Genomic DNA, 72,089 nt, shown 5'->3' with positions numbered 1-72,089 from the left:
CAGGAATCTATCCATTTCTGATAGGTTTCCCTGTTTGCTGGCATACAAGTCCTTGTAGTAATTTCTGATGATTCTTTTTATTTCTGTGGTGTCTGTTGTTACATTTCCTTTTTCATCTCTGATTTTATTGATTTGGGTCTTTTCTCTTCTTTTTTTAGTTAGTTGGGCCAATGGGGTGTCAATTTTGTTTATTTTTTCAAAAAACCAGCTCTTCGTTTGGCTGATTTTTTGTAATGTTTTTCTTGATTCAATCCTGTTGATTTCTTCTCTGATTTTAATGATTTCTCTTCTCCTACTAGATTTGGGTCTGATTTGCTGTAGGTTTTCTAGATCCTTGAGGTGAATTGAAAGCTCATCTATTTGGTGTCTTTCCAATTTCTTGATGTAGGCACCTATTGATATAAACTTTCCTCTTAACACTGCTTTTGCTGTGTCCCATAAGTTTTGGTATGTTGTGCTGTTATCCTCATTTACTTCCAGAAAGTTTTTGATTTCTCTTTTGATTTCTTCTATGACCCATTGTTCATTCAGGAGCATGTTGTTCAATCTCCATGTGTTTGCGTATGCTCTAGGGATTCCTGAGTTACTAATTTCCAACTTCATTCCTTTATGGTCTGAGAAGCTGCATGGTATGATTCTAATTCTTTTGAATTTGCTCAGACTTGCTTTACGGCCTAGTATGTGGTCAATCCTAGAGAAGCTTCCATGTACTGCTGAGAAGAATGTAAAATCTTTAGCTGTAGGATTGAAAGTTCTGTACATATCTGTTAGATCCATTTGGGCTATAGTGTCGTTTAAATCTACTGTATCCTTGTTGATCTTCTGACCGGATGATCTATTTCTGAGAGTGGAGTATTGAAGTCCCCCAGTACTACTGTATTGGGGTCTAAGTCTCCCTTTAAGTCCGTTAATAAATCTTTTAGATAAACTGGTGCCCTGTAGTTAGGTGCATATACATTGATAATTGTTATATCTTCCTGTTGAATTGATCCCTTAATCATGATATAGTGTCCCTCTTTGTCTCTCTTAACAGTTTTTGTGGTAAAGTTTATGTTGTCCGATATTAAGATGGCTACGCCCGCTCTTTTTTCATTTATGTTGGCATGGTATATCTTTTTCCAGCCTTTCACTTTCAGTCTGTATGGATCTTTGTTGGAAAGATGTGTTTCTTGTAAGCAGCATATAGATGGGTTTTGTTCCTTAACCCAATCAGCCAATTGGTGTCTTTTAACTGGACAGTTCAGGCCATTCACATTCAAAGTGACTAATGATAAGTGGTAACTTTGCCCTGCCATTTGCCAAAGATAAGTTCTAATATATGCTTTGAATTCCCTGTGATCTTTTGCTGTGAGGTTTCCTTCCTTGGTTTCCTTCCTTTACCTTCTTTCATATTGATTACCGTGTTTCTGTGTTTCTGTGTGTAACACATCTTTAAGCATCTTTTGCAGGGCTGGACGAGTGGCAACAAATTCTTTCAATTTCTGTTTACAATGAAAAGTCTTTATTTCACCTTCATTCACAAATGATAGCTTTGCAGGATATAATATTCTGGGCTGGCAGTTGTTCTCTCTTAGTACCTGGGCTATATCTCGCCATTCCCTCCTAGCTTGTAGAGTTTCTGATGAGAAGTCAGCTGTGAGTCTGATTGGAGATCCTCTGAGAGTAATCTGACGTTTCTCTCTTGCACATTTTAGGATCTTTTCTTTATGTTTCACTGTGGAGAGTTTAATTACAACGTGCCGTGGTGAGGGTCTCTTTTGGTCGTGTTTATTAGGGGTTCTGTGAGCTTCCTGTACTAGGATTTCTCTGTCCTTCTCCAAACCTGGGAAATTTTCTGCTAATATCTCACTAAAAAGGCCTTCTAATCCTTTCTCCCTCTCCATGCCTTCAGGAACTCCTAGAACCCGAATGTTGGTTTTTTTAATAGTATCCTGAAGATTCCCGACAATATGTTTCAGATTTCTAATTTCCTCTTCTTTTCTTTGGTCTGACTGTATCCTTTCCTGTTCTCTGTCTTCTAAGTCTGATATTCTCTCTTCTGCTTCACCCATTCTGTTTGTAAGGCTCTCTATTGTGTTTTTCATTTGATCTATTGAATTCTTCACTTCAGTCACTATCACAGTTTCCTGTTGTACTAGTTGTTTCGTTTCATTTTGATTCCTCCTTAATATTTCATTTTCACGAGAGAGATTTTCTATCTTGTCCATTAAGGATTTGTGTAGTTCAAGAATTTGTTTTTGAGAACTTCTTAATGTTCTTATCAATTTTTTGAGATCTGCTTCTTGCATTTCTTCTATGTCATCATCTTCATAATCTTGAATTGGGGTGTCTTTTTCATTTGAGGGCGTCATGGTGACTTCCTTGTTTTTATTACCTCGGTTTTTGCGTTTGTTATTTGGCATATTGGAGATATTTGGTTTCTTCACTGTGGTGCTTTTTCTTGTTATACTATGACTCTAGATTAAGTGGACTATCCGTTTTTGATGGAGCCTTAGGGCTTGAGATGGGTGTGGCCTGAGAGCTCTGTTTGGTGTGCCAAAGGTGACACTCCCAGGTTAGGCGTGGTAAATCTCTCTCTCTCTCTTTATTTTTTTTTTTTTTTTTTTTTTGATTCAAAAGGGAAGTAATTCCGCACAGCTGAACGAAGTTGGAGGTAGTTAGCAGGCAAATGATATACCCACAGGAGCCAGAGATCGGAAGCTCTTTCCCAAGGACCACACAGGGAATCTGTTCGGCCCTCAGAGTGGGCTCAAATTCTCCTTCAGCCTCCCACTGGGTTGCCAAAGTTACGGAATTGTAGCGTCTCTGGAGAGTGCTCACGTGAATTCCGTGAGTTCTCTCCCCCACCGTCTCTTTTTTCACAGTCTCAGTTCAGTAGCACCACAAATTTACTAGCTCCTAATCTCCTGTTAATTCGCCCCGCCCAGAGTCAGGTTTTTCTGCTAGGCTCAGGGCCGGTGCAGACCTGAGGTCGCTCTGCTTATGACGTATGTCCAAGATGGCGCCTGCTCTTTGTCTTGCTCGCCCTTGAGAGGTGAGCGGAGAGAGAGAAACCCGTGTCCGTACTAGTCACCCTTTTTTTCTCTCTCTCTCTCTCTCTCTCTCTTCCAGTTAGCCTTGTGAACTTCCCCCCCCCCCTCCCCGGGGGGTCGTTCCCTCTAGTCTCCTCTCTCCACTTGCCTGCCGGTGTCTCGGGCTATTGAGGTTCGGCTCACCTCGCGTTCCAGCGCTGGTGTGTTGAGTCTGCCGCTGATGTCCCAAACTGTGGGATCCCACGCTGTCCACGCAGGTCCGCTGTGAGTCACGCGTTCCGGAAGAGTTTCTTCTGCTGTTTCCTCCCCTACTCTTCCTTGAACCTGCAGTATCTCCACTTTTATTAAACTATCTCTCCCCAGACTATCAGTGTGCTCCCTTCCTATTCCGCCATCTTGCCGGGCGAACCCATTCACAACATTCTTTTAAAAATATTACTCTGAAGGGGAGAGGGAGAGGGAAAGGGGCGGGTTGCAGGTGGGAGGGAAGTTATGGGGTGGAGCCATTGTAATCCATAAGCTGTACTTTGGAAATTTATATTCATGAAATAAAAGTTAAAAAAATTTTACTCTGAGTATGAAGATAATGTATATTATAATGAGTGGTATGTTTAAAGCAGAAAAACAATTTCTCTTTATACAAGAAATAAAAAGTAATTATACTTTGATGTATTACTTTCAGTGTTCATTTAATGTTTTTCACACAATTGAAATAATTGTGTATATAAAAATTTATTATGGTTTTGTCACTTAATATTGTAATACTTAGACATTCTCTGACATAAAATTTATAATTATTCTACTGGTCATATAATTTCAGATAATATAATTTCAGATATTATGGATATGCCTGAATTTATATTACTGTTTATCTGTTGCTGGCTATGTATGCTATTTTTGGAAACATAAATAGCTCTGTAATTGATATTTTTGGCATAAATGTTCTTTTTCTTTCCCTACTTCTGATACTGGTTTAAAAGTATAAGTATTATATCAATGGTGATGAGTATTTTTGTGTTTCATAATAATGTAGCCAAATTGCTTCAAATATTACTTAAAGAGCCAAAAGAAAGGGCAGTTAACTTCCGTGTAATGAGGGCTCAGTGTTATTAGCTGGACATTACCAATCAGGGTAATTTGATGAAAAGAAATGGAATACAGATTCCTTAATATTATTTTCAGGTTACTTCTTTCTCCTTTCCTATTATTCATTTTTTTTCAACTTCTGAGATTCCAGGAAAAGCACACAAAATTAAATACTTGTATTAGAGATAAAGCACCCAATACAAATTCTATTTAAATGGTTACACAATTTTCACTAATGCAATATTTCTCTAAGAGTTTTTTAGTAGCATTAGTTCCTATGCCATGCATAAATCCCTGTTCAACCTGTCAGCCATCTCTAAGAGTGAGTAGGCAAAGCTTATATGCTGATTGCAGGTACATTTGAAGAACTGGGAAGTGGGAGAGAAGAGTGCTGTTGATCTGAGTAAAATTAGAGCTCAGAGTGTTTGGTGAAGCTAGCAGGGATTATTTCTCTTTGGATGGAAAAGATCATAATGGGAAAGCTAAAACTATCGAAGCCATCTCCTACTCATGCGTATTCATCATGTACTCTTCCTACTCTTATCCTCCTGACCAATTCTGTCCATTACCTGTCCAGATGGCAAAACAGCAGAGGTTCCTTGAATAGGTATGACTGCTTTAGAGCCCTGAAGTCTTACAATTGCCCCAGATATTTCTTTAACAAATCTCATCACTGCCCTTGACTCATTTTTATGTGCTCTAATTTGAAATCATTGTTTGACTAGACACGAAAGTTGAACACATTGGTCTTCGCCTATGTTACCTAGAGAAGGCTGATCAGATGGTACGTCACATTCCGAACATCAGTTAAGCACTGTGTTGGATGGAAATATTTTTAAGAGCTATTATCTTATTTTCCACTAATTCTATGTCATTTTATTTTCATTTTATACATAAACAAAGGGATAATCCTAGATGACAGACTTTGTTCGAGGTCGTTCGTTTATAAAAAAGTAGGGGTGGTTTAGCAAAACTACGTCTTACTGATTTCAGTTTGTGTTCATTTCAATATTCTAATCTGACAGCATGCTCCTAGAGCTCCATTATTGGCTCCTTAAAAAATTTACTAAACTGACATTTTGAGAAATAGCAAATTCATGTGGGTAGAGGAGGAGTAGGCATAATTGAAAGAGTGAAAAGAGAAACTGTAAAACAAAGCAATCGTTGGTTGACATCTTTTCAAATCGAATGTGGTGTCCTTCCATTTTAATTGCTTGGTGCATGCTAGTTTTGTCCTAATATGTAGATTACTTTGAAAAATGCATGTGTGTGCTAGTTAGGAACCTGGAAGAAAGAGGATGAAGAAATCCAAATTTCTATTTAATCAGAACAATGAACCATTCATTTTCTGAACTTGCTTTTCTTCTACCACTACTGAAGTGAATTTTAAAGATTAAAAAAAAAAAAAAAAACCAATGTGGCATATAGTGTCTGCCTTACAACATGACCTGAACAATAAATAGTATTATCTTCCTTTGGTTCCTCCATTTTGATCTACATTCCTGAGGTTGTAGATGTACACACTGAATAGAAACCCAGTTATTCTCTTGGATTTTGTTGTATTGACCTCTCTCTGCTTGACACTTATTGCCATCTTTGTCAACAACTTCATTGGCAAAACCAGAGCTCCCTGTGCACACAGAGTAAGACCATCTCCCGGGGCAGAGTACATACTACCAATTACTAATCAGTATCTGCATGTTCATGAGGAACTACTGTCTCTAGAGTTGTCAGTCCATGAACTTTTATAAATACTAAAATATACTCAGCAAATAAAAGGAGTAGAAGAAGGAGGAGAAGAAAGTCTGAAAAGGTCACTCAACCAAGTTGTCAGTTTATTCACAGATACAGAAGACACGTGCTCCATTTGCCATTTCCTTATTGTAATCATGCAATCTAGCAAGTTCAGAAAATATTTTGTAGACAAGGAAAGCATGCTAAGTTACTCAGGTCATAGCTTTGGAGGAAAGTGTTATTTTTGCAAACAACAATGTCCTTTCTTATTGATGCCAATGCCATGTAGCATTCTGTTATCTTATGATAGCAATAGTAATATTTTAGATAGCAAGGCATTTTATTTAAGGGTAGTAACTGAATAATGTTGATTACTCAAAAATAAGGTACTGAGAGATTTAATAGCTAATGATCACATATGGAAGACATGGTGACATTACGTTGTGGCTTTATGGAATCATTCTCCCTTTGCCCCATGACAAGATATGTTGTATTATAAAGTAAAAACACAATGCATTTATAGATCTTTAAAATGAATATGAGATTTTCTTGATTTTGTTTCACAACAATCTTCTGTTAATTGCCTAGAAATCATTGAGAGGATTGAATTTTGGACTAACTTGAAAATTTGTATCATGATTTCTGGTTATTTATTCCTAGCATCCTGTAGATTAGTACAGAATTCTTTTATTCTTCTTTAAGCATTAATCATAAAAAAGAAATGTCTTTAAAGGAAAATAAAATGTATCTATTTAAAATGATGCAGTTTATTAAATCATTTCCTAAAATTATTATAATGGAAATATCTAAAGGATATTATAAATGTAATATATAATACAAAAATCTTATCGTGTAAGAATAGCTTTTTCGGGCCTGCGCCGCAGCTCACTAGGCTAATCTTCTGCCTGTGGCGCCAGCACCCAGGGTTCTAGTCCTGGTCAGGGCGCCGGATTCTGTCCCGGTTGTTCCTCCAGTCCAGCTCTCTGCTGTGGCCAGGGAGTGCAGTGGAGGATGGCCCAAGTGCCTGGGCCCTGCACCCACATGGGAGACCAGGAGAAGCACCTGGCTCCTGGCTTTGGATCAGCACGGTGCGCTGGCCGCAGTGGCCACTGGGGAATGAACTAATGGAAAAGGAAGACCTTTCTCTCTGTCTCTCTCTCTCACTGTCTACTCTGCCTGTCAAAAAATAAAAAATAAAAAGAATAGTTTTTTCTACTTTTCCTTCATTTTCTACGTATCATTTAAAAATCTTAAAAAATATCAAATGATTTTATTGCAACTATGATTTGGTGACACAATGCAAAATTATTTGAGAAAATTTTCATGGATTCCTGGGTTCTTGATCAAGTATTGAATAACATTTTCTTAGGTCTTTTTAAGCTTTCCCAGTAAATCTCAGAACTTGATGCTTTCTCAGCATTGCTAAAAGTGAACCAAGTTGGCAGTGGCTCCACGTTTCCATACTCAAGTGCTTCATACTTGTCACCCTCCACACATTGTTGGGATCCTTACAGAGCTGGAGGTTCTTCATTGACAACTTAATGCATTCAGCAGCAAGTCCTTTTTAAACCATGCTCATGTATTAATATTCAAAGCCTCAATTTCTTGACTATTGTGAATAATACTGTAAAGAACACAGAGTGCAGATCTCTCTCCAACCACTAGTTTCAACTTTTTACATATATCCATAAGTGGGTTTGCTGGATAATATGGTAGATCTATTTTTTATTTATAAAAACTTCCTTGTTATCATTTATAATGGCATTCCTCTCCACTGGTATACAAAGGTTTCTTTTTCTCATCATCTTCATCAGCACTTGTTAGCTTTTGTCTTTTGATAAAGGCATTCTAACTGGAATGAGGGAATATATCATAGTAGTTTTGATTTGTGCTTCCTTAATCATTAGCGATGTTGAGCAAAGTTGAAGGTGTCACACAATTGACTTCAAAATGTACTGTAAAGTTGGAATAATACATAAGAAATACTGGCTTAAAACAGATATATAAACCTATACCATTTTAATAGAAAGCTTAGAAATAAATCTGTGCATTTACACTCAATTATTTTTTTCCATTTTTTTAAAAATTTATTTGACAGGTAGAGAGCTGGACTGGAAGAGGAGCAGCTGGGACTAGAACCCGGCACCCATATGGATGCCAGTGCCACAGGCAGAGGATTAACCAAGTGAGCCCTGTGGGGAGCAATTCGGACTACACTGTTACTGGAATTAAGACTTATTCTATGCATCTGCTCTCCCACAATATGGCGCTGGGAGAGGAGTAAATAGCTTCTACACAGCTGCCTCCAGTTCAACCAATAAACTGTAGGACCTGCTCCTGATTGGAGGAGAGCAGCATACTCGGCGTGTGGGTAGCAGAGTTGGGATTGGTGGAAGAGGACTATAAAGGAGGAGAGAGACAACATGCACCAGGAACATCTAAGAGGAACACCTGTGCAGCCCCCGAGAGAGCCGGCCGGCGGTGTGCCACTCCCCCGCGGAAGTGGGGAAAGTGGCAGGGGGAACCGCCCTTCCACAGAGGTGGAAGGGTCGGTAGCCAACCCAGGAAGAACCAGCAGCAAACCTGGGGAGGGCCGAGCAGACAAAAGAACAGCGCAGGGTCCTGTGTCGTTCCTCCGCGAAGAAGGGGAGCGACATAATGGTGCCGTGACTCGGATATGAAGCCTAGGCAGGGTTTAGTGTCGTTCCTCCACGAAGAGGGGGAGCGACAGAGCCCCAACACTCAGTTGATTTTGACAAAGGAACCAAGAAGACACAATGAGGGAAGGATCATCTCCTCAATAAATGGTCTTGGGAAAACTGTACAGGTACATGCAGAATAAAGAAACTGGGCCATTATATCATACCACATACAAACACCAAATCAAATAGATTATGGTTTTAAACATAATATGCAAAACTGTGAAACTAGTTTACATCAATTTGAGCAACGATTCTTTGAATATGAGCTCAAAAAGTTGACAACAAAAGGAAAATTTCTCAAATGGCATTGCATAAGACTAAAAAGTTCTTACACAGTAAAGGAAACAATCAACAGAGTGAAGAGAAAACACATAGAAAGTGAGAAAATATCTGTAAGTAATTCATCTGATAAGGAACTAATATCAGAAATATATGAGAAACTCAACTCAATAGCAAGAAAACTCAAAACAAGGGTAAAGGAACCGAACAGACATTTCTTAAAACAAAGCATGCATTAGTCTCTTGATTGTTCTCCTTTGTAATTCTTGTCCAGCCTCTATTTTCCATGCAAAATTTTACTTAAATCAGATACGTGGGGCATTAATTTGACATGGAAGTTAAGTTGCTGCTTGGAATGCCCATATCCCATATTGGAGTGCATGGGTTTGAGTCCTGGCTCTGCTTTCTATTTTAGCTTCTTAATAATGCAGATCCTGGGAGACAACAGGTTATGGCTTAAGTACATAGGTCCTCACCACTCACATGGGAGACTTAGACTGAGTACCTAGTTTATGGCTTTGGCCTAGTGCAGCTCCAGCTATAGTGAGCATTTGAGAAATGAACAACAGATAGCAGATCTGTCTCTCTATTCTGCCTCTCTTTCTGTTTGTCTGCCTTTCAAATTACACACACACACACACACACACATATGATATGTTATATCACACACATATGTATGATATGTTAATGATATGATATATATGATATATGATATATATCAGATTAAATTAGAGCAAACCCCTTGCTTACACTTTTTAAATGGCTCCTTATCACTCCAATAATAAAACCCAAATCCCATTCAGCCTATTCAGAAAAGCCTGTAATTTCTGACAAGGTAGATGAAACTGAAGGACATTATTTTAAGTGCAGAAGCCTGCCACAGAACGACATTTGCCTGTGATCTCGCTCACACATGGAAGCTAAGAATGTTGAACTTACAGAAACAGCGAGTAGAATGGGTGTTGCTAGGAGCTGGCCAGGGAGATATGGTTGTAGTGAGGAATATGGAGATATCAAAGAATACAGATTTTCTGTTATATAGGATGAGTAAACTCAAAGGAGCTTTGAATAGCAAAAATCAATTACTAAGATGAATTATTTTTAAATTGGAATATGGGAAATATGTATTTCTGTTTGGGGCATATTAAAATGGTGGTGATCAGAGTCAAGATTTTTTCCATTTACTTTTGAGACTAAAATAACTTTTATCTTCACACATACAGAAATAATGATATTTTTTCATCAAATCTGTTACACGATGTAAAACTAGATTCTTGGGGTCAGCACTGTGGTGTAACCAATAAAGCTGCCGCCTGCAGTGCCCGCATCCCATATGGGTACTGGTTCAAGTCCCGGCTGCTCCATTTCTTATCCAGCTCTCTGCTGTGGCCTGGAAAATGGCTCAAGCCCTTGGGCCCCTGCACCCACAAGGGAGACCTGGGGGTGGTTCCTGGCTCCTGGCTTTGGATGGGCACAGCTCTGGTTGTTGCGGCCATTTGGGGAGTAGACCAGCAGATAAAAGAACTCTCTCTGCCTCTCCTTCTCTCTCTGTGTAACTCTTTCAAGTAAAATAAATAAATCTTAAAAAAAAAAAAAACTAGATTCTTAGGTATCTTGACTTGAGGAACATGTAGATGTAAGGCCAAGAGTCAATTCATTCATGTTAGAAACTATTTCCTCTTACACTAGGGGGTGACAGGTTTAAGTAGTAAATAAAACCAAAATAATTCTAACATTTTGCAAATTATCAATGCTAGAAAGATAGTGCATGGGGGTGGGAGTGGCAGAAGACAATCATTCCAGGAAGGAGCCCAGTAAAAACCTAAGTCACGACACCTGAGATTTTAATAACTTCATATATCAGAGTGAATTTAGTTAATAATTATGCATTGTATACATCAAAATTACTGAGACTAGGACCTAAATGTTTTCACCACAAAAAGCCTATGTATGTGGGATGATAGGCATATAAATTAACTTGATTTAAGAATTTCACAATGTATACACATCTCAAATATCCTATTGTACAGGGGAAACACAGACAACTTTCATTTGTATCTGTGCTTTAGTAGAGCTGGGATGTGTTGGGTAGAGTATTGCAGCAGTCCAGATGAGAAGTGATGGTGAGTTAGACTAGTAACTGCCAGCACATTACCTGGGATTTATGTCAGAGATAAAGTTAAATGATGATTAAAGGAATTAGCACAACAATTGATGAATAGCAAATTATCCCTCTTCTTTTTCTCCCTTTTAGAAACCTGTGTTAGTCTCTTTTGTGTTACTGTAGCAATTACCTGAGATTGGGTAATTTATCATAAACAAACATATTTTCTACTATTTGTAGAGACTGGGAAGTCCAAGTTCAAAGTGTCAGCATCTAGAGAGGTCTTGGTTGCAGGGTCATAATATGGAGGAGGTTAGAAGGTCAAGAGAAGGTGAGGGAAGGGGATGGGGAGGAGGAGGAGGAGGAGGGGAGAGAAAAAGAGAGAGAAAGAAGAAAGAAAGAAAAGGGTGAATTCGCCTTTGCATAAGGAACACACTCCCTCATCTCCCATAATAAATGATAGTGACCTAATCACTTCTTCATAGTTCCACCCCTCAATCATTTACAATGGGAATTAAGTTTCAGCCTAAGTTTGGGAGGAGACAAACCATGGCAATGCACAAGCTCTGCCCGCTGCTGTAATTATGAACACCCTTCAACTGTAGGTGTAGGCTCATGCTAGCTTGGGCACCAGTCCTTTCCTTTTTTACTTGGAACCTAAGATGCCTCAGGCCTGCCTTGCAGCTTGAAATACTTTCTGGCCTGCTCTTGTCATCACAAGGCATCTCTCAGCCAACCTCATTTTCTTAGTCTGACTCCTAGGACAAAACGAACTCACTAAAACTAGAGACAGAAAACATATTAAGAGAGTATCTAATTCAGTGTAGTCACATGACAGATGAGGGACTCAAGGTTCTGAATTTTAAGGACAGTTGTTCCAAATCACACAGACAAAATCAGGACTACAGTTTGGGTGTGTTTTCCAACCTAGTGCACTTTACATTTTGGGTAAATATCAGCAGTTAGGCCAATGTTTTCATACCTGGATAGATGATAATTCCTTCAAAATACATTAGGCTTGAGAGACACTGGTTGCAAATGAAATCTTGTATGACCTAAGAAAACAACATATAATAAATGAGAAAAACTGTGAACTTTCTTCCTTTCCTATAATGGACAGGAGGGGGGCTCCTTACTACTATCAAAATAAGGGTGATCAATTAAAGTCTACTTCTTAAGATTCACCGAAATTTGGGAATGATGAGGATGTTATAAAGCTAAAATCATTATGACCTTGATAAAATTTTCCAAATGTTCCCTAATAAAATACATTAATTTATACTAAAAGTTTGCTTTTACAAATGAATGATAGTGAGTATTGTAGGTTTAGTTAAACTTAGCTTTATGTGACTCAGTTTTGTATCAAATACTTCTTTATGGGAATTTCTTGGATTAATTATGTCAATGATGCTGTTCATCAAGAGTGTATTGCCAATCTCCTTTGGGAGGCAATTAATATGATGGCGATACTTTATCTTTCAAAGAGCAAATAGCCTTCCATACTGAGTAAAGGATGTGGCCAAAATGTTGCTGGCCCATTGCACAGAGGGCCACAGTGGCTAGGGTTGGGTCAGGCTGAAGTCAGGAGCCAGGAGCTTCATCCAGGTCTCCCACATGGATGGCAGAAGTACAAACACTTGGGCCATCTTCTACTGCTTTTTTCTCATGCCATCAGCAGGGAGCTACACAGGAACCAGAGTAACCAGATATGAACCATAAGGGATGCCACCATCGCTGGTAACAGACTTACCTGCTAGGCTACAATACTGGCCCCACAATATATGTCCCCAATCTTGTTTTCATAATTTCTTCAAACTGAAATACTTTCAGAATGTAAAATTTAAATAGCTTCCAAAAAACTGAGCATTTAAATGATTTAAATGTAATTTTTATCTTAAGAACTTGTCCTGATATGGGTCAAATATTCTGATGGGAAGCAAAGTATTTCCAAGGAATATTGCTCTTTATGAAAATTAAGTAACACATAATCCATTTATTGATGAAGTAAGTCCAAGTCAGATTCATGACAGGAACCAAAGTTAAAAAGTCAGGGTCATAGCAAAATTATCAGAATAGCTTGAATATTAAATACCAAGACATTGAACATTCTCTAAGATATTTTATTTTTAGAAACATTATAAGACCAGAATTATAATTTATCATAATTCATTTGGGCAAATACAAATATATACTCTAATGGAATACATTCAAATAGATATTTTTATCACTCGAAAAAATAAAAATTAGATTAAAATTATAATATACATTACTTAACTATGCACATGCATACATCATTTAATTGTCAAAACACCCTTGTGAATAAAAACTATTATCTTTATTTTATAGAAGAAAAATGTAAATTATGTCATAAACACTAACAATATAATGCAAGGCTAAGAACAAGATAAATAACATGAAACTGTGAATATTCTATTTAAAGACATGTGAATTTTACAGCACAAGATAACCAAAGAGAATTGAACCCTTTGAAACCTTATAAAGTATTCAGAATATAATTTATTTGATACTGTAAGGTTGAATGTTATAATTCTTTCATATAAAAATATTTAGTATCTTAATTCATTATCTATCAAATAAAAATTTATCTAAAAACCTTTAAAAATGCATTATATCATCACCATTTAGAGATATCTACTGTCAACTGAAGATATACTCAAAAATTTATAGATAGAAAAAGTATTTCCACAGATGCAAACACATTTTCTATTGAAAAAGGATTATATTCAATGTAAGTGTTTGACTAATAATATCTCCCTTAATACAGCATACATATACTTTCATGTCTTGAAAGATTATTCTACCATATCATATTTAGGAGTTGTATGTATTTTATAAATGTATTACAGACAGATTAATAATTCATTTTGTTGATACCTATATGTATATAGTATTTATATGATACAATACTAGCATGCATATCCTTTTTGGAAAATATCAATGCTACTATGTTTCTTTCCTTTAGACACATTTCGTTGAAAAAAAGATTTTTAAAAATTTTTATTTGAAAGGCAGAGTTACAGACAGAGGAGAGACAGAGAGAGAGAGATCTTTCATCCACTGCTTCACTCCCCCAATGGCCACAATGGCCAGGGCTGGGCCAAGCCAAAGCCAGGAGCTTCATCTAGGTCTCCCACATGGGTGCATGAGCCCATGACTTGGGCCATCCTCTGCCACTTTCCCAGGCGCCTTAGCAGGGAGCTGTATCAGAAGTGGAGCAGCCAGGACTTGAACCACCACCCATATATTATACCTGCATTGCAGGCAGAGGCTTAACATGCTGTACCAAACCACTAACCACCTCAGATACATTCCCAAAGGTAGAATTTTAGGACTGATTTTTTTTTTTTTTTTTTTTTTTTTTTTCTGAGAGGCAGGTAGAGTGAATTGTCTCAACTGGTGGTTCACTCCAATGTGTGTGGCAGGGACCAAACTACTTGAGCCACCCCTGCAGCCTCTCAGGGTCTGCATTAGCAGGAAGCTAGAATTGGGATCGGGATCTGGGAATTGAATCCTAACATTGATGTAGGATATGGATGCTTTAAATTTGCTGGACAAATGATGCTCCTGCTCATTTTTAAGAGTTTTGCTACATGTTTTGTCAAATTATCTTCTCTAAACATATTAATATTTTACAGTTTTATAGCACTATATGAAAATACTAGGGTCTCTGAATATAAAACCCTCTCTTAATCTGGACTTTTCTGCATATATCTGATTACTGCCATAGGCTTAGCACAAGGCAGGAAAAAAAGAAAAAAAAAAAAAACAGAAAGCTGTGGATGAGAGCAAACATTAGAGTTGGAATTTGTGGAATAACCCAATCTATTTTCTCTATGAATTTTCTAGTAACAATTTCCTAAAGGGAGTGAATGATTACAGACTTTCTACATTGCATGCTTACTTTACAAAGCCGCTTGTGGGGTTCTTGGCGCTCTCGGAATTTGCAGGGCAGCTGTAGCAGCCAGTAAAGAGCTAGCTCCCTGCCCAGCAGCCTCGTCTCCCCATGTAGAAAAAGACTCATGCACCTCTCTATCAACACTCTGTACTGTGTGCTCCAAACTCCAAACCACTGCTCAACGGCTCCTTCGCCCCTTCTCACCCAAGGATGTACATACCAGAGTCCTGGTGTATGCCTGGGGGCACACACGCACAACAGACAGGAGCTGACAGGATATCTGATAAGACATTTTAGAATTCTTCCTATTTGATTTTTCATTTAGAAGGGGAAGAACTGTGTTGCCATGATGTGAAAATACCACTTGGGCCACAGACTCCTCCACACTCAAAGACAAGGGTCAAGTGGTGTCTTTTGAATGCACCATTCAGGGCAGAAGCCTCTCTTGCCTGTGTCTAACATAGTGGTCACTGACTTTAGCAGACAATTGAGCAGGTTAATTGGCAGGAATGCAGATCAGTGCAATTATTAGGAAAATCCGTACAGAGATTCCTCAGAAACCTAAAAGTGGATCTACATCATGTTGTAGCTATTCCACTCCTGGAAAGCTACCCCACAGCAAAGGAAGTGAAGTCAGAATCAGGTAAGAAAGAGGTGATACCTGCACTCCCATGTTTATAGCAGCCCAATTCACAATAACAAAGATATGCAATCAACCTGTGTGCCCATCTACTAATGATCGCATGAAGAAAATGCGGTAAGCATTGCAGGGCCAATATACAGCTAGAGATAGACGTGTGGGTGTTGTGGCCCTTTAAATGCTGTGCAAGTAAATTAAAGACTGAATTTTGACCTTTGCATTGAGCAAAGCAGATATGAGTGTAGAACTTGTCAAAAACAAGTTCAGGAAATTTCATACAATTAAAACCTGATTGGGAAGCACTTAAGTGAGAAGAGAAGGGGTAGATTTGGACAATCTAATTATAGGCATTAATTTGAAACCTAAAAATATATACAATTTTTTAGATATTTACAATCACTTTATACATTCTGCTTAAAAGTAGGTATTATTATTTTTATGTTTTCCTTACACACGAATCTATTATTAAAGAAATCTGTAACATGGAATTCATTTGCATCATTAATTATTCTGCAAGTTTTTTATTACAATAACAGCAATAGTCCACACCACTGCTATATTTGTTTCTATTTGTTCTTTTACTGTTGATTTTTTCCTCTATTATAAGAAACATCTGATAAACTTCACTGTACATAAACCTTGGTAAACATCTCTGACTAGATTTTATTAGCATACATTTAAATGCAGAACTACAAGGTCAAGAGGTATGAGCAGTCCTGTTTGATATATTTTCCTAATTTGCTCTGTTGAAAGGCAAAGCCAATTACATTCTTTTCATTGAAATATAGAAGGACATTTTCTATTCCTTCTTGGACAAGTGGAGGACTTAGAATTATAAAAACATGATATTTGATGTTAGGAAACTTCTGTTTCATTTTTACAAGTTTGATTTTAATCAATATTTAACAAATTTTAATATCTCTGCATTAAATGTCTTCTTGTCTTCTTTGTGGTTTGTCTGTATAAGTCTTTTTCTGAGTAAATTAGAATAGTTTTTTTCTTATTTCTTATTCTGTTACTTGTATTTTTAATCAACTTAGCACTACAATTAGGTACTTAATTACCTTTCATATATACTACAGATGGAAATCTGATATTTTTATTTTTTTAAAAGTGCATTCTGTTTTTATTTTTAGAAATTAAGTTTAATTTCATCTACATTTTATATTGTGAGATCATTATTCAGAATCATACTCAATTTTCCCCCCTAATAAACAAATGTCACAGTAGCAATTGTTGAATAATTTATCTTTTCATTGCTGCTTTGAAGTGTCACCTTTGCCTTAACCTACAATATTTTATAAACCAAAATATATTCTTGGACTTTCTTTCTTGTTGACTTGAACATTTTATTCTTATTCCAGTTCCAGGTTCTTTGATTATCCCTCTGTAAAATGTATTTCTATCTGGTACTGCAATCCCCAAATTCCCTCGGGGCCGCTGTTGTGGCACATTATGCTAAACTGGCATTCCAGATTACAGTGCTGGTTCAAATCCCGGCTGCTCAGCTTCCATCCCAGCTCCCTGCTAATGCACCTGAGAAAGCAGTGAAGAATGATGCAAGATCTATGTCTATCCACAAAGATAACAGAGCACCTTGCCTGCCCAGTAACCGGGCTCTCTCTCTGGTTTCCTGTCCATCCTCAGTCTTTCTCAAGAGTATCCAGTGCAGAATTGTGGAAAACAGCTTGTGAGTGGGAACCTCCCTTGGGCTGGGGCCTCCATCCATTCCAGATGGTCACACTAGTAGATGGTTACCTTCTAATCACTTGTTAGGAAGTTACTGATCTCCCCTTACTCACTAGCTAGTCATTTTCCTCATGTTCTTTTTTCTAAAAAAAAAAAAAAAAAAAAAAATTGATTAATTTATTTGAAAGAGTTACTGAGACAGGGGGAGAAACACAGAAAGAAAGATCTCCCATCCACTGTTTCACTCGCCAGATGGTCGCAACAGCCAGCACTGGGACAGGCTGAAGCCAGGAGCCAGGAGTTTCTGCCAAGTCTCCCATGAGGGTGGCAGGGGCCTAACCATTTGGCCATCTTCTGCTGTTTTCCCAGGCCATTAGCAGGAAGCTGAATTGGAAGAGGAGCAGCCACAACACGGGCCCTTCCCTTTTGTTCTGCCACAGGGAAGGCAGTTCATATGCACTGTTTTTCTTTGGAGGGGCTTGTTCCTCTGAAAGTCAAGATATCAGACTCCCTCGAGACATCGGCTCTCTCAGGGTCTCTTTCCCTTATGATTTTATATTTTATATTTTTTCTTCTATGTGATTGATGCTTATATATGAAAGGGAAGCAAGAACTCCCATTCTACATTAAGCATGTATCTTCATCTCTTCCTCTGTTTCTAACACTTCAAATATTCATCGGCTCATAAACAATGAACCATAGCACAGACAGCTTTAGGAACTCTTCTATTTTTGTTCATACTACTTTCACTTTCAGGATGGAGATTTCTACCTCGTGAGAAAATAGAAAAATTCTCTGCTAGAGAGAATAAGGGAAATGAAATGTTTAAATGCACATAGAGGAAATGGTGGTAAAAACCGTGTGTGGACAGCAGGCAAGAGGATGTAGCTTTGTCCCCACAGAAAAGACTCACTGTGCTTTGTGGAATGGCCATGGAGTTTCTTTGTACTGTAGCTCCTACACACATCTCCAGCCTTGTTTTCTGTGATTCCTGCCTCTCAATGCTATCTTGTAACCACCCAGAGCTATTTCCAAACATATTTCTGTTTATTTAGAAATGCCCATTTGTTTTCCTGTTATGTCTTCCTATCTGTGCACCCCAATCTGCACCTAGCAAACTCTTACCTGGAATTCAAATGGCACCTCTTTTATGTGGCATCTCTTTCATCTCTGCTATAGAGATAGTTGCTCCCTCTCATACACAGAGGGAGCTGCTACCTCCTCTGTCTTTGCTGAGAGTACCCCACTCTGTTGTACTTGTGACATTAGATGCCTTCAGTGAATCTGTATCTGCTCAAGCCTTTGGAAAGTGAAACATGTGGAATATGCAAAGGGAAGGCCATGGGCAGCAACATCCAGACAGAATACACTAACTACTATTTGTTAGTGACCAAATAATGTTTCTTTTTTGAGTTGCTAAAAAATAATTAAATTGTGATTCATTCTTGAATTGCTTAAAGAATAAGATGGTTATTGCCAATTTCCAGCAATCATTATTTGAAGCCTAAATCCTCCTCAAAGAAAGAAAACTCTGAGAGCTACCGGTTATTGCACAGGGTACAGACACATGGTCTCTCCAGAGTTTCTCCAAGAATCTTCAGCTGATCTTAACTCTAAGAACAGGATTTGGATCTAAAAGCATTCAGAAAGGAAAAACTAGTCTACTTGGAAAAATCCTTTGCTTTTCTTTTATGAGAGAGGGAAAGAGGGAGAGAGAGAAAACAGAGGGATGAGAGAGAGAAATATATTTTCTGGTTCTTGCTCCAAATTGCTGGGTGAGCTAGACTGAAGCCAGGAGTTAGGAACTCCATTTGGGGCTGGCATGTGTGTGGCATGAACTCAGGTAGTTGAGCCACCATCTGCTGCTTTCCAGGAGCATTGGCAGGGAGCTGGTATGAAACGGGGTAGCTGAAACTCAAAGCAGCACTTTAACTTGGGATTCAGGCTTCCCAAGAGGCAGGTTACCCAAGCAAGCTCCTTTTCTTGATTGGCACACTTTAGCCTCCAGTATCTGTGTGTGTACTCCAGACTATGAGCGATGCAGAATCCCTGGGGTTGTTCCTTTGTCCCATCATAAGCCATCCTCTGGTTTACCAGAATTTACTTGTGGTTCCATGTTAGTAATTCTTTTTTTTTTCAGCTTTATACAGAGAAACATTTATTGAATGATCAACAACTGGATCTTTTCACAGTTAGGCTAAAGAAACTTTATCTTTACAGCCCTATTTGTAGCTTCACTTAGTTCCTTGGTTTTATGCTAATATACATTTGCGCCAGGAATGTTTTTATCATTTGTTTTCAACTGTGATTTTTATATTGCAAACAAACCGATCTCTCTGTATACTGACCTCACCATGTGAATTATGTGACCATTTCATCATAATGCTGAAAGAAATGTTTGCTTATTTATGGGCAATGTGAGTACTTTCTAGTCATTCCTCTTTATGTTAGCTCTAGATTCACCCTAGGATTTCTATTTTCTAAACCACCTGACTTTTCTTGGTTGCAAAGAAATTTCTTTCCTTTTGCTTTGCATCTTCTCCTGTAGTGGGTCTGCATGTGATTGTCAGTGAACAACCACAATCCCAAGAGGAAGCTAGCAGCATTACAAAGCATGGCTATGCCATTCATTCCCAGATCATGTTTGCTTAATGATTTCCTGGGAGTAAATTTTCTTCCTGCTGACAATAAGAGTAATTACTTGGTCTTGAAGAAAACTGCTTAAATATTAAATTTAGTTTGCTTCCTCTAGAAATAAAAAGTACATTTTCCTGTGGTTTAAAAATATCCAACTTCAACGTTTTGCTGCTCTTGATTGCAATATGTATTATACTTCCATATACAGCATGTGCTGGGTCCAACACAATGGAAGGAAAACCATTCAGTAAATATTCCTACTGATTATATTCTTTCTGCTTGCTTTTACTCAGTCACTTACATGAAATTCTGAGTCAAGTGCAGAAAGCAATGTAGCTGCTTTGCTCTTTCATTTTAGACAGAGAAACAATTTGAATACAGTCATAGAAGCGATTACCCTTAAACATTTCTACAAAAAAATTAGTTTGGTATTTGTGAGTTTCCTGTATCAAGTGAAACTGGATAGACAGGGGGATTAATGTGAAATTTTCAATGAAATAATGGAGAATATGAGATCACTTCAATCTAATTGGAAAGGTAACATCAAAATAACCAACTAAGTGCATTCAGTGGCCTGTTGAATAGTGAGAATTCAAAAAGTATAACAATAAGCAGTAGTCCAAAATAAGTGAGTGACCTGACTATGTGTTCTTTATACGTCTTTTTATCCCTACTTCATAAACAACTTAATAAGGCCCTGAGGACAAGATGGAGGTGAGTGATACTTTATTTTCAGTAGAGCTTGGTTCATTTTCTGATTCATTTTTTTCCCCAAAGGACAATGGGAGTTAGAAAGCAAAATTCTCCCAGATAGGAGCAATAAAGTGATTGTGATTGCGTGTTACAGGGTAGGAGTCTGGGGGAGGCCACTCATGCAGTACTCTTTCTTAGACCTGGCCCCCTTATTTCAGGTTTAGTAGTCTTAAAAGAAAAAGTCAAAATACTTAATTAGATGAGGAGATTCCTGGAATGTTTCAAAGTTTCTTTCTCTTTCAACAGTCCACGTGCCTCTCAGTGCATAAATATTGACATAGTCTTCAATACTCAACACTGGATCAAAACCTTCAAAGATGCCCACAGAAACAATGGCCCCATGGTCATATCTAGTCACAATAGATTCCTGCAAAGGCTATGCCACAAACAAACGTTATCCCTTGGTTTCTCTGCAGTTATTTTTGCTGTTTGTGTTGCTCAGTATACTTCTTGTTTTGTGCCACTATCTAAATTCTTAAAGTTCCAACCTCACCCCTCCTTCCCCAATCATATCTACCAAGAGTTCTCTCCTGTTCTACATCTGTCACCTACTTATTTATTTCTCAGATCAGAGAAATTTAATTTGCAGATCAGACTCCTGAAAACATCTAGACTCCACAGAGCTCTTCCCTGGAGCTGAAATGGAGACAATAAACATGAGGCTGCCTCCAAAACTATTATGTTCTGGGTCTTTCCCCTTGCTTTTCCAGAAAGCAGTAATTCTGTTCCCTAAGCCTCTGGCTGAGAGTGTATTTCCTCTTCATTTCTGTAGCTCCTATCTTGTGTATCTTTAAGAAGCTTTTGCTGGAAGTAAATAAATACATATCTCCCGACAACCTACACCGACAAGCCAGGAGTGATGCTTCCGGAAGGGAAAAGACTTAAGAACCTGGCAGACTGGGCCAACACAAGCTGCTTCTTCACCTACTAAGCCTCTTAATGAGGACTTTATTCTCTCTACATTTTGTGTTGCTCACTGACAAAGTGGAAATAAACACATGTTCTGAAATTAATTATGATGATAAAAATGAAAATACATGTGATATATGCTTTTGATTGATCTGAGTTGAGAAACTCATATGAGACTAATCACCATCGGAGGGGATTCTAAGGCTGGTTTTCTTTGTTGATAAGGAAACACTAGAGAGATGCACCTTTTGTTACCTCCAGATTTAACATAAGGAACAATGTGTGACTATGAAGGGGACAATCTGAGGGCAAGGACAAAACACTGAAGATGTTGAAGCACAGAAAGCGAGCAGCTGATTTTTTGATGACATTGCCTTGAAGAATTACACTTCACCTAGAGCCATGCCAGCTGTTAAATCTTTTGTTATCGTAAAGAGGCAGTTCCTTAGTTTTAGAGCCAAGTTATTACATGTAAACACAATTTATAATATCATAATTAGATAACACAATTTTAAGCCTTATTTTAGAATTCTCCAGAGAAACAGAACCATTAGGAGTGATAAATATATATCATATATTTATAGCATAAACACACACACAATTATTTAGCCATACATACATATATACATGTACAAGGAAATTTACTATGATGAAAAGTCTTGGCCAGTGCTGCGGCTCACTAGGCTAATCCTCCGCCTTGCGGCGCCGGCACACCGGGTTCTAGTTCCGGTCAGGGCGCTGGATTCTGTCTTGGTTGCTCCTCTTCCAGGCCAGCTCTCTGCTGTGGCCAGGGAGTGCAGTGGAGGATGGCCCAAGTGCTTGGGCCCTGCACCCCATGGGAGACCAGGAGAAGCACCTGGCTCCTGCCATCGGATCAGCGTGGTGCGCCGGCCAAAGCGCGCCGGCCGCGGTGGCCATTGGAGGGTGAACCAACGGCAAAGGAAGACCTTTCTCTCTGTCCCTCTCTCTCTCACTGTCCACTCTGCCTGTCAAAAAAAAAAAAGAAAAAAAAAGAAAAGTCTCAAGGCATTATGAAGTTCCATGATCTGTTTCTGAGCTGAAGATGAAGGAAAACCAGTGGGGTAATCCACTATGAATCCAAGGCCCGAGAAGGGGAACAGATGGTATAAGCCCAGTCAGAGGAACAGAGACAATGAGAAGAGTCTCAGCTCAAACTATCAGGCAGGTGGCAAAAGGGGGAACTCCTTCTTTTTCTACCTTTTTTTTTTCTATTTTGGCCTTCAATGGAGTTGATGTTGCCCACCTGCTTGGGGAGGGCAATTTACTTTACTGAATTCACTAAGCAAATGCGAGTATCCAGAAACAATCCTGCAGACAGACTCACTCAGAAATAATGTTTAATCTGGGCACTTTGTCGTCACTCAAGTTGACAAAATTTATCATATCAGAGTTGGAACAGATCTTAAAAATTCAACTGAGGCAAAATAAAATAATAAAAGAAAAATAAGTACAGGGACATCATTTCATGTTTCCATGGCATAGAACTACTTTTTCTGCAAAGTTACTGTAAGGAAATACCTGTGACTGGTGGTCCCACCATGGCCTTGAGATTATTTGAGATGAGCATGTTTCTTCCAGAATATTTCAGAAATATGTTTTAAACATGAATACAATTGGAACACAAGAAAGTTGGTTTTAGAAAAAATTTTGAGATGTGACTCATCAGATAGGAAAGAAGGGAGGAGGACAGTGCTGTAGAGTAGTGGGCGAAGCCTCCACCAGATGCAGTTCCAGCATCCCACAGGGGTGGCAGTTTGTGTCCTGGCTGCTCCTCTTCCTACCCAGCTCTCTGTTTATGTCTTGGGAAAGCAGCAGAAGATGGCCCAAGTGCTTGGGCTCCTGCACTCGCATGGGAGACCTGGAAGAAACTCCTGGCTCCTGGCTTCGAATCAGCTCAGTTTCTACAGTTGCAGACATTTGGGGAGTGAACCAGCAGAAAGAAGACCTCTCTCTCTGTCTCTCTCTCTATCTGTAATTCTACCTCTCAAATAAATGTCATATCTTAAAAAAAAAAAAAAAAAAAAAAAAAAGAGGGAGAATGCCAACTTAATCAAACTTATTGGTCCTGAGCATTTTCCTTAATCTTGTTGAAATTCCCAAGTCATGGGAAAATGTCCTACATCAATCACTTTGCTCTTATCTGCTAACTTTCTCTTTTACCTCTTTTCCAGTCTAACAATCAGAATATCTACTTTCACACATGTTCATCTTGACTCTTCCATTATCTACTGGCAGGTCTCAAACTCTTTCAGTAAATGGAGTATGTTATCTAAGAGCAGAGAAAATGTATCTGTTCTGGGGCTGTACTGAGACATAACCCTATTTATTGACCAGGAGGTAATGAGGGCCACGTGGAGCAGATCTGGACGTTCATTGTCTTGTTGGGTGTCTGCCTGAGGTGGGGGTCTGTCTCTGCTTCAGGGTAAATCATCCACTCACTGAGGGGGTCATGGCAGGGCAGTGGTCTTTGTTGTCATCTGACGTAAGTGGTCCTGATGAAGAATTCCACCCCAGAGTGTACATTTTGGGGTCACTTCTGGCAACAAATTTGTATGGCTTCTCTTCTAAGTAGACTCTTGGACAAGAAGTTAGGTAATGGTGACTTACTTTTCCTAAGAAGCAGATGTGAGAGAAAATGGAGAAAAAAGTTGAAGATAAAAAAGCCAATACAATGGATTGTTGGATAGGCTACTGCGATAGGCTGTGAGGGTTTCTTTCCATGGAAACCTCCTTAGGAGAGTGAAGAATGTCTCCCTGAACTTTTCTCCTGGCAGGCAGCAAGCTAGAGCAATCGCTTACTAGCACCTAATCACATATTCTTTGGGGTTTCTCCTGGAGACACAAATTTTCTATCAGTTTTAGCCACGCTTATTGTAGTCCAGGAGGGCGTCTGTGGTTTCAGAGAGGCTAGAAAGATGCATGACACTCTGAAGGCTAATTATTGTCAGTGCAAAATGACAATTGGTAAAATTTGAGGTGTGCAGAAGGCATATAAAATAGAGTACCAACCACCTATAGCTAACATCTACAAGAGGTTGCTAGTGATTAAGAGACGTATAATAGAGCAGTGACCCATTGTATAGTTTTATGGATTACTGGCTGCTGGAGTTCAAAGTGCTTACTTTGACTATGCTAATAAAATATCTAATGGAAAGCTTACATTAATGTGAATGTACAATTCTCTCCCTTAAGTATTCATGCATATAGATTCTGCTTTTATAAATTTAGTCAGGAGTATCTCAATTTGGTGCAGTTTTTTTTAGCCTTTTTGTTTGTAATAGTTATATAGATTCATAGGAAATTTGCAAAGTTGGACAGTCCTGTGTACTGTTTACATAACTTCTCCCAATGTGGTAAAATTTGAAATCTATCTTCCTTTTAACTTTCTATTCCATATACATATACATATACATGTTTAAATGTGATCCTTACAAATCTACAATTTTTCCACATCACAGATTGCCTTATTTTTAAGGTTCCTTTCCCCAAACTCTGTAGATTCAGTTTCTTTTTTAGTTTCCTTCATTCATCAAATATTTATTGAGAATGTCCTAGGTGTTAAGAAATACACTAGTAAAGAAGGCTGGCAGCAAAATTTTTCTTCCAGTAAGGTTGATAGGCAACCAATAAATCCACTAATCAATAAATATACTAATAAATCTGATAAATCCAGGTTATGATGCTATCCAAAATAACTACAAGAGGGAGCTCTCAATAAGGTAGTCAGAAGTGGCCTCATATTGTATCTATGGGAAAATGGAGTAGTCGTATTGAGAAATAGGGGCAAAGGAAAGAATACTTTAGCTAAGGAAAACAAAGACAAAATCTCAGAGGCAAGTTTGAATTTCAATAAGAAATTGAAATGAAGAATGAAAATGCAAAAAAAAAAAAAAAAAAAAAAAGAAGAAACAATTAAATAAAGAAATGGAAATGAAGCCAGTGAGTAGCAGAGAATGAGAACCGTACGTAATAATATGGAAGAGGAACAGAAAAAATATCAGGATGGACATATAGGCTACGATGTGAACTGGGAATTCTATTCTAGCTGTAATGATGAACAGTGGAAGTTGTGAGCAAAGTCTTGCATGACTTGGCTCATGCTTAGGAACATTGCCATGCAATAACACTCTTGCAGTGATGAGACTATTCTCTGTGCTGACCAGTGTGGCAGTGATATAAGACATACCTGAAATGTGCACATCGAAACTGAGTTGAGTTTTCAAAAATGCATTTAATTTGTTTAAAACTAAATTTAAACAGCCATACATAGCTGAACAGTGAAGCTTTAAAAAAAATCCGTACTGTCAGATGGAAAACAAATTGAGGCCAGAGACGAAGGCACAGGTAAGTGCAAAGAAGCTATTTAGAACAATTTTAGTGATTTTGGGGAAAGAATGTAAATGTTTGGACCATGGGGATAGCAGTGTTGGAGAGACATGAGTAGTTTTAAGGTAACTGGACTAACAGGACTTGTTGCTGGATTAATATGGGGATGAATGAATGAAAATGATCCAAATATAGCTTCCAATTTTTGACTTGAACATGCTAGTGTGTGTGTATGTGTATGTGGGGGGGGGTGGGAGAGTTTCAATTATTAAATATATCAACTAAGTGTGAGCTGACTTGGGACAGTTACAAAATGGATAATTTTGGATAGTTTAAGTTAGAGATAACTAACCTGATATTTTTAAATTATCTCATAGTTCTCTCTCTTCCTGTTCTGTTATCCAATGGTTTGATAAATTAGAGAATCCACTATTTCTTTCTTTTTTTTTTTTTTTTTCCACAGGCAGAGTGGACAGTGAGAGAGACAGGGAGAAAGGTCTTCCTATTCCTTTGGTTCACCCCCAAATGGCCGCTGCGGCCGGCGAGCTTTGGCCGGCGCACCGTGATGATCCAAAGCCAGGAGCCAGGTGCTTCTTCTGGTCTCCCATGGGGTGCAGGGCCCAAGCACTTGGGCCCTCCTCCACTGCCCTCCCAGGCCACAGCAGAGAGCTGGACTGGAAGAGGAGCAACTGGGACAGAATCCAGCGCCCCAACCGGGACTAGAACCTGGTGTGGCGGTGCTGCAGGCGGAGGATTAGCCTAGTGAGCAGCGGCTCTGGCCGAGAATCCACTAGTTCTAAAGCACATTCTACATCTTTTTTCTATCTATGCTTGGTTTATGATGTTGCCCCAATTTCAACTACCATCTCTTATATTTATCTGATTATATTTCATGTAATATTTGCAAACATTGTTAGCCAGTAACAATTGAAAATTATATATTTTGCATCATGACTAGAACACAAATGTACATGTATTTTGAAATTAAAATTTTGGGAATTAGTACTTTCTTACCTGTGATACCCTCTCATACTTCCTTTTCTAGTGCATTTAATTATTCACTGCACAGCCAGTAAATCAATTTATATCATTGATGAATATAGATGCAAAAATCCTCACCACAATGCTAGCTAGTCTAATCCAACAACACATCAGGAAGATTATTCACCAAGTGGGATTTATCCCTGGTATGTACAAATGGTTCAACATATGCAAATCAATAAATGTGATATACCACATTAACAACGTGAAGAACAAAAAGTGTATGATTATCTCAATAGATGCAGAGAAAACATTTGATAAAATAAAACATACTTAAATGATACAAACATTAAGCAAACTCAGTATAGAAAGGACATTCCTTAACACAACGAAGATAAGTTATGACAAACCCACAGCCAGCATTTATTGAATTGAGGAAAGTTGGAAGTATACCCACTAAGATCCAGAACCAGACAAGGATTCTTACTCCCACCATTGCTAGTCAATATAGTCCAGGAAGTTTTAGCCAGAGCCATTAGGCAAGAAAACAAAATCAAAAGGATACAAATTGGAAAAGAGGATGTCAAATTATCCCTTTTTGCAGATGACATGATTCTATATATTCAGGAATCAAAAGACTCTATTAAGAGACTATTGGAATTCATAAAAAAGTTGGTAAAGTGGAAACTTACAAAATTAACACACAAAAATCAACAGCTTTTGTATACACAGACAATGCCATAGCTGTAAAGGAACTTCTAAGATCAATGCAATTCACCATAGCTAGAAAAAATTGTATACTTTGGAACAAATTTAACCAAGGAAGTTAAATATCTCTAAGATGAAAATTACAGAACATTAAAGAAGGAAATAGAAGACACAAAAACAAATGGAAAAATCTTCTTTGTTCCTGATTGGAAAAAATTAATATAATAAAAACTCTATAAATAATAGATAACTATAGATAAATAATCAAAACTACCAAAAGCAGTTTATAGCTTCAATGTGATCCCAATCAAAATACCAATGACATGCTTCTCAGATCTAGAAAAAAAATGCTAAAATTCATATGGAAATTCAACAGAACCAGAATAGCTAAGGCAATTTTATACAACAAAACCAAAGCTGGAGGCATAACAATACCAGATTTCAGGGCATACTAGGGGGCAGTTATAATCAAAACACCCTAGTTGGAAACAAAAAACATGTAGAACAATGGAACAGAATAGAAACTCCCAAAATCAATCCATGCATCTAAGCCAACTTATCTTTGACAAAGTAGTTAAAGTTAACCACTGGAACAGACAGTCTCTTCAACAAATGGTGCTGTGAAAACTGTATTATCATGTGCAGAAATATGAAACACAACCCCTACCTTACACCTTACACAAAAATATACTAAATGTAGATCGAGAACCTAAATCTATGACCCGATACTGTCAAATTATTGGAGAACATTTGGGAAAGTCTGCAAGACATTGCATAGGCAAAAACTTCTTGGAAAAGACCCTAGAAGCACAGCATATCAAAGCCAAAATTGACAAATTGGAATATATCAAGCTGAGAAGTGTTTGTACTACTCAAGATATACTCAGGAAAGTGAAGAGGCAATCAACAGAATGGGAAAAAAGAGTTGCATCTATGACACTGATACAAGATTGATATCCAGAATCTATAAAGAACTCAAAAATCTCAACAACAACAAAACAAACAATCCTATTAAAAATGGGCAAAGGCATTTTTCAAAAGAGGAAATTCAAATGGAAAACAGAAATATGAAAAAATGCTCAGGATCACTAGCAATCAGGGAAATGCAAATCAAACCACAATAAGTTTTTACCTTACCCCAGTTAGAATGGCTGTCAAACAGAAATCAACATATTACAAATGCTGGCAGAATGTGGGGAAAAAGGTGCCTAATCCATTGATGGTGGGAATGTAAATTGGTGCAGCCATTGTGGACGACAGTGTGGAGACATTCAGAAAGCTGAAAATAGATTTTCCATATGACCCAGCACACCCACTCCTGGGAATTTACACAAAGGCAATTCAATTAGTATATGAAAGAGTGATCTGTACCCCCATGTTCATTGCAGATCAATTCACAATAGCTAAAAAATGGAATCAACCCAAATGTCCATCAATTGTATAAAAAAATTATGGTATATACACACTATGGAGTACAATTTAGTGGTTAAAAAAAATCCTATCTTTTGTAACAAAACAGATCCCACTGGAAACCATTATACCTAGTGAAATAAACCCGTCCCCAAAAGACAAATGCCATATATTCTGTCTGACCAGTGGTAACTAATAGAGTACCTGAAATGTAATGTATAGGTATGAAATTGACATTAGAGAGTCAATGATTGTTTATAGCCCTTTTCTCAATTGTTGAGGAGTAGTGTTTTTTTCTTCATACTATTTGTTGAGCTATTTAGTTGATATAGAGTTTATCTTATGAGTATGAAATTAAATGAAAATAGATCTTTGTAAAAATTTACAGTGGGAATAGGGGAGGAAATAGGAAGAAGGGTGGCAATGGGGGTGAGTGTTAGGATGGGGTGGAAAGTATCACTAAATTCCTAAATCTGTATATATGAAATGCATGAAAGTTGTATACCTTATCTAAAATTTTAAAAAATAAGGAAAAATGTGAAAAACTATGTTGCCTCATTTCTTTAAGGATGCCATTTTTGCATTTTCCTAAATGAGTATATTGTACTTTTATAAGAGTATTTAATATCCTCTGTCCATTATTAATGATATTCATAGACTTTTAATATTCATAGATTTTTCTAATTCATCTGATTCCCTATAAGTTATACTATGGTAAAACAAATAATAAAAATGATTATATGCCATATCACAAACAACAAAGTTAATGTTTAAATATATATGTGGGATTTAGTTGAACTGAAAGACGTACTCCTGAACACCGTGTGTGGCCCAACATCACCGTAGCACCATGCTGCTTCATTTGCCCAGAAATCATAGCTGGCTGTTGGTACATGACCATGGTGGGACTCATATTCAACAGGCAGTGAGTAAGAACCACTTCTATAACCCCAACAGACCTCCTGGATTTTAAAGCTACTATAAAAAGAGTAATAACGAAAGACTGGAAAGGAAATAATAATTTTTAACTTCTGGCTCATGGAGTTCCCAGTGATTTCATTTGTGAATGCTAGTGTGATAGGAGGATTCATTTGAGGAAGCTGTGTCACCAATGCCTTGACCTTCCCCAGGTGGGCCTTTGTCCCGACAGTTGCTGCATTCCAGGAGTCCAGATAAAGCCCCTCTGTGCATCTGTTGGCAGAAAAGGGAAATTTCAGGATAGATAGATTGTTCAGAAGAAAATCTCTAAAGAGGCTTTTGTTTTTGAAGGGCTTAGAATTACATGATTATGCTGAGCTTATCTACATGCAAAGGAGGGAAGACTATGGGGGTGGTGTCAAAGCTACCATAATGGGGAAGGGGCGTGCAGGATTTTTCCACTGTCACAGGGACTTGTACTTGCCCTCACAATCCTCCTCTTAGAGGGGTGTATTCTGGGAGGAGGTTTCTGCATAGAGACCTATGACTACTAAACAGAGGCTTGCAGCCTTGGCCAGGAGCCTCCCATATTCAAAGCGAGCCCAGTGGAAAAAAGCTTCCAGGATTGCTATTGGCATCAACCGGACCACATGGACCCAAACAAGGGCCAGGATCATGAGTAATCAGAGCCAGGCTTGTTCCTCAGGATGTTTTAAAATGTTATGCAGATCCTTGGGCTCTTACACAACAACAGGGAAAGGACCTTTGAGAACTGCCTAGTATTAAAATTTTCACCAGCCTTTGGTTTGGTGTTTGGAGGCAATATTTTAAAAATAGACTCTAGAAAGGGAGAACAAGATGGTTGAATAGGGAAAAGATGTGTTGATACAAATCAGAGGAAGATAGCAGAAAAAAATTGGAGGTAGTGAATTCATGAGAGAAGTTTGCAGTGCAAATTCTACAGAAAGAAAAGACATGTCAAGGAGCAGCATGTAAAGTGTGGAAGGGCAGCAGCAGGTGTGTACACTATGAACAACCCACTGCTGGAGGCTGGAGGAGAAGCCAGATTCTGATAACAAGGTGAGGGGATACTGCGGCAGCCCATGCTATGGGTTATATTGCACGAGAGAGAATCTTGGTGGACTGCACTATATTTGAGTCCAGCCTGGAGCCCTAGTTGGCGGGGGCAGGGTATCGCCTAACCCAGTGAAGGAAAACACATTTCTCCCCATCCACCCGCAGGGTGCCCAGCATTCAATGAGGAGAAGACACCAACCTGACACACGAAAAGGCTGCTGCAGCACTCACCTACATGACCAGAGGATTTTGCCAGGAGGAAAAATTCACATTTCCCACTGACTTTGTCTGAGAGGGTTGACAGGGGGCTAGGCACCCACTTAGGATTATGAGTAACCTCCATCCTCTCAACCAATCACAGGCTCCAGGGCTCAAACTGCCAATGGGGAGCTACCACAGGTAGCTGGCTCTGGAAATGACTCTGCACTCTCTGCAGACGGGGCAGGCTCACAGGGTGGACAGGCAGTCTTCTGCACCCCGTGACCGTGGGAGTTTGGCATGCTCTGACTGTGGGAAACATGTGACTGCACTGAAGGGCATGGGGTGAAGCTTAGTCTCAGGGCACCCACTGTGTCTGGTGTCAGGGGCTCGGAGCGCCCTGTGTGCCTGGGGTGGGTCATTGAAGAGGGTTCCATGCCAACACTGAGGACTGCAAGATCCTTTCTTCCGTTCATGGGACAGCATGGGTAAGAATTATACTCACTGTGGGCTAACCCCAGACACTGATCACCTTGAAGGGAGGAGGTGAGTTTGGGATTACTTGTGGGGAGCAATCCGGACTAGACTAAGTTACTCGAATTAGGACTTATTCTATGCATCTGCTCTCCCACAATATGGCGCTGGGAGAGAAGTAAACAGCTTCCGCACAGCTGCCTCCAGTTCAACCAATTAACTGTAGGACTTGCTCCTGATTGGAGAGCAGCGTACTCAGCCGAGTTGGGATTGGCGGAGGAGGACTATAAAGGAGGAGAGAGACGGCATGCACCAGGAACATCTATGGGGAACATCTAAGGGAACCCGTGCAGCCCCCGAGAGAGCCGGCCGGCGGTGTGCCGCTCCCCTGCGGAAGTGGGGAATGCGGCCAGGGGGAACTGCCCTTCCACGGAGGTGGAAGGGATAGTAGCCAACCCGGGAAGAACCAGCAGCAAACCCGGGGAGGGCCGAGCAGACGAAAGAACAGCGCAGGGTCCTGTGTCGTTCCTCCACGAAGAGGGGGAGCGACATAATGGTGCCGTGACTCGGATAGGAAACCTAGCTCGGATAGGAAACCTAGGATGGATATGAAACTTAGGAGGGAAGAAACGGGAAGAATTGGGAAAATATCGGAGAGACTAGCAAACAGCCTAGGGAAAAGCCGGACGAAAAGGGTGCCGGAAGAAGCTATTGAAAGCCTAGGCATAGACTCGGATACGGACTACGGGGGGAAGCTGGGAGAAATCTCTAAGGTCGAAAGCGAAAGTGAAAGCTAGAACAAACAGACTCGGACGCGGACTGTGGGGAGAGGCCAGGAGAAATGAGGGAGGAATATCGTTGGAGGAAAGCTTGGGGAAACATACCGGGTAGAGAAAAATGTTAGGGAAATTGAAGCCGCGGGGGGGCAGGCCGAGGCGGAAACGAAAGCCACTTTGGGGTTCTCAAGTTAGCCCGGGAATAGGGGGCGAAAAGTTGAAACTAGAAGCTGAGACGTAAGCCAGATTGGGATCCGTCTGATTAGCCCGGGGAGCAAAGGACGGGAAGCCAAATCGTGGGGCGGAGACGTACGCTGGGTTGAATTCGCCAGGCTAGCCCGGGGAACTTAGATTGAATCCTAGTGGCGGAGACGCAAGCTACGCTGTGTTACTCGCGGAAGCCGCCGCGTGCAGAGAGAGCACGGGGCGTGAATAGATAGGGAACGCTGGCGTAGGCCGTGGTTCAGACGCGAAAGGGTTAAGCATGGAGACCGCGGAGCGCGCAAAGCCGAGCCGTGCAAAGCCGGGAAGCTGCGCAGATGAGAGAGGCGCGCGGGCTGAAGCGGCGCAGAGCCGGGAACCCGCCGGCGGGGCGAGGTGCCGGAAAGCTGCGGGGATAAGAGAAACAGAAGTTTAGAAGTAAAAGAGAAATAGGAATGTTGGCAGACAGAAGTAAAATGGGAGAAATAGAAATGCCCGGAGATAGAGAAATAGAGAAAAATAAGGCCTCCCCTCAACATGCCAATTAGAAGGCTTGAATTCGGTCTGCCCGATTAGTGAGGCTATGAGCACCTGGGCGGCTAGCTGCAGGTCACCGAAGACAGGCACGAATTAACATCAGTAAAGCTTCCCCACAATGCAACAATTAGGAGGCTTGGATTCGGTCTGCCTGATTTAAGGCGGTAAGCGCCAGCAAAGCTCGACCAGAGTATGAGCTGCAGGTCACCGAAGATAGGCACGAACTGACACTAATAAGTCTCCCCCACAATAAGGCAATGAGAAGGCTTGGATTCGGTTTGCCTGATAGGTTTTGTAAACACCTGCAGGCAGTTCTAGCAGAGCAGAGTATGCGCTGCAGGGCACCGAACACAGGCACGCATCAGCGCCTAAAAACCTCCTCACAACATGGCGAAGAGAGGACCCGGATTCGGTTTGCCTGATGGATAGGACTTGTAAGAGCCTGTGGCAACTCTAGTGTGTGCCGCGGGACACCGAAGACAGGCGCGTATCAACGCTAAAAAATAAAAAGAAAGGGGGATCTGTGGGGAGCAATCCGGACTAGACTAAGTTACTCGAATTAGGACTTATTCTATGCATCTGCTCTCCCACAATATGGCGCTGGGAGAGAAGTAAACAGCTTCCGCACAGCTGCCTCCAGTTCAACCAATTAACTGTAGGACTTGCTCCTGATTGGAGAGCAGCGTACTCAGCCGAGTTGGGATTGGCGGAGGAGGACTATAAAGGAGGAGAGAGACGGCATGCACCAGGAACATCTATGGGGAACATCTAAGGGAACCCGTGCAGCCCCCGAGAGAGCCGGCCGGCGGTGTGCCGCTCCCCTGCGGAAGTGGGGAATGCGGCCAGGGGGAACTGCCCTTCCACGGAGGTGGAAGGGATAGTAGCCAACCCGGGAAGAACCAGCAGCAAACCCGGGGAGGGCCGAGCAGACGAAAGAACAGCGCAGGGTCCTGTGTCGTTCCTCCACGAAGAGGGGGAGCGACATTACTAACATGCTAGCAGGTGTGATCATACCCTTGCCCTTGCTGACAATGGAGATTTATCATGTCCAACTTGGGTGCCATCCTGTATTCTCACAATAACCTTGACTAGAGCTTCCTAGCCCCACCCAGCACAGGCCTCTGGGTATTCACTGAAGGAGCAGACACTCCACTAAGCCACAGAGGCATCATCGTTCAAAGATAAAACCCATCTGTGGAGACAACCAATAAGCGTTTTCACAAATGCCCAAAAACAAAAGCAGAAATACTAGAAACAAGGACAAAGAAGACAACATGACTCCCTCAAAGGAAGACAACAATACTTCAATATTAGACTATGAAGATGAAGAGGTGGATTAAATACCTAAAAGGGAACTCAAAAGAATGACAATAGTATTACTCAGAAGGAATGAGAAGTGAATTCATGAGTTAAAGAAATCCATACATGACATGGATGAAAAAAATTTCCAGACAGAGAGATTTTTGAAGAGAAATCAAACTAAAATACTGGAAATGAAGAATTCAATATGTCAAATTAAAATATAGTCAAAAGCCTTTAAAAAAAGACTTGGTGAGGAAGAAGAAATGATATCTATCTGGAAGATGAATCTTTGGAAATATCTTAGCCAAAAAAAATTTGAAAAATTAAAAAAGGTGTTTGTGATCTATATAATACTATCAAATGACCCAAAATGCGGGTCTTAGGAGTTCAAGAAGGTGTGGAAATAGAGAATGGATTAGAAGGCCTAGTCCATGAAATAATAACAGAAAATATTCCTACATTGGAGAAAGAAAAGAACATCCAAGTACAGGAAGCATATAGAATAACTAATAGATATTACCAGAAAAGATCTTCACCATGAAACATTGTAGTTAAACTTTCACTAGAAAAAGTAAAGAAAACATTCTAAAGTATGCACAGGAAATGTCAGATTATATTCAGAGGATCTCCAATTATACTAACAGTTGATTTCTTGTCAGCAACCTTAGAGGCTAGGAGAGATTAGAGACACAGTCCAACTCTGAAAACAAATATAAGTGGATTGTGCTGCAGTGTAGAAAGTAAAACCCCTGCCTGCAGTGCCAATATCACATATGGATGCCAATTTAAGTCCCAGCTGCTCCACTTCTAATTCAGCTCCCTACTAATTCAGCTGGGAAAGCAGTAGAAGATAGCCCACATGTTTAGGACCCTGCCACCAATGTGGGGGACCCAAATGAAACTCCTGGCTTCTGGATTCTGCCTGGCCCAACCCTGGAATTTGCAGCCATTTGACAAGTAACCCCATGGATAGAAATATCTCTTTCATTCACTCTTTATTTTTATCTCTGCCTTTCAAATAAATAAATAAATCTTTTAAAATAGTAATGGATCTAAATGGAGACATAGACCGCAATACCATAGTAATGGGGTGGGGAGGGGTTGAGGGTGACGCTGTGGCGTAGTGGGTAAAGCCACTGCCTGCAGTGCTGGCATCCCATATGGGTGCCGGTTCAAGTCCTAGCTACTCCACTTCGGATCTGGCTTTCTGCTATGGCCTGGGAAAGCAGTGGAGGATGGCCAAACTCCTTGGTCCCCTGCACCCTCGTGGGAGACCCGGAAGAAGTTCCTGGCTCCTGGCTTCGGATCGGCTCAGCTCCAGACATTGCAGCCAACTGGGGAGTGAGCCAGCTGATGGAAGACCCCTTTCTCTCTCCTTTTCCTTTTCCCTCTGTGTAACTCTGCCTTTCAATTAAATAAATCTTTTTAAAAAATAGTAATGGGGGACTTCCACACCCTGCTTTCATCAATGCACAGATCAACTAGACAGAAAGTCAACAAAGAAACATCAGAGCTAATCTACACTATGAAACAAATGGTCCTTACCAGTATCTGCAGGACATTTCATCCCACAGTTGAATACACATTCTTTTCATCAGTGCATTGCACTTTTTCTAGGATAGAACATATGCTAGGCCATAAAGCAAGTCTCAGTAAACTAAAATAAAAATGAAATTATAGCATGTGTCTATTATGACAACAGAATAAAGCTGGAAATGAACAACCTAACAATCTCCAGAAAATGTGCCAACACATAGATACTAAACATGCTCCTGAAAGAACAGATCTAGAACAAATAATGCTAACATTTCTATGCAAACACCTAAGACCCCGGAAAGCTAAAGCAACTTTAACAATAAAATGAAGCTGGATGTATCATAATAATAGACTTTAAGACATAGGGCAGGGCAGTTTTTTTTTTATTTATTTATTTTATTTTATTTTTTGACAGGCAGAGTGGACAGTGAGAGAGAGAGAGTCAGAGAGAAAGGTCTTCCTTTTTGCCGTTGGCTCACCCTCCAATGGCCGCCGCGGCTGGTGTGCTGTGGCCGGCGCATCGCGCTGATCCAATGGCAGGTGCCAGGTACTTCTCCTGGTCTCCCATGGGGTGCAGGGCCCAAGGACTTGGGCCATCCTCCACTGCACTCCCTGGCCACAGCAGAGAGCTGGCCTGGAAGAGGGGCAACCGGGACAGAATCCGGCGCCCCGACCGGGACTAGAACCCAGTGTGCCGGTGCCACAAGGCGGAGGATTAGCCTAGTGAGCCACGACGCTGGCCAAGGGCAGGGCAGTTATATACACAACAGACTGTTAGTGGTACAAAAATAGATATGTAGACCAATGGAACAGAATGGATTGCCCAGATATCAAACTACGCATCTCCAACCAACTAATCTTTGACAAATGATATAATATGAATCCCTGCAGAAAGGACAGTCTCTCTAACAAATGGTGCTGGGAAAATTGGATCTCTGCATACGGAATTATGAAATAAGACCCCTACTGTACATTTCATACAAAAATAAACTCATAGTGGATCAAAGATCTAAATCTATGAGCTGATGCATTCAAATTGATAGAGGAGAACTTGCGGAAACTCTGCAAGACATTGGCATAGGTGAAGACTTCTTGGCAAAGACCCCAGAAGCACAGGGAATAAAAGCAAAAGCAGGTAAGTGAAGTTAGATCAAGCTAAGAAGCTTCTGCACTGCAAAGGAAACAATAAAGTGACGAGGCAACTGACAGACAGGAAGAGAATATTTGCAAACTATGCAACTGATAAAAGATTAATATCTAGAATCTATAAGGAGCTCAAGAAACTCAACAACAACAACAATAAAAAATCCAGTTAAAAATGTGTGAAGTAAGTGAAAAGGCATTTTTCAAAAGAGGAAATTCAAATGGCCAGCACAAACATGAAAAATGCTCGGGATCACTAGCCATCAAGGAAATGCCAATAAAAACCACAATGAGGTTTTACATCAGCGAAGGTAGAATGATTTCAGACAGAAATCAACAAGCAATAAATGCTGGTGATGATGTGGGTAAAATGTTCCTAATCCACTGTTGGTGAGAATGCAAATTAGTACAGCCATTGTGGGAGACATTATAGAGATTTCTCAGAAAGCTGAAAATAGATCTACCACATGAACCAGCCATCCCACTAATGGAAATTTACCCAAACAAAATGAAATCAGCATATGAAAGAGTTCTCTGTTCCCACAGGTTTATTCCCGCTCAATTCACAATAGCTAAGATATGGATTCAATCCAGATGCCCATCAACTGATGACTGGATAAAGAAAATGTGGTATATGTAGACACTATGGAATACTACTCAGTTTCAGGAAAGAATGAAATCCTTCCTTTCACAACAAAATGGATGCAACTAGAAATCATTATACTTAGTGAAGTAAGCCATTCCCAAAAAGATATACATCATATGTTGTCCCTAAACTGTGGTCACGAATAGAGTACAAAAATGTAATGTACATTTATTCACATTGCAATCCATATAAAGTTATTCCTGTGCATAAACTCTTGAGAAGAAATGGCTTCAAGTCTTTTTTTTTTTTTGACAGGCAGAGTGGACAGTGAGAGAGAGAGAGACAGAGAGAAAGGTCTTCCTTTTGCCATTGGTTCACCCTCCAATGGCTGCCACGGCTCGTGCGCTGCGGCCAGCGCACTGTGCCTATCCGAAGGCAGGAGCCAGGTGCTTCTACTAGTCTCCCATGTGGGTGCAGGGCCCAAGCACTTGGGCCATCCTCCACTGCACTCCCGGGCCATAGCAGAGAGCTGGCCTGGAAGGGGGGCGACCGGGACAGAATCCGGCACCCCGACTAGGACTAGAACCCGGTGTGCCGGCGCCGCTAGGTGGAGGATTAGCCTATTGAGCCCCGGCGCCTGCCTTCAAGTCTTAATGAACTTAATTAACAACATGAAATGACACAGGAAATACTTAGATGTTACATTGTTATTTTTCTATTCATTAAAAGTAATTATGAACTACTAATGGACAAAAATATTGTATATGGGTGAAATGGCCATTTATATAGTCCATTATTATTTATAGCCATTGTCTATATTCAGTCTAAATTAGGTTCTTTTTTGCTTTTTATTTATTAAACTTCTTATTTGGTGAAATATGAAGCTTTTTTATGGTATAAATTTAAAATGCATTATCTCAAACACTAAAAAGACATAAAGAAAGATGGAAAGAAGGAGGGTGGATAGCAGGGTAGGAGGAAGGAATATTATTATGTTCTTAGGCTTTTATCTACAAATCATGCTGATCTGTTAAAAATTAATTAAAGTTAAAAATTTTAAAAGAGAAATGCAAAAAGTTCATTTTATCTATTTAATAAATATTATTTCTCTGAAAAAATTGACATTATCTGTAGTGCAAGTGCCATGGAGAATTCCATTTCTGTTACCCAGTAGTTTTGTAGGGGGTTGATTCAACCAAAAAATTGTTAGCCCTCCAAATGTATCTGGGTTAATACAACCATTTTCATTCTACTTTTAATAAAGTAAAGCAGGCAAAGTTAATTGCATGAATGTTAAGCTCTGTTCTCTTTGATAATATTGGAAAACCAGTATTGTCTTATGGAATGCATGTATGGACTTGAGATGTTAATATGCTTTAAGAAACACCTGAAATGTGAATTTGACATTGGAAGCGAACAGATCAATGCTTCACTTACACAGCTATTATAGTTGCACAAAACCAAAGCAGCAAAATCTTTCCTGCAGTCATTCTGTGGAAAGTTGACTAGAGCAGAAAATAGTACACTATTATTTCTCTTCTTATAAAGACAACAGCAATCTTCTCTTCCAACTCTAGCCTCTGTTATCCTTTCTCCTTAGCTTTATGCAAAAGTTACTCAATTATAACCCTTGCTGTTCCAACTTCCTCGCCCAAATCACTACACTTAAATGACTCATATCAAGATCATAAATGTGCTCCAGTTATGGACAATCAGCTCCCTCTCCCTGTGTTTCTGGTCATCAGCAGCCTATACTTCAGAGAATTGCCTACACCATTCCCTGTTCCCTTCCGTGATAAATTATTTTCACTTGGCTTCCAGTTACCACCTTTACTTGCTTTTGCCTTTACTGCTCTGACACTCTTGCCCAGGACTGGTCACCTCTTTCTCACCCCCAGTCCGCTAAGTGTTAGAGTGCCCAGGTTTCAGTCCTTGGTCCCTTTTCTTTCCTCTACCCACACTTGCTTCCTTAGTGATTTCATAAATGTTGTTGCTAAACTAAACTGAGTTTGGTTTTCTGAACATGTTGGAAAGTCAGACACCAAAGCCACATGCCTCTTCATACGTGCATGTTCCAAAAACGATAGTCTCAGCATGTTAGGGAGGTGCAGCTTTGGGCTCAAGACATAGGTTCACCTAGAGGCCAGCAGCAGCTCATATATCCTGTCTGTCCCCTGGTCCTGAGTAGTTTTAGCTGACTTGGGAAAGTTCAACAAAGTTCCTGCCTTACAAGATAAACTCAAGAAGTTTACCTGCTCCTTGTTTCTGAACTCTGTAGAGTATGGTTTCTGTATCATGGTTTTAAATGCCTTCAAAATGCTAATGACGTGCAGTACTACCTTCAGTCTGGGCCTATCCTGAATGTGAGGCTCTAAATCCTATCACCTGATCAATAGATTCACTTGGATTACAAACATATTAGGGTTGATAAAAGAAGCAGTGAAAAAAAAAAAAAAAAAACCTTGATTGTATGAAGAATCCCCAGTCGTGGTCCATGTGGGACATAATAGTTTCACACGCCATATTGTATGGTTTATTACAAATATACTTTGTCTATTCCTTTGATTTCCAAGTAGATGTTGTGGTGGTGACATCAGATTAAATGCTTAACTGACTGTAGGATTCAATTTTGAATAACACAGCATTTAATCATACAGCTTAATAAATACTCAGTTAAGAAAATTTGCTTTAATAAGATTTAGGAAAGATGAATAATTTGTTCAACAAATGTGGTCCAGGATCTGTTGCAGATACTGGTACAGCAGGCAACAAAACAGACAGGCCCTGCTCTCAGGAAATTCACATTGCAATGTTCGTGTGTGTGTGTGTAATGACAGTGGTTAGAAAGGAAAGACAATAACCAAAATCAAATAAGTATACAATAACCAAATGGTGATAGGGGCTATGAAGAATGCTGATGTGAGGAATGGAGCATAGTGTAGAGTTAGATATTTCTCAGAGAGAATGATCAGGGATGGTCTATGTAGGAGAATGAGATTTTAGGAAAGTCTGAGAAAGAGAGGGAGAGAAAATGATAGATATCTATATCTATCTATCTATCTGTATATATATAGAGGGGGGACATTCTGTTTCTAGGGACTGAGTGCATTAGAATACAAAGGCAAGGCAAAGACCAAGGAACCAGAATTCTTAATGAATCTGTAAAGCACAATAAAAATGATATGGCTCGTAATTGTTATCAGGCTATGCTTGTTCCACTTCTCTACCTGCACTGAAAATAGGGGGATCTTTGCGAAAATATCTGGTACATTGATGAAATTATATGATTGTAGATCAAAGAAGATTAAATAATTTTCATACTATATATTATACCTTTCTTTTTAGCAAAATAAATCAATTTTTTGCCCAGGTAAAAATGACGCAAAATGACAGCCCAAGCCATTTTAATGGAAGCATCAATCAAAACCTGGTGTGATATTGTCTGTGGATACACAATGCTGTAGATGAATATGAGCACGGATATGCAGGTTCATTCCTACTGCTGTGCAGTGCTCAGCATGAGATGTTTTCTCTTGCGTAGAACATTTGTCATATTGTGTTTATGACCACAAAAATGGAATCTGGCTTTAGATTTGTATAGGCTCTTATTTTCTGCTCTCCTCTCAAGAACAATTTAAATTAACCTAAATCAGTGTGTTTCAACATCTTTTCTTCTTGTTACACAAAGTGTCATACTTCGATATTACTTAATGTTGAGTTGCATTCTCTGGCAAGGATTCTTTCAATGTTTAAATCTTACAGCACTACAATGCACCTGTTTGTTGGTGACACTGCAGTATTTGAAGAGTCTGACTGAAAAAGGAACAATTATGTATATTACATTGATGGAAAAAAAGCTGTATCCATCGTTCTGGGAAACTCATTTTCTCAGACAAAGCATTCAATAGAAGGAAAAAGGTGTGATGAATTCGACCAAATTACACAAAGAAGTCAATGGATTAAAACATAGTTCAGCCAAATAATCTAGTTACATGTGCTAAAAAAATTGTAGAAAATATTTTCTATCCTACAGTAGGTGGTTTTATTAAAATAAAAGAGTTGAGGGCCCGGCGCCATGGCTCACTTGGTTAATCCTCCGCCTTCGGTGCTGGCATCCCATATGGGCGCTGTGTTCTAGTCCCAGTTGCTCCTCTTCCAGTGCAGCTCTCTGCTGTGGCCCAGGAGGGCAGTGGAGGATGGCCCAAGTGCTTGGGCCCCTGCACCTGCATGGGAGACCGGGAGGAAACTCCTGGATCCTGGCTTCGGATCAGCGCAGCGCTGGCCATGTCGGCCATTTGGGGAGTGAACCTACAGAAGGAAGACCTTTCTCTCTGTCTCTCTCTCTCTCACTGTCTGTAATTCTACCTGTCAAATAAAAAAAAAAAAAAAAAAAGGAGCTGAACTAGTTGCGTGTGTGTATGTAAAGTCTATGTTTCTAAAATTCCTGATTTGATTGCTGAAAATGCTTTGGCTACTTTTTTTAATTCCTTGCTTTACTTTGAACTTGAATAAATCACCTGTATATTAATGCTTGTAGTATTTTATGTTAGTGTTTCCTAAAAAAAGCATAATGAAGACCACTGTTACTAAAATTCTCTTCCTATATCACCTTGTGAATTATTGAGTTCAAAAGCTGTCCGTACCCTGTAGTGATATTTGTTGAAATCCTCCCATTTTGGAGGTGAAGAAAGTAATAACTAAGAGTCTCACAAATGATAAATAGTATGTCCTAACAGATGGGACAGTTACAGGTGCAATTTAGAGAGTTAACAGTGAGTATATTAACTACCTAACTCTCTGATCCATATTTTATAAGACTCCCAGTTATAAACAACAGTTTCCCTGCATGTTTGTTTTTATGGTCATATCAAAGCTTTATATGCAGCTACTGCTTGATCAACACAGTTGATTTCCTTCTCAACTGGGAGAGGGGAGGGTCTGTGAGCAGAAAGTTTACTGACTATGCAAGCAGGGAAATGGATGATTTTGAAAGGCAGTGTTGAAACTCTACTAGAGGTATATTATAAATACGTAAAGCACCGATTGTTAAGCTTGCTTTGTGTGTTTCTCCAGCCACTGTTTCCAGCTGGAAGCTCCTGGCCCAGAGTGGATTAGAGTTGGGACCTCCTTTTCCCCAACTTCTGTGCATTCTATCTACAAACTGAGAAAATTTCTTTTCAAAAATAATAGGAAAGAGTGCCAGGCAAGGCAGGAACCCTTTTAAGCATGCTGAATTTCGCAGGAAGTTTAGAAATGTCAATATATCTCAATAATTGCTCTAATCTGTTTTTTCTTCTTATTGAAAGTTTGTGATTTTTAGTGCATTTTGCCAGTGTGGAAATAGAATCAAAATGTTACAGTATACTCCAGCAAGTCAAGTCGTATTCGTAAAAGTAACTATCCTGTGCTTAAAGCTTAAGTTTTTCCTAGATTCATGACCTAGACACCACTATATGCAATGCCCTGTGTTCATCAGGTGAGCCAGTTATGTTAAATATGAGTTTGTAGAACTTTAGTCTATATGTCTTTATATATACTTACATATTTTATATATAATAGAGACTGTGCAGACCTTCTTTCTAAAAGATTTTTGATCCAGATTTATTTTTATTAAAAATCTAAAATTTGGGGCCAGTGCTGTGGCATAGCAGGTAAAGCCACCACCTGCAGTGCTGGATGTCATATGAGCATAATGAGTCCTGTCTTCGAGTCCTGGCTGCTCCATTTCTGATTCAGCTCTCTGCTGTGACCTGGGAAAGCAGCAGAGGATGGCCCATATGCTTGGGCTCCTCCCCACGTGGGAGACCCAGAAGAAGTTCCTGGCTCCTGGCTTTGGATTGGCACAGCTCCGGCCGTTGTGACCAATTGGGGAGTGAATGGATGGAAGATTCTCTCTCTCTCTCTCTCTCTCTCTCTCTCTCTCTCTCTCTCCACCTCTCCACCTCTCCACCTCTCCTTCTCTGTGTAACTCTTGCAAATAAATAAATAAATCTTTTAAAAAAATCTAAAATTTGGGGCTGCTGCTCTGGTACAGCAGGTAAAGCATTTGCCTGTGATGCCAGTATCCCGTGTGTGCATCAGCTCCAGTCACAGCTGCTCCACTTCTGACTGAGCTCCCTACTGATATGCCAGGGAAAGCAGTGGAGGGTGGTCCAAGTCCTTGTGCCCCTGCACTCATATAGGAAACCAGGAAGCAGCACCCCGCTCCTGGCTTTGGACTGGCCCAGCTCTGGCCATTGTGGCCATTTGGGGAGTGAACCAGCAGATGGAAGAACTCTCTTTCTCTCTCCTTTTCTCTTTCTGTAACTCTGCCTTTCAGATAAATAAATAAAATCTAAAAAACTAGCATTTTCACATTTTTATAAGGTTTGTGCATATTATATAGTACATGTGGAGTGAGAGTAAAAGAAGAGAGAAAAATCTGTAAATATACAGAGACTTGAGTTTTAGTCCTGATTTATTAACTTTTTTTTTAACTTTGTGCTCTTAAGTTTCTAATTAAACAATGAGGATGTTTGAGTATCTGATTTTAGACTTCAATGACTAGAACGAAATTTCACTTTAAAAATGATGGATTATATTTTGCCCTGAATGAAGGGTGTGTGTGTGTGTGTGTGTGTGTGTGTGGTTGTATGTGTATATTTATATATGTATGCACTAGAAATGATTTTTCAAGCAATGATGAATCACAAGTGCAACAACTGTTCTAGTAAGATTAAATTACCTGGAGATGCCATTCAAATATTAGTTATGTGTAAGCACACTTTATGATGTTTACACAAGAAAAAAAAATCAACTTCCATGCATGTTTCAGAATGTATGCCTGACATTAAGTGATGCCTGATTGTACATATGTAAATGTGTGTATCTATTCACAAACACGAGTGTGCATATCCACTGATGTCTACTAAAGTGAAGTCTCCAGTTTAAAATGTTAAGTTTGACTAAATACAACTAGTTGCATGTTTATGAAGTTGTTTTTGTTTTCAGCAACTTAGGCATCTGGGTAGAACCTATTATTTTGACAGCAAGGATGTAGAATATTAAGATGCTGTTGGCATCTTTCATCATGGTACAAAAAGTTCTGTAAGATCATTTAGCCCCTCATGTAAAGTAAGCAAGCAATGAGCTATACTGGTGAACTTCAGCAAATAAAGTGGATCACATTTAACATATATTACCTTTGTCAATGATGCTCAAAAAAAAAAAAAAAAAAAACATGGCTCTCTTTTTCAAGAATTTATATGCCTCTCTATACAAGCAAATATGCCTACTGCTTTGAACGTAAGTCTGAGTAATTTTCAGTCTTGTCAAATTCAACGTTTTCATGGGTTTGGATAGTTGTTAGAGCACTGACATTTATAAATTTAGAAGGCACTGGTAATTTACTCCTAAAGATGCAGTTTTTTTTTCCCATAAATATCTCTTTTTTTCTTATAGAGTCAATTAACAATAAATGCATTGTGTTTCCATTCTCGTATAAAATAGAACTTGATGATTATATTTTAATGAGGGCTGTAGTTTCAATGTGTGAGCACAGTAATTGTGCAGAAACTCTTTGCAGTCTTATTCATATCAGACTAAATATCTGAACACTATACCAGAGAAAATAAGAGGACAATTTTCAGCCATTCTTAGTCACTGAATAAATAGAAAGGGAAACGAAATTGCTCGTATCACACCTTATAATTATGTCTCTCCTGCTGAGGTATCCCAAAAGGTGCAATTAAAAGATAACTATACAGAAAATAATGGCTTAATTTAATATTTAAATAGACACAATGATTTTGGGTATCTGGAAAGTGGATTTGTTTCTCAGTTCTTCCTCATAGTCATCTACACACTAGATGAACTTTCTTTTGAAGTAAATTCACATTAATAAGCAACACTTTTCAGATGGAATTACATGGGCTCTGGCTAAATCCAGGATCTAAGAACCTAAAACTCTATGTCAAAGGAGTGAGAGAATTCTTACTTTTCTTTATTCTTTTTTTTTTCTCTTTCGAATAAATGCTTGCTCCTTCAGAAAGTGCTGGGATGAGATCAAAATAGTAAAATGTTCTTCATTGTACTTGGTACATAAGTTTTCTATTGGAGCTACATCAAATTACCTCAAATTTAGTGATTTAAAACAACACACATTTATTTTCCCATTGGTATACGAGACATTTCAAAAAATTCCGGATGTTGACGGGTCTGTATTCCTCTTGGAGATTACAAGAGAAAATTGTCTTCCTTCTCTTTTCCAACATTCGGAAACCTACCCCATACCCCTTCCTGTGTTGTACAGTCAGCAATGTGAGAGTGAGTCCATCACACAGGTGGCACAGTTTGCAACTTGATGTTTGCTTTTAAATCTTATTTAATATATGTTTCCAGTGCACATCTATTTTTATGCCAGCAGTCAGGTACACTCATGTTAAAAAGCATGTTCATAGTTCATATGTGCATAAATTATTTTATAAACATATTAACAGTATTTTCCAATTTTCTTCAAAGTTGATGGTTTCATTTTAAAATTTTAACAGAAATGAACTTTTAGTATATTTGCATATATTATAAGGCAGAAATTTATGTAATTTTCTTTTAAAGTTAATTGTATGGATTTGTTAAACATTTTCTCCCATGTACCTTAATTTGTAAGTTTTGATTAATCAGGTGTCACTCAACATATAAATACTAGTTAATTTAACAAAGTTTGTTGTCACTTGGGATAGTTAATAATACACAGCTAAGCTGTATAAAGATTTTAAAAATTTATTTAAAAGTCAGAGTTGCAGAGAGAGAGGGAAAGAGACAGTGATTTTCCTTCCATTGGTTCACTTCCCAGATGGCCACAACGGCCAGGCTGAATCCAGGAGCCAGGAACTTCACCCGGGTCCCCCACATGAGTGGCAGGGGCCCAAATATTGGGACATCTTCTGCTCTTTTTCCCACACGATAAGCAAGGAGCTGATCTGGAAGTGTGACAGCTGGGACTCAATCTGGGACCCATATGGGATATCAGAGTTGCAGACAGTGGCTTTATCCACTATACCACACCGCCAGCCTCAAATTTTTAAAGGAAATATAAAATTATTGTGTATAATTATGAATTTTGGATAATAATAAAAATGAGATATAATGAAACTAATACTTGCATTTTAATAAAATAAAATTAATTTATATTAAAATGTTTATTGAAATTAAATTAATTTCATATTAAATTTTATTCTAAACAATTAATCTTTTGAAATATAAGCATTTTCTAAATTCATTTCAGCAGAATATGAGTGTTCAATGGTTCCCCCCTTTTTCCACCAGGGGTATTTTCCAGGACCCCCAGTTAACACTTAAAAATCTGAGTACTGAATCCTATATCCTATATACAACATTTATTTTATAAATTAGGCTCAATAAGATATTTACCACAGTAACTAGAGTAAAACAGTAATATAAAAACATACTGTAATAAAATTGTCAGCCTCCCTTCTCTTTTTTTGGAGCCATGATTAAGGAAGAGGTACATGAGGATAAACAGTGCAATTCTGCCCAGTCTCCCTGATGACTGAGGTGTCTAGTAAGTGACTAGTGGTTAGGTAGCGTGTACTGGGAGGATATGCTGGACAAAGGCTGATTCCCTTCCTTACTAGGATGGAGCAGCCTGGTGTGGAGAAAAAGCCACTTTTCTCTTTGTATAACATATAGTGATTAGGATACCAAATCACATTGTTTATATTAAATTCTCTTACAGAGATTTAGTAAAACAAACAAAAGACAAAACTAAAATACTTTCCAAACAAAAGACAAAACTAAAATACTCTCAGTTCGACTTTTTCTCTCCCTTTCTTTTAATCATCTTAGGGACAGACATTTCCAATATCCAATTCAAATGAAAGATATTAAACAATTATCATCACTTTGCCTGCATAAAACTTCACCAAGCACAGCACCCTCTCCTTTTAGGAGAGTTGTTCTCTTTGGCAGCTGTGTAGTCAAACATTTAAGTAGTTGCCAAGCTTACAGGACACAGAGATTCGCCAGAAACATCCATATACTAAATGACGCCCTCACCCAGTGTAGCTTCTGCCAATTCCTTCTTTTGACCACAAAAATACATTGTGAAAATGTATGTGAACAGTGTCAAAGCAGGCATCCTGACCAAGTCTCCAGTCTGTTGAGAGACAGGAGAAATCACATAGGTCTGGGGAACTAGGTGAAGAATTTTTGAAAACGTTTGCATCTGTCCAACCTAAAAAGAAGGATTCTTAAAATTCAGGGATAGAAAAAAGGCTTTTTATCATGATGCCTATCAGAGGAAAATGTAGATATATAAATACTAAAGATAGTAATTTGAAAAAGGTAAATAGTGGCCACAACAAAAAGGAGGATTTAACTTAGTTAAGAGAATTTAACCTTTCTCCCAGTGAAATTTCTCACCAGTCTTCCTTAAAAATACAGAAAATTATTTCAATATTATATTTCCCATCATTGCACTGTTCGTGCTGCTTTGATGGGAAAACAGATAACCTAAATGTTTAGTCGCTGATGCTAATGCTTGATCAATACCCACTTGGGCACATTTTAATAAATGTGCAATATAGACACAGATTTACATCTTGTGTTAAAGTATAAAGCCAAATATTAATAATTTAGATGTGGCCTTCTATGCTGATCAATTTTTCTTCTTGAAGTGCTAAGTGCTTTTCATGGGCTGATTGTGTAAATTGAAGATAATACAAGATCTTGTCACATAGCATGGACTTCATGTACTGTAGGTTAGCTAATCCTTTAAGCAACCATAACTACTTCCACATTTTGAGGACAAAAAAAGGTTGCCTCGCCAGCAAGGGAGAGAAGGTTATGAATCTGGGAAATTTTAGGGTCTAAACCTATGCCACAGCAACATACTGCCTCTCAAGGAGTGCAGAGACCCTGATATAAAAGTACAGGTAGCTTCAAAATGCTCCTGGAGGGGATTCCAAGATGGCAGAATAGGGATAAGACATGAAGATTTTGACCAGTGGAAGATAGCAGAAGGAAGGCAGAGAAGTGTATTCCCAGGGGAGAGTTGGAGAGGGGTTTGCAGTGGAAATTCTACAGGAAGAAGAGGGACACTGTGGAGAAGTGTGGAAAGGGCAGACGCACAGCAGCAAGAATGCACACAACCCATGCGTGACTCACGCAGCTGGAGGCTGGCAAAGATGCCAGCTTCTGGGAGCAAGGTGAGAGCAGACCCAGACCGCATCGCTAGTGACGATGCCTGAGGGAGAACCCTGCAGACCACATTGACGTTGAGTACCATCAGGAGCCCTAGTGGGGGTGCGGGGTACCCACCTAAGCCAGTGAAGGAAAAGCACATGTCTTTCTCCCCAGCCCCCAACAAAGGCACACATAAACCACTGGGGAGAACGTGCCATTCTGACCTCAATAGAGGTCACTGTGGCTCTCCTATGCACACAACCAAGGGATTTTACCTGAGGGAAAAATCTGTGTTCCCCATTAACTTTGACTCTGGCTTGGAGACTTGATAGGGGTTTGGGCACCCAGTTAGGAATGAACTGCTCACATCAAAGTATCACAGAGTCTGGAGCTCAAATTGATGAAACGAAACCCCTGCAAGGCTTTGGATGGGGCAAGCACTGGGCTGAGAGAGCCCTGTCTGTACCCCATGATTGTGGGAGCCTTGCATGCTGTGACAGTGGGAATTCTGTCACCGCACAATAGGGTGGGTCATTGTTGAGGGTTCCGTGCTCACACTGACTGCAAGATCCTTCGTGTAGCTCATGGACCAGCATATCTGAGGGTCATACCCACTCTGGGCTAACCCCAGGCATTGGTGAGAATTATATACTACCACAGGGGCCAGTGCTCTGGTGCAGTAGGCTAAGCCTCCACCTACGGTGCTGGCATCCCATATAGGTGTCAGTTAGTGTCCTGTCTACTCCTCTTCAGATCCAGATCTCTGCTATGGCCCAAACATTAGAATATGGCCCAAATGCTTGGAACTCCTGCACTCATGTGGGAGACCTGAAAGAACCTCCTAGCTCCTAGCTTTGTATCAGCCAAGCTCTGGCTGTTGCAGCCATTTAGGGAGTGAACCAGTAGATAGAGGATTTCCTCTCTCTCTCTCTCTAGTTCTGCCTCTTAATTAAATAAATAAAATATTTTAAAAAAGAATTTTATACTACTATAATTTTAATGATTTCTATGTATTTTTAAATTTAGAGTATATTAGAGAAATGAATATCTTTTCTTTTGATTATTGATTACAGCCCTTGCCTATAGTCATGCCAATGGTAGTTTTACATTTATTTTCTGCATTCTTAATTTAGTGAAACATTAGGCCTTTGATTATAATGTAAATTAAAATTTTGTTAACTCAATAATTAAGAAAAAGAAGAAAATAGCATTTAGAATCAAGGATACTCCTGGATAATCACTTGGGTGACATGCACAGAGCTGTCTGACTACGTATGGTGGGTCACTGCAGAGGGCTCCATGCTCACACTAAGGACTGCACAGATCCCTGAGCAGTTAAAGTGCCAAGGTGAGTGGCGTTTGAATCACTGTGAGCTAACTAATCACATTGGAATGGAGGAAGTGATTTGTGATTATACCAACAGAGATGGTCATATGCTCCCCACTGCTGACAATAGAGGAGGTATGCCAGGCTCAACTGGGGATGTCACCCTGGATACTCACCCAACCCTTGAACATTGACCAGAACTCTCTAGCCGCATCCAGCACACGCCTCTGGGTATTCACAGAAGGAGCAAACATTTCATTATACCACAGAGGTATAGTTCAAAGATAAAATCCAGAAGAGGAAAAAATAACAAGCATTTCCACAAATGCCTAAAACTAAATGCAGAAATACAAGAAACAAGAACCTGGAAGACAATTTGACTCCCCATAAGAAATATAATACTTGAATAATAGAATGTGAAGTTGAGCCGGCACCGCGGCTCACTAGGCTAATCCTCCGCCTTGTGGCGCCGGCACACCGGGTTCTAGTCCCGGTCGGGGCACCAGATTCTTTCCCAGTTGCCCCTCTTCCAGGCCAGCTCTCTGCTGTGGCCCGGGAGTGCAGTGGAGGATGGCCCAAGTGCTTGGGCCCTGCACCCCATCGGAGACCAGGAGAAGTACCTGGCTCCTGCCATCGGATAGGCATAGTGTGCTGGCCACAGCGCGCCGGCTGTGGCGGCCATTTGAGGGTAAACCAACGGAAAAGGAAGACTTTCTCTCTGTCTCTCTCTCTCACTGTCCACTCTGCCTGTCCAAAAAAAAGAATGTGAAGTCAAAAAAATTGATGAAATTCCTGAAATTTAATTCAAAAAATGATCATAAAATTATTCAGAAACATAAACAAATTCATGCAATGAAGAAATCCATACATAATATAAGTGTAAAATTTTGCCAAGATATTGAAATATTGAAGATAAATCAAGCAGATAACATTACAAATGAAGAATTCAATATGTCAAATAGAAAATTCACTGGAAAGCCACAAAAACAGACTCAGTGAGGCAAAACAAAGTATATCCAAGCCAGGAGAGAAATCCTTGGAAATATCTCAGTCACACACAAAAAAAGAACAGAAAAAAAATTAGAAAAACTGAAAATAATGTTTGATATTTATGGGATACTATCAAACAACCAAATATATGTATCCTAGGAATTCCTACAGGCATGGAAAGAGTTTGGGTTAGAAATCATATTCAGTGAAATAATAGCATAAAATGATTCTAACAAGGAGAAAGAAGGGGACATCCAAGTACAGGAAACACATAGAACTACTAATAGACATGATCAGAAAAGATCATCACCAAGATGATCTTTCAACAGTAAGACATAAACAAAAGATTCTAAAATGTGCATGAAAGAAACACCAGATTATATTCAGAGGATACCCAATTAGACTAACAGCTAGTTTGTCATTAGAACCACTACAGGCTAGCAGAGAAAGTAGAGTCATAGTCCATGCCCTGAAGAATGAAACTGTCAGCCCAGAATACTGTACTCAGCAACGCTCTCATTTATAAATGAAGTTGAAATCATTGAAAGAATTTGTTACCATTTGTACAGCCATACAAATGATCTTAAGGATGTGCTACACACAAAAAATGGTAGTAATCATTATGAAATAACATGAAGACAGAAAATATCCTAGTAAAAGTACAAAGGAATTCCAAAGCAAAGAATAGGAATATTTATGTAAAATGGTGCCAAACTATTAGTAGGAGTAAAGAGATAATTAAAATTAGAGAAGAAATAAACAAAAAAATACAAAATAAACCAAAAAATACAAAAGGTCAGTGAAATGAATAGCTTTTTTTTTTTTAAATCAAGAACATTGATAGGCCCAACTAACCTCCCTCCCAAAATAGGAGAAACCCAAACCAACAATCAAAGATGAAAAAGGATCTCTATCTTGGATATCACAGAAATAAAAAGAATCATCAGGAATTACTACAAACAGCTATATATCAACAAATTTAAAAATGTAAAGGCGATGAACAGATTCCTGGACATAAACAATCTACCAAAACTGAGGCATGAAGTTAATCAGCAATAAAGACCCTCACACTAAAGAAAACCCAGGACCAAATGGCTTCACAATTAATTTCTACCAGACTTTTAATGAAGAACTAATTACAATTCTTCTCAAACAATTCAAAACAATTGAAGGGATGGAAATCTTCAAACTCCTATGAAGCTAGCATTAGCTTATATCCAAAACCATAAAAAGATACAATAAGGAAAGAGAAGTGTGGATCAATATTACTGATGAACATAGATGCAAATAATGCCCAACAAAATACCAGCTAATAGAATCCAATAACATATCAGAAAGATCAATGCCTGGACCGAGTGGGATTTATCCCTCGGATGCAGGAATGGTTTAACAAATGCTAATAAATAAATGTGATACATTATATTAACAAAGTGAAGAAGAAATACCATATTATTTTCTCAAAAAAAGTAATAAATGCTGGCAAAGATACAGGGAACACAGTACCCTAATCTATTGTTAAGTGGAATGTAATATAGTAGAGAAGACACTATGGAGATCTCTCAGAAAGCTGAAAATGGATCTACAATATAATCCAGCCATCCCACTCCTGGGAGTTTACCGTCAAAAAATGAAATCAGCATATGAAAGAGTTATCTCTGCCCTCATGTTTATTGCAGCTCAAATCACAATACCTAAGATATGCAACCTACCCAGATGTCTGTCAATCAATGACTCAATAAATTGTAGTGTATATATACTATGGAATACAATTCAGCCATAAAAAAGAATGAAATCCTGTGTTTTACAACACAATGTATGCGACTGGAAGCCATTATACTTATTGAAACAAGCCAGTTGCAAAAAGACAAATATCACACATTTTCCCTGATCTTTAGTAACAGAGTACAAAAATGTAATGTAAATGAGCAAAATTGAAATTTTGATATTTGAATATTGTTTACAGCCCTTGTCTCTACTTCAGAAAGTGTATTTTTTTTCTTTTTACTATTGTTGAAATCTTCACTTAGTGGAGGGTTAAGCTCTTGAATATAAAATAAAGTGAAAACATGTCTTTTTAATAATAAAAAATAATATGTAAGGAAGGAGGAGTGAGGGTGGGATTGTGATCAGAAGGTAAGGTATGGTTGGAAAGTATCACTATGTTCCTAACTATGTATATATGAAATGTATGAAATTCGTTCACCTAATATAAATAAAAAAATGAAAATAAAGTAGAAATGTGCATTTTCTTTTCACTCCATTTTTCATGAACTTCTGGGTGCTCCCTTGCCTAATAGAAACCCAATAGTTTTCTTCTACTTTGCCTTCTTTGTTTCTTCTGTCTCCTGTGTTGACTATTAATTTTGATGGTATTTTGGCATGCATAGGGAGACAGCCGAAATAAACACACTTCAAAAATCTGATTTCCAGGCCTAGGTGTTTGATGCAATTGTTAGACACTGCCTGTGACACCCAAATCCCATATGAAAAGGGCATGGTTTGCGTCCTTGCTAGTCTACTTTTGATTCAGCTTCCAACTAATTTGCATCTTGGGTGGGAACATGTTGGTTCATATATTCAGGTACCTGCCATCTACATGGGAGACCCAGAGGTAGTTTTAGTCTTCTGGCATTAGCCTTACACAGCGTTGACTGTTAGAAACATTTGGGGAGAAAACCAGTTGTTGGACGATTTCTCCCACTCATCTGCCTCTCAGATAAATAAGCTAGATTAAAAACTCATTTCACTTCTTTGTTTTTTTTTTTTTAGGTAGCAAACAGATTTATTGTGAAAGCCTATCTTTTTCAAATAGCCAACATACATGTTTTGCAAAAACAATCAATAATTACAACTGTTAGGTGCATGAATGAATTCACCGATCATTTCTTTTCTGCACAGGCTTCCCAAGGGTACTGGTTGCACGATAACACCAAGAATAGGAGACCAAAAGCAGATACCATGTTTTTCAGTTGCCAGATGCCCAAAATCTGAATAAAATTCATAGCCTGCCAAAATATTATTATATCATAGCACACAGCTTGCCAAAACTGAATAGTGCATGTTGTACCCATAAGCCTAAATTCTAATCTTATGAATTTGCACTCTTCTACATGGTTCAATGATCTAAACTGATGACCACTCTGCCCTAGGTATTTCTACAGAGAAAAGAGTACATGTTATGAGAGCTAATAGGTGCTATGGTATGAGTGTTTCCACTCACCCAAGTTCATGTATTGGGGAAGGGATTAGAAAGTGGTACTTTTGGAGATGATTAAGTTATAAGAGTGGAGACACTATAAGTGAGATTGATGTCTTTATAAAAGATGGCTTAGAGAGCTTGCTGATTACTCCCTTTCCCCCATGGTTTTGAATGCAGTAGAAAGCACCATCCATGAAGCAGGCAGAGCCTTCACCAGGCACTGAATCTGGCAGTACTTTGGTCTTCGACTTCCCAGCTTACAGTACTATAAGAAATACATTTCTAATTCTTATGGACTAATTTCTAATTCTTACAGACTACCCAATCTATTGTGGTGTGCCAGAGCTGGCTGGATAGACTAAGAAGTTGACTTACTGATGTCTTCTGGAAGCCACAGGAAGCTTGAGAAAGGGGCATACAGTTGTACATTTCAGCCTGCAGTGACTCTGCCCCTTAATAAACATAGACAGATCAATGACTAGGAATATGGTAAAGGAAAGGAGAAAGTGATGGGAAGAGGGAACAGATAACACCTTACCCTCTAAAGAGATTAACATTTGAAGACAGCCTTTAAAAACTCAAGGTCAATTGGTGGCAAGGAAACATACTAGCATGGATTTGTTTTAACACTGTGGAGAAAATTTTCAGATCAACTTATTCTTTAGTTATTTTGAAAGAAAAAGTTCCCAATTACAAGATCATGTCCACTGTTATCATTATAGAAGCTTAACAGTAGAGATTAGCAGGTAATAAGCTTGTTTGGAATTACATTGCTTTTGTGGTACTGCATTTTTACTTATTTCATGTGATTTTGTATCTTGGATTTTTTCCACGCAATATGTCAAAAATACACACATATTCACACACATACTCATAGATGAAGTATTAACCTACAAGTACTATATGTGGAAAACAAATATTATTAAATATTAAACTTAGCTCCAATATAAAAATAACCAAATAAATAAGTAACAAAACAGAGTCAGCCTTCTTATGTAGTTTCAGAGGAAATAGCTCCAGGATAGTACTATTCATGGTCTTCAACCGCACTTATATTTTTCATGTTCCTAAAATACTCTGCAGTTATCTAAGTGAAACTTGGAAATGAGCAAAGCATTGAACTGAGTCTTGCCTAGGAACTCCTTCAGAGATGATATCACTGAGTATAGGTATACACATTTAATTGCTTTTTTACTTGTGGAATATTTTATGTTATGGGCTAGAAATTAACATGTAGAGAACTGTAAATAATCTTTGTCCATATTTATTCATGTGTATTTTTTCAGTAAAGTGCAGATAATTTCTAGCATGTAGAAGAAATAACCACAATTATATTTTACTGTTTGACAATATTGATGAGTTTAATGTTAAATATTTGTTTTAATGTATACTGTGTAATGTACATGTAAAAATACTTTGTGTATGTATTCTTCAATTTCTCTTTTGAATCTATCTTTGTATCTTATCAACTTACTCTAATTTATGACTGGAATATAATGTCTGACGTCTTTATGTTGTACTTGCACAAAATTCATAGCTTTAACTTTCGAAAAAATCACTAATTGCCTCATACAAATAAATATACTGTATCTGATTTTAATGTATGTATAGAGAGAATTATTGTTACTGGGAAGTGGCTTAGCATAGTCATAAGACTAGTGAATTTCTTCACCACTAATAATAATGAGAATACTTTCCTCATTTCTAAAAGAAAATGTACTTTATTCTAAAGGTAGTAAAATTCAAGGCCACTGTCTACAGTCACACAGGTTGTACTCCATGTAATCCTGGGAGTGCCATTCACACGAATCCTTATGGGAATGACACCCCCAGTAGTTACACCACATAGAGTTCTGAAAAATGGAGTAATAACATTTACTTAACGGTTGCTATGTTTCAGGAACTGTCTTAAATGCGCTACATATACTGATTTATTTACTTTTGGTTTAGTGTAAAATAAAGTGATACTAAAGCCAGCTTAATAGTATGGGGGAAAGTAGGCATATAATGATTACACTACAAACCTAAGTAGTACAGGAAATATCGTGTGGTCATGGTAGAAAGAACACTTTCTGAGGACAAAAATTTAGACAAACAACAGCAGTATTTTTCTAATTATCAATTAAATATTCATTTCAATCATTCCAATTGTTTTTTTTTTTCACTTCATCTTAGTGTTTCTTTTTCAAAGACAAAAAAATGTCCTTTTAAGGCCAGGAATTAAAAAAAAATACAGAACGATATATGGCAACTGTAGACAAATAAAGTGGATTTAATACTTCAGATCTCTCTTTTAAGTTCATTATAGTGTCCCAAGAATACGGAGGTAATCTAAAGTAATTTTGACAGGTAAGTGTACTATTCTTGTCAACATTAATCCATGTTGAGTGAACACCAAGGTCTCCTGTCTAGAACATTTTACATTAAGTTTAGCACTGTTGAAAGAATAGCCAAGTAGGCCCTTTTTGTTCATATGGCTATGGGATTTATGTTAAAATACTATATTTAGCAACTCTCAAAAAAAACACTGTAGAAATAACAGTATCTGAATACTATTTCATTAACATAATAACAATATTTCAAGACTCAAAAGAGCCTAAAGATAAAAATTCACTTTTTTTCATACTGAATATCAACAAGAAGACATTCTTCAAGTATGACCAAACTCTGCTTAAACATTTCTAACACTGAAAAAAAATCCTCAGTGCTTCCTGAGGCAATGTAGAAAAGATATTCTAGTTTTTAATCTGCTATTACTTAAGCTGAACAAAATTCATCCCTATAAATCTCTCAACAATTGGAGAAAGAATATTGAATATGAGAGTATGTCAAAATGGTTTGTAGAAAATGAAATTAAAAGTTAAGTTTATTTTGGTGCAAAAATATTTTGAAATCCATGTGTATGATGGAAAAATGTATTATCAAAAGTATGCACTGGCTTCAGATTTTTGCACCAAAATAAATTTATCTTTTAAATCCATTGTCCAATAAACTTTTTCTTCAATACTCATAATTTGAGTTCCAGAAAGAGATAATAGAGGTGGTGCAAAAAAACAAATCACCAAAATTTGTAGGAGAAATGAATGCCTGGATTCAACAATATCAGCAAATGTTAATTAGTATAAGTAAGTAAAATTTATACCTATGCACATCATAATGGAAATTGCAGAGTCACACACAACAATCTTAAAACACCCAGAAAGTATCGTACTTTACTGTGAAGAATTAGACTGAAAGGTGACTTCTTACTCTAAACCAAAAGCTAGGAAACAATGCAATAGTATTCTCTAAGAGCTGACAAGCAGTATCTGTCAACAAACACTATTGAACAGTGAAAATACTGTAAGCATGAAAGTGAAACAAAGACCTGGGTAGACAGAAATACTAAGTTAGATTTCACCAATATATAACTGTACTGACAACTTCAGTGAAAAAAGAAAGAAAATGGTAAGTATCATATTAAGTACGGTGACCTTGAAAACACAAGACCCTGCTGTCTTGCCACAGAGGATCATATGCATTGTTGGCCCATGATGCTGCCCTCTGTATGACACTTTCCTTGACCTTTCTATCCCAGCTTGATGCCAGCAGGTGATGAGGAAAGGCATGTGCACCAGTACAGCCAGGGTAGATTCCACACCAGCCTTGAGGGAACTTTCTTACAGCTTTACATTCGACTGAGATTCTTCCTATCCAATCTCTTCCCGCCTCCCTCCCAAATCTTCCCATCTTATTAATGTTGAATTATTCATATCTTTGTGAAAAACTCATGGCCTAAACTTCGTGTGACTTAAACGAAGTGTCATGTGGCCAGCTCCATGGGGACAGGTGGTCTATGCAGTGGGCATGGTGCATTGGTGGGATTTCTTAAGGAAAAGGGATCCTGGATATGTCCATAATGGACCAGGGCAAACAATTTAGAAGGAAGCAGACCAAGACCATGGAAACTGGCGGGAGAGAAGGGGAAGCATTGGAGTACCTAGATCCATTTAGTGGGGAGGACTTTTTTATGGTTTTAATGTTGGCATTCATAGGAGGGAGGCCACTGTTGTCTAGTTCAGGGCCTCTAAACTCTCTCATACACTGTTCTCCTGGGCAGGCAGGATGTCCATCTGAGTGGTCTGGAGAGAGGCATAGGATATATATTACTCAGCCATTTTTCTTTCTCTCCCCTCACAAGAAGCCCATAGTCTGTCTCTCCCACACTATGTGTCTTAAGGAGAAGCTCTCTTGTTTATAGCATATTGGCACTGCCTCAACTGCGTATGTAAATCTTAATTCTGGAGTTCATATTAGGAATTCTACTTGCTTGCAAGTATGTAAAACTATATTCTCCAAACTCATCTTTAGTAGTGATGGAGCGGATACCTTTGTCTCCATCTGCCTTCTAGCTTTGGTTTTCTTCCTTAATGGGTTCCGCTGAAACAGAGTCAAACTGTTCTAACCCTGCCATCTTGACTCTACAGCACTGAGCACAAGGCTGGCACAGAGTAGATAAAGTGAAATGAATACGTAAGTTCAAAAATCAAAATGAAATAAATACATAAGTTCAAATCTGCCATCCCCATGTACATCGATGCTTGCTTAAAATGCCTTCAAACAGTTCACAGCTTCCAATACTACATATTTAATAGACATTTAGCAGGAATTTATGCTTTTCAAGCAGAAGATTATTCCATCATTTTTCCCTTCCTCCAATTATTCACAGAAAAGAGGAGGATTTTTGCCAGTTGCCACTTTTTGAAATTCTCATTTAGCTAAGCACCTTGGGAAAATGCTATGTTCATTTCCTGAAAGTACTTTGACTTTTACAGTAAAATAAAATCTGCAATAAAATCTCTTTCCCTAATTAGGTAATATCTGCTATAAAAAAAGGAAATCATAAAAACATAGTATCATGCACTCTGGAAGACCTTGCCAGTGATGTGTCTACTGCTGCAAGACTACTGAGAGCAGTAATATGGACACTCAAACAGGCTTGGATATATTTTAGAAATGGCATGAAATTTCCCTTTTTGGCCACTGCAGAAAGCACATTTTCTTCAGACTTCTTCTCTGATCACATTGTCACCTACATGGAGAATGATCTTTAAGCTTGCACACAACTTTCTCTGTGGAGCTCTGACTGTAAGGTGTATTCGCGTGGAATTCACATCACCAGGTCAGCTCTGAGAGGACACATTGCCCTTGATTATTTCCGTGATGCTGGTATCTGATTGAATCCAGCTTTGGCTGTAAATAAAATCTATTCTTTTCAGAAGGACTTCATCTGCTGTCTGGATTCCTTTTACAATTTATTTCTTCTTCAGTACTTTGTTTTTACCAGCAGCAGAGAAAGCCTGGACTTTCAAGTGGAGCAGGAGTTTGACCACTCAGTTTGATAACTCTCTTGTGAAAATGGGTTTTGCTTTCCTTTCAGTTTTCTCCCCTGTTTTCGGTTCAGAGCAGTCTTTTGTTTTTACAGCTCAATACAGCAGCCTGCTTGCAAAAGCCTATGCAAAAGAATCCATTTACTCTGACTTCCAAGGCATTCACATAATTATGTAGACAGATTTCCTCATTTAATTGGAAAAATTATTGCAATAATTATGGAATAAATTTGCCATGTTATAGATAATAGATGATAAATTAATCATTTTGAATGAAGAACATGAGTGACAGAGTTGGAGGTGGTAGGGGCGGGGAATTATCAGAGATCCCTAAAATGAATCTCTGCCTGTGTTGCTTTGTATCATCAATGCAGTCCATGCACACTTATTTTAGTTTCTGCATACACACTTCCAATAATCAAATGAAAGCTGAACTGTATATAGGTAGTGGTTGGTTTTGAATTTTAACTAGATATCTGCTGTTTTAAGGAAATTTAAGCTCTAGTTATAATATATAGTTGGAGAAAATTATCAGAGAAAAATATTCCTCATGACTAAATGTAAAACAAAAATAATGTAATAAGATGCAAAGTTGGAAAAGATTATAATTATGCATATGACTGTTCAACTTTTACTTTTTGAGAGCAATAAAGTCACACCACAATAAATCATCTAGACCAACTCTATTTTACAGATGACAGAAGGGAGTAGATCAGGGTAAATGTAGGAGCCCCACACTTAGGAAATGCTAGCAGGTATAGAGTAAGAGCCAGATCTCTTACTGGCTGCTGGAGAAATCCCCCTTGCGGGAGAAGAACTAGCACCTCCCTCCTCTGTGACTACTGCAGTGGTTCCCAAAACATGGACCGTGAATCCCAGAACCTGCCACCTCTGCTAGAAGCCTCACCAGTGATTCTGGATCAGGACACCCTGCCCACTCACTCATGCAAACCATGAAGATGACAGAGAGGCAGTCTGCACATGCTGGCCGCTGGCAGTCACATTGTTCCATGGTTCCAAGATCAAGTTCCTTTGCCCCTTATGTTCAAGGTCCTGTGTGAGCAGTGCAAGCCACCATTTACCATTATCAGGCCCAACACCCTTTGTCTGTCTCCATCTCAGCCTTTCCAAATTGAAAAAGTAAAACAAGAGGCCCAACACCTTCTATCTGCAGGGCTTTCCTACTTTGGGTCTGCACAAATGGACGCCTCGGGAATGCCAGGAAAGAAAGTAAGAGGTGAGAGGAGGGAAAGAGAGAATAGAAAAGAAAGGAAAAAGAAAGACTAAAGTTTCCATTTATGAATTGGAAATGAAAGGCTCCAGGTTAAATAAATAGGCCAAGGTCTCAAATTTGTTCAATATTTTCAAACACTCTATAAAACCAAGCCTTCTTCAGAAGGGAATCAGGTCATGGGGAATGGAATCATAGGAAACTTTAATTTCACCAAAATATCTTTCTCTTGTTGCTATCATCATTCAAAAGCAGAAACTGGTTTTTTTTCTATTTGTCAGATACACCAATTGCAAAGAAAACAGAACTAAAACAATTATGCCACTAGGAAAATCCTTCTTTTTCTGTCCTTTAAAAATGTGAGTTCAAGAAAAAGTTGTTTAATAAATATTATTATTTTGGGGGATCAGTTTATTATATTTTTAATATTAAACTTTTTGGAATTTTCAACCAATTTTATTTACTTTCTTCTATGTCTATAAGAAAAAAACATTTTTCTTTCCCCAAATGGCTGTAATGGCTGGGACAACGCCAGGCTGAAGCCAGGTGCTGGCACCAAGAACTTCCTCTGAATTTCCCATGATGGTGTAGGGGCCTAAGCACCTGGCCCATCTTCCACAGCCTTCCCAGGAGCATCAGCAGGGAGCTGGAACAGAAGTGGAGCGGCCAGGACAGGAACTGGAGCCCATATGATGCTGTGTCACTGGTGGCAGGCTCACCTGCTATACCAGAATGCTGGTCTCCATTCATTTTTTTCATATATAGCTGATTAATTGTCCTTGTGTGTGTATGTGTGTGTGCCTGTGTGTGTGTGTATCATATTTCTTTTTGTTCTTTCATCTGATGTTGAATACCTTGGTTGATTCCCTATTTGGGGTATCGTGAACAGTTCTGATATAAACCTGGTGGAGCAGTTATATCTTTGATATAACGAATTCATGTCTTTCCGGGATATACCTAGTAGTATAGTTGCTGGATCACATGGCAAAATTATTTCTAGTTTTTAAAGAAATCTCCATAATGCTTTTCCCAGTGGCTACACTAATTACATTCAAACCAACTAATGAAAAAATTCAATTAACCTTGTTCCAATCTCTATCATAGTGTTACATTTTTTCATTGTTATTTGTCACCCCAACATTCACAAACTAGATAAATATTAGAATATATTTTATAATTTTTTGACAGTTTTGCATAATTATTTTCTAGTTCAGTAAGGTTTGCCTTTCAAACTAAATGTTGTCTTTGTCTCAAGATAATCTTGTCTTGATTTTCTTTTCTTTAGTCTGTACATCTGTCAGTCAGTGTACAGAGAAGCTGTTTTATGTACACAGATGACAAAGCATAGTAGGCCAACAACATGGTAAGTGTGTCATAAAATCTTCTCTGTCATCTCAACAGTTTTGGTTAATTATTTCTGGAACATGTTAAAACTTTTCTTCCCCAGTAAACAAATGGTCAGAGATCAAAACACCTTTTTCTTCTTTGCGGCCCAGATGGAAAATGGCTGACGTTCAGATTCAATGTTTCTGCCAGCAGCATGCCCAGCAGGAAAAGGTAAGTTCTAAACCAGAGCATGAAAGAGGTGGCAGAAAAAACAGAAATTGCAAAGCTTATACAAATCAATAGTGTGTTATAGTCTAAGAAGCAGCAGAAACTATTTTTTGGCAAACTGCTGGAAAGCTGTGTCCAGGAACAAATTAGCCTTACTCATAAAAACTAAATGAGTGGGGGTATTCATTCAATGCTTCTGTATTTTAGGTAGGTCTAAGTTAACAAAGTGTAGGGGAGAATCATAGCTTGTCTTATCACACATGCATTCTCCACTGTGGATTGTCTGAAATGCCCTCTCCCAGGCCTTCAGGCAATTCATCCCTTTCTCCTTCCTTCTATAACACTGCTCTATAGGAAAACACCTTGACACATTCACTGTTTAAGTGCATCCGACAAGACTAATTAATGATGCTCTTCTCATTCATCAATATTTACACATTATATATTTGCTACTGAGCTACTATTATAATTATCTCTGAATACAGAAAAAATACAATCATTATTAATTTACTAATTACATTCATGAATCAGGCCAAACAAAACTTTCTCATAAAATGGCCATGTGGTATTTTGAGTTGAGTTGCTAGGATCACAATTTTAACTATCCTCTTTATTTTTTTCTATACCTGTGCTACTTTGCTGCAGATAAACAAATTGAGAAAGAAAAGGTAATTTACTAAGAGGAGTATTATTCACTTAAAGCTTACTGAATCTGGTTTTCCAATATGATAGTTATGGTTTGAGGAGATCACTTAAGGCAAAAATGAATCAGAAATTTGAAATTTGGAAATATTTGATGATATATGATATTATTTTCTTGACAAACCATCGAAATTGCATTGCAAACAGCTAAAATAATGTTAACTTATATTATATAATCATTCATTGTTGGCCAAGAGTAAGCATATAAACTTTGGTCCTATGTATTAGGGAGAAAATAACATTGTTTTCGGGGCCAGCGCTGTGGCGCAGCAGGTTAATGCCCTGGCCTGAAGCGCTGGCATCCAATATGGGAGTCGGTTTGAGTCCCGGCTGCTCCACTTCCAATCCAGCTCTCTGCTATGGCCTGGAAAAGCAGTAGAAGATGGTCCAAGTGCTTGGGCCCCTGCACCCATGTGGGAGACCCAGAAGAAGCTCGGCACAGCTCCAGCCTTTGTGGCCAATTGGGGAGTGAATCATCGGATGGAAGACCTCTTTCTCTCTGTCTCTCTGCCTCTCCTCCTCTCTCTGTGTAACTCTGACTTTCAAATAAATAAATAAATCTTTACAAAAAAAGAAAATAACATTGTTTTCTAATTAAGAGAAATATGGGAGAAATTGTTCCACTCTTAGTGTTTCTAAACATGAAATCTGTCCTTTCTCCAGATCCTTTTTTTCAAAGTTTTCTTTTACTGCTTATAGTTAGATATGAATACAAGTAATAATATAATAGGAATAGGTAATTAGAAACCAAGGATGATGGAGACACCAATACCAGCTAAAATATTCAACATGTTAAATTTGTCTCTGAGTTTCCAAAAAATTATCTAAAAAGGGAAAACATTTTCCTTTAATACATAAAATATTTTAGTGTGCACACATATACAAATATTACATTATACTATGTTGTCCTCTCAAACTGAAGAATGTGGTTTTATATCTATCAGTGATACTAAGAAAAATCCATACATATTATATGTACATTGTGGGTGTATATATATAGTTTTTTCTACAATATCATTTAGTTGAATTAGTCTTGACAAAAACTGGAGGAACGTCTCTGGAGTAAGTGGTAAAGTATTATCCAGTGGCTTTTTATATAAGTGTTTAAGTATTTTGGGTTTTTTTTTTTTTTTTTTGATAGAGCCAAAACACAGATCATGAATGATATATTCTTTCAATGCTTAGATTCCCCAACATGGGTATTCACTGGTGGCTGTGGCTTTGAGATTACCACGCTCCCTTAAATCTTTTGTATTTAAGTCTAGAAAAAGAATTGCTTCTGGGAATTTGATCTCCTGTTTTACTAAAACAAGTATTATAAAAGCCTGCCGCTGGTTTGCAGTGAATGCCCATAGATGAGTTAGCTGTCATGCTTCAAATAAAGTCTGTCAGTGAATCCATCATGCTATGTGATACTTTGCCCTACTTGAAAAAAAAAATGCTCTGGGACAATGTCTTCAAAGAAACAGTTCTTTAAAAATATATTGAGCTGTCATCGCTGCCTCCCAGGATCCACATTACTAAGAAGCTGCAGTCAGGAGCTGGAGCCATATATCTAACCCAGGCACGTGAATATGGGATGCAGCAGTCTTTACTACTAAACATCTGCCCCAAAAGGTAGTTGTGTTTCACAACACCGCTTCTAGGAACACAACTTAAAAAAAAGAAAGAAAGAAAAATCAAAATGTGTAACAACTGTGGAGTATTCCTTAAAGCAATTAGGGTACATCTGTATAACGCAGTGATACATACTTATTAACATTAGTTTATGTTAGAATACCTAAACACATTATGTCCAATGATGAAAAAGAATAATTTTTTGTATTTTGATATATTTGTGTGTATTCATGTGTATAAAAAGACATATTTTTGAAGCACCAAAAAATTATGTTCGCTAAAATATTAATGTAGCTATTGCTGGTTGTGATTTTTGCCAGTAATAAATAAATGTATTTTCTATCTATAACAAGAGGATTTTTTTTTTTAATTTTAGGAGTAAATTGACTGTGGAAAATTCTGCGTTTAGAATACTTGCCGAGCACGGACATCATGTAAGAGAGAAAACTACTGTGCTTCAGAAAATAAGAGTGAGGAAGAGGGCTGTAAAGGAATGAAGTTAAAGAGTGAGGCGGGGGAAGAAGGGAATCCCAGTTACCTCAGAAAGCTGCTCATGCTACCCCAAGAACCTACCTTTAATAAGTTGTCAAGTCGGTAAACTTCTCGGTGACTTTACAGTTAAGTCGAAACTAGTGACAAGGTTAAGGTGTTGCATCGTTCCTGCCATAGGCTGAAATGAAGCCTCTCACACGGTGCTCAGGAGCCCGGTGGAGGAAACTGTCAGAACATCAGGGTGAAGCAGAATCCGGGAAAGATGAGACTCTCGCACATGCTCGAGTTAGTGGTTAAAGCCACGTGGTGTTCTGACCTCAAAGTTGGAAGGGCCTCAGCCAGCACCTGTGTTTGGAGAGCTCCTCTAGGAAACATGAACCTAACGCTTACTTCCCTGCTTTGCATTAGTTGAAAGCTGCACATTAGCCCTCGTAGAAGTCTACTGTCAACATGACTCAAAAACTGTTGGGTGTCTGGGATAAAGGGAATAGAAAACAGCTGTGCAGGGCTAGTTATGGTTCTGGGAATACTGTCTAAAAATGGAGTATATCTGATAATGACTGTACTATTGAAATGTAACCAAATTGTTAGGCCTCAAAGACAGAGAAGGTGATTGGTAGAAAAAATTGAAGCACTATCTTTAAGAGTTAGATATAGTCACAAATTTAGTAACATGCTTGTATCTTGCTCTTTCTGAACAGAATGTCTGCACATACTCTCACTATAAGACGGAACATCTCGGGATCTGGGATATCGATATTGTAATGATATTCTTTTTATAGTAAAAAATGATTCCTGCATATCCTTCTGCTTGTACAATAAGCCATATGTAACACGATTCAGTGTTTGTGAAGGCACTCAGGAAGAGGAGGAAAGGAGGCAACGGGAGTTTCCAGCTTCTTTCAGACTTGGGAGCTGGATGTGATGGGTTCCTTTCTCCTCTGGAGGTAAGACTCCAGCTGGCAGAAGTGAGGAGGCCCTTCCCAGCAGCGGGCCAAACCCTAGACCAAGCCCTGTGACCTGTGCTGAGAGTACGGCCATCACTTTGCTTGTCTTGTGAGAAAAGTGTGAGAAACAGGATCTTTAATAATCACGGAGACACACATGCTGCATGGAGTGATCTGCAGCTATGGGACGGGTGCAGGGAAAAGCACAACATTATAAGGGGCTGCGATAGCAGTGAGGTTGATAGCAAGGTTGGAAACCGGAAGGCTGGGTCAGGAGGGCTAAGTTTTCTGTCCCCTTCATTAGGAGGCTCACATACCTGATGCTTTCCTCCTTTATACTTTCCTCTCTATGTAAATGCAGATGGTATCAAAAGACAAGACACTGAGGCTGGTGCCGCGGCTCACTAGGCTAATCCTCTGCCTTGCGGCGCCGGCACACCGGGTTCTAGTCTCCGTCAGGGCGCCGGATTCTGTCCCGGTTGCCCCTCTTCTAGGCCAGCTCTCTGCTGTGGCCAGGGAGTGCAGTGGAGGATGGCCCAAGTGCTTGGGCCCTGCACCCCATGGGAGACCAGGATAAGTACCTGGCTCCTGCCTTGGGATCAGCGCGGTGTGCCGGCCGCAGCGTGCCAGCCACGGCGGCCATTGGAGGGTGAACTAACGGCAAAAGGAAGACCTTTTTTTTTTTTTTAATTTATTTATTTATTTGAAAGGCAGAGTGGACAGTGAGAGAGAGAGACAGAGAGAAAGGTCTTCCTTTGCCGTTGGTTCACCCTCCAATGGCCGCTGCTGCCGGCGCGCTGAGGCCAGCACACCGCGCTGATCCGATGGCAGGAGCCAGGTACTTCTCCTGGTCTCCCATGGGGTGCAGGGCCCAAGCACTTGGGCCATCCTCCACTGCACTCCCTGGCCACAGCAGAGAGCTGGCCTGGAAGAGGGGCAACCGGGACAGAATCCGGCGCCCCGACCGGGACTAGAACCCGGTGTGCCGGCGCCGCAAGGCGGAGGATTAGCCTAGTGAGCCGCGGCGCCAGCCTAGGAAGACCTTTCTCTCTGTCTCTCTCTCTCACTGTCCACTCTGCCTGTCAAAAAAAAAAAAAAAAAAAAAGACAAGACACTGGTTAAGATGCACACATCCCATACTGGAGTCCATGGGTTTGATTCATGACTTGGACTTGTAATTCTAGCTTCCCACTCATGCAGACCCTGGGAGGCAGTGATAATGATTCAAATATTTATGTTCCTGCCACCCACATGGGAGATTTTATTGAGTTCCCATCTCCCAGCTTTGGCCTGGCCAACTCCCAGGCATTTGCAGTGAACCACTGAATGGGAGCTCACTTCTTTCTCTCTTCTCTCTCTCTCTCTACCCATCTCTCTTCCTTTCAAATAAATAAAACTTTAAAGCCTATTTAATTTATTCATTTAATTTATTTTAATTTATGGCAATTTATTCATATTGGCCTTTTAAAATCTTAAACCTACGAGTCTTCGGTTTGAATCAAATATATCTGCACATTTTTCAGCCCCTCGTCTGGCCCAAAATACACTTGTGTTATTGCATTCAGGAAGGGAAACACTTACTGGTTTTGAATGCAGAGAAGGGCCACTATGAGTATCTATACCCTTCAACAGGAAAGGAGTAAAGAATAGGAAAATTTTGGGGACAATGCCCTTTGGTGCCTCAAATGAGAGTCCTGTCTAACCCCAGATTAGAAAGAAAGTAAAGAGACCGGGCCAAGTGAGCAGGCCTGTTTGTCACTCTGCTTCTTTTCTTTTACTCACCTGAGGTTTAAGGGAGAATTAATAAAATAAGCTTGCAAGGAGCTATAACTGTTTTGCTCATGGGAGAATGTAATGAGGGAGAAAATTGAGTTCTCTTCGCTGGTAGGAAAAGCAACTTAGGGAACAAGTGAACAAGCTGCCTTTGTCTAGAAAATGCTTTGATTAGACCACTTGGGAAAATGAGTCTCTGCAGGGATGGATGCGACCTGGTATTAGGACACAGTGGTGGAAGGATGCAGAGTGAAGGAGAAGTCAACTTGCTGTGTCCTGTGGCCCCCAGATCTGTTGCGAAGTTAGCAAGTTTGTAAGATGCTTGGCACAGATGTGTGTGTCTGGGGGGCAGGGGTATGGGTGTGCAGCACATGTTTTAATGTGTGAATTGACCAATAGAAACAAAGTTATCACAATGATGTAAGGTAAAACTGAAATGTTTGCATCTATCTATCTATATCTATATCTATCTATCTATCTTTCTGAAATAACACATAATCTGAGGGGAACCATTAAATATGTACTTTTACAAATTAGCACAGTTATTTTTTTCACCAGGGCACAGTGAGAGCTTTGATATACTGTGATTATGAGAGTTTGAAACATTCCTATTCAGATTCAATAAACTGAGAATGGCCTATATTACATATGGGTTAAACCCAAGTTGTATGTATATGACATTTTACAAAAAGTTCTAGGAAAACAAGATATTTGAAAGGTTTATTTATTTATTTGAATGAGAGACAGAGAGAGAGAAGAGGAGACAGATTCTGCTGATTTACTTTACTCCTCAGATGGCCACAAAGGCCATGGCTGGACAAGGCCAAAGCCAGGAGAAAGGAGCTTCTTCCAGATCTCCCACATGGGTGGCAGGGGCCCAAACACTGGGACATCTTCTACTGCTCTTCCCAGGCCATTAACAGGGAGGTGGATCAGAAGCAGAACAGCCAGGACTCAAACTGGCACCCATATAGGATGCCAGCATCCCAGGTGGCAGATTTACCCACCACGTCACACCCCAGCCCCAGAAAATAGTATCCTTAACAAACTCGATAAGGGTCATTTTTCTGGAAAACTTATTCTATTGGCTCATTCATTTATTCAGAAAAAATTTTCTCCTTGTATATTTATTAATTTATTCATTTATTTGAAAGGCAAAATGACAGGGGAAAGGGAGATACAGAGACAGAAATCTTGTACTTGTTGGTTCACTTTCTAAATGCCTGCAACAGCTGGAGATGCACCAGGCCAAAGCCAAAAGCCAAGAACTCAGTATAGGTCTCCCAAATGAGTGCCAGGAACCTAAGAGCCGTTAATGCTGCCTCCCATTGTGTGCATTAGCAGGAAACTAGAATTGAAAACAAAGCCACAACTCTCTATGAGGGACTTGAACCAAGGGACTCCAATGTTGGATGTGGGTAACCTAAGCAGCATCTTATCTACATGACAAATGCCTGCCCCAAACACATATTTCTTGAGCATCTACCGTGTGCCAGCATCATTCCATGTGTTAGGATATACTTGAGGAGCCAGGCAATGGACTTGGAAGCAGTTTGAAAGCTGTAGTTCTTTGGCTGGTGCCGCGGCTCACTTGGTAATCCTCCGCCTGTGGCGCCGGCACACCGGGTTCTAGTCCCAGTTGGGGCGCCGGTTCTGTCCCGGTTGCTCCTCTTCCAGTCCAGCTCTCTGCTGTGGCCCGGGAAGGTAGTGGAGGATGGCCCCAGTGCTTGGGCCCTGCACCCGCATGGGAGACCAGGAGGAAGCACCTGGCTCCTGGCTTCGGATCAGCGCAGCGCACTTGCCATAGTGGCCATTTTCGGGGTGAACCAATGGAAGGAAAACTTTTCTCTTTGTTTCTCTGTCTCTCTCTCACTGTCTAACTCTGCCTGTCAAATAAAAAAAAAGAAAAAGAAAAGAATGTTGTAGTTCTTTAACTTGAGCAGATGGAAAGTTCAGAAACCAAATGTCACTGGTTGCCCTGTTTTGTACCTCAGGATTAAGATTCTTTCATATTTGATACTCAATTCTGACAACAAGTGTCTAATGTCAATTAGCTGTCCTTCAGGCCTACAACCAGTTCCTTCCTGATGATAACTACCCGGAGTTAGAGCAGACACCACAACTTAACAGTACAATCCTGGGACCAGCGCTGTGGCATAGTGGGCTAAGCCTCTGCCTGCATTCCATACAGGTGCAAGTTCAAGTCCCAGCTGCTCCTCTCCTGATCCAGCCCTCTGCTATAGTCTGGGAAAGCAATAGAAAATGGCCCAAGTGCTTGGGTCCCTACACCCACATGGGAGACCTGCAAGAATCTCCCTGCTCCTGGCTTTGTATCAGCTCAGCTCCAGCCATTGCAGCCATTTGGGGAGTGAACCAGTGGATGGAAGACCTTTCTCTCTGTCTCTCCATCTCTCTGTAACCCTACCTCTCAAATGGCTCCTGCCGTCGGATCAGCGCGGTACGCCGGCCATAGCGCGCTGGCCGCGGCGGCCATTGGAGGGTGAACCAACGGCAAAGGAAGACCTTTCTCTCTGTCTCTTTCTCTCTCACTGTCCACTCTGCCTGTCAAAAAAAAATAAAATAAAATAAGGTACAGTCCTTAGCCAGATTCTCCCTACTTCATTTGTCATCTGTAAGTGGGATTCCCTGGAGTCTTAACTGGCTAAGGCTGCGACAATAAAACACCTGATAGTCTGGGTGGCATAAAGAGCAGACTTGAAGCAGGTGGAGAAAGATGGTGACTGAGTAAGATGCTTTATGTCCCCACAGAGGTAACTATTTGAACAGCTTTTAATTGACCAGGTCACCTTCACAAGAACCAAGGAAGCCAGGTGAGAGACTGTAGAGCCTGTGTAGTGTCTTGCTTTTGCATACTAATGAGAAAGTGCACATTCAAGAAGGCACCCACCTCCAGGATCAAGTAGTAAAGCAGGAGGAGACAGACCTTCTATTTGGAATAAAGAAAAGAAATAAAATCCATACCATAGACTTGAAATACATACAATACCAGAGCTGCTATGATGAAATCTACAGTCACATAAGGCCCTGTAGCCTCTGCCCCCAGGCCAGTATTTGCAGATGGAGTATTTGACCAAGAGAATGCCTACATCACCCATCTCCCAACCTGCAACAGATGGCAGATCAAGATTCTAGCCATGGTGGAGTAAGGTTAGAAAGTGAATTTAAGGACTTTCCTTGAAGACCAGTGCCAGGCCTGCTACTATGAGACGAGGCATCAAATAAAGCTTAAAATCTCTACCTCTAGGCCAGTGCTTACAGACATGGCATCAATCAGACACCTTCCCCTAGTGGGACAGACACATTTCACTGTATCACTGCCAGCATATTGCAGTCCCACTTTATAACCTGTGACTACAAAGGATCTGGTGACTGTGAGACTCAGGTGTAACCAGCATAGAGTTAGCCTGAGCAACAAAGGAATTGCCTCTACCTCCTTGTTCCCAATTTCAGGCAGACAAGAAGAAATGAGATTTCAACCATAACAGAATAGGATAGGAAAGTGAACTCATTTGCTTGCCTTTGGCCTCAGTACTAGTCCTACTTCTTTGAAATCAGCCTTAGAGTAGAGGCCCTTGTTCCTGGGCCAGTACTCACAGAGCCCGGAGTAGAAGGAGATTTGTGTCATGGCAAGACTGATTTCAGCCTCCCTCATCGCCAGTTTTTCATGGGTTTACATACATCAAAAATACAGTAAAGGACCCTGTATCTGTGACACTCAGATGCAATACTGCTTAGTGATAGTCTAGGGAGCCTAGAGACTGCCTTTACTACTACTCTTTCCAGCCATCAGTAGCCACTGGGGAGTAAGGCATTAAAGAGAGCTTAATATTGCCCCATGAATCTGGTAAAAACATCACTGAGAAGATGCTAATGTTAAGTGTCCCCAGACCAGTGCCTTTAGATGAAGTCCTTAAGCCTGCTCTTGGCCAAAGTGGAGACCCATAGTCCCAGTCAATTACATTTATAGCCCAGCTAGCATTACTTATGGTTGATTGCAGCAGCATCAGGTGG

This window comes from Oryctolagus cuniculus, chromosome 2, assembly GCF_964237555.1.
Source record: "Oryctolagus cuniculus chromosome 2, mOryCun1.1, whole genome shotgun sequence".
NCBI lineage: Eukaryota > Metazoa > Chordata > Mammalia > Lagomorpha > Leporidae > Oryctolagus > Oryctolagus cuniculus.
The sequence above is the reverse complement of the archived record's forward strand: the minus strand, read 5'-3'. Positions refer to the sequence as shown.